The following is a 72,089-nucleotide window of genomic DNA, read 5'->3' as shown; positions in this document are numbered from 1 at the left end:
TATTTGTTAATTTTAAAGTTGACCAACCTTGTAATGATTTTTGTTGTGTTTATTTTTTGTTGGGAAGCATTTGAATATTTGGTTGTAGCATGGAGGTCCACAGTTTCAGGTGATCCTCAGGATAGACATTAGGCATTTGTGACCTTAAGGGTATCTTGATTTGAATTAGGCAGGAGAGTGTAGATTCGCAGCAATAAGTGGTTGAAAAGTAAGAAAGCATTTTTTGGGCACGTTACCAAAGGTGTGAGTATTCTACTGGATTTTTCCATATTTCAATTGGATTTTTCTTAGCATCAGACAATAATTTTTAAAATGCCATCTACTGAGAGCTCAATCAATTCTGTCTTTAGGTGCATTGGTGATATAAACTAGGTAAGGCTGAAATGCTAATTTGAGTGCCATGTCATGGTTCTGAAAGTCGGTGAAACTTTCATTGTATTCTTTCTCCAATTAATAGGTCTATAACTTCTACATGTTCTTCAAATGATTTGCATATATCATCCTGCTTATCAATGACCTTTGCTAACTGGGGAAAATGTTCATCTGAAATTTCCTTTTGAAGAAGAAGTGCTTTGAAAACAGAAATATTTTTTTGAAATGCTTGGACTTCTGCCACATATCATATATAGACTTAGTTTTACCTTGGAAAGAAATATTCAAGTCGTTTTGAATTGACATGAGATCACATAGAAATGCTGCATTCCTATAGAAATGATCTTTTAATAAATCACATTGCTGATTCTGTTCTTCATAAAATTTAACTATCTATTCTTGCAGAGATAAACTTTGGCTAACACCTGTCCCTGCAATAGCCAACACACTTGGGGATGATATGGCAAATCCACACTGAATATCTCATCATTCAACTTTAACATGCTATACAATTGATGATCCCATGTTGCATTTGCATGGATATAGTTAAAAATACTTTTGACTTGTTGCGCTGTCACTTAAAATAGCAGCTTTAGCACAGACATTGTGCTGATGCAAGATATAATGAAAAGAAATGAGGCCGGGCGCGGTGGCTCACGCCTGTAATCCTAGCACTCTGGGAGGCTGAGGCGGGCGGATTGCTTGAGGTCAGGAGTTCGAAACCAGCCTGAGCAAGAGCGAGACCCCGTCTCTACTATAAATAGAAAGAAATTAATTGGCCAACTAACATATATATATATAAAAATTAGCCGGGCATGGTAGCACATGCCTGTAGTCCCAGCTACTCGGGAGGCTGAGGCAGAAGGATTACTTGAGCCCAGGAGTTTGAGGTTGCTGTGAGCTAGGGTGACGCCACGGCACTCACTATAGCCTGGGCAACAAACGAGACTCTGTCTCAAAAAAAAAGAGAAATGAGAGCATCTGGATCTGTTAATACTTTTTTTTTATTTGTACACTAAGCCCTTCATGTTTTCCTGACATGGAAGGTGCACCATCTGTACATACACTCACTAAATTTACCAAATTCAGTCCAACTTCACATCATTTATCTTGAAAGTTATTGGAGATATCTATTCCTTGTGTTCTGTTCATAAGGAGTGCCCCAAACAAGTAACTCTTCATAGCAGAAAAAATCTCTTATGATCTGGATGAAGACTGAAACCTGCACTGAATCAGTAGTGTCAGTTGATTCATCCAAAGTGATTTAATAATATATATTTTCATTTTGAAGTATTGCATGAAGTTGTTCTGTTAAGTTGAAGGGTAATTCATGCTGCCAATGAGTTATGATTCTCCTTAAAAGAGGCAGTTGTTGTACTTTGAAATGTTATCAGGGTCTAAGCATCGTACAAGTCTGACAACGTGTTCTTTCATAATTTCTACATCTCTACCTCACTGAATGGCTTCTCTTTTTTCCCAAGTATATAAACTACTTTATAAATTGCTTCAGTGGCATTATTTCCAGGTCTTATTGCTGCTTGAAAGAATTGTCTTTGCTTTTGCTTTCCATCTTTTAATTTCAATCAATCTTTCATGTCTCTTCTCTAATCTAAAATGTTTGTGGTCCTTATGAGGGTTATAATGTTGATGAGCATTGAATTTCTTTAATGTTGACATTGAAGTATCACAAAGGAAGCAAATCATCTTATCTTTAACAGAAAAAAGATAATATTGCAGTTCCAAATAATTATTGGAAAATCTGTTTTCTTCCTTCAGTGTTTTCTTGGTCTTCTTTTACATGATGGGGCGTTAAGCAGAGAGAATTAAAAAATACTGTCGAGTTGTGCAACTATTCACAAATTCCACTTCAAACAGAAACACAGTGCACTGTTGTCAAAAGCTGATAACAGACTGGTGTTCTCAACCCCTATAAATTCTTGCCAACCAGCCTCGTGTGGTAGTGATGCCAGTTGGGTGGAAGAAGTTAGAACTAAATCATCAATGCAGCAGCCATGAATTTAGCTGTTATGGCTTACTAATATTCTAATTGTGCTGGTCAATATGGGAGGATTATTTTATTAAAATTTATTTTATTCTTTGAAAGTTTAAATATGTTCATTTTAAAAATAAAATGAAAACATCAAAGTTGAACAAAAATATACTAATAAAAATAAAAGAATTTGTTCTGTAAAATTTAGATTCATTCAAAAGGTCATACTTAAGGACTGAGAAGGCCACATGTGACCTCAAGGCTCAGGTTCCCCACACCCGGCATAGCCTATGGCTCCTAGGCTGCATCCCATAGAGCATGTTACTGTACTAAGTACTGTAGGTAATTGTCACACAATAGTATGAATTTGTATATCGAAACCTGTCTAAACATAGAACAGGTACAGTAAAAACAGGATATAAAAGATTAAAATGGCATACCTTTATAAGGCACTGACTATGAATGAAACTTGCAGGACTGGAAGTTGTTCTGGGTGAGTCAGTGAGTGGTGAATGAATGTGAAGGCCTACGACAACACTATGGATTTTATGAACATTGTACACTTAGGCTACAGTAAATTTATTAAAAATATTTCTCCTTCTTCAATAATTTAACCTTACCTTAATGTAACATTTTAACTTCATAATATATATATATATTTTTTTAACTTTTTGGCTCTTGTAATAATACTTAATTTAAAACACATTGTAAGGCTATACAAAAATGTTTTTTTCTTTATATCCTTATTCTGCAAGCTTTTTTCTATTAAATTTTTTTTTAACTTTTAAAATGTTTTTGTTAAACATTAAGATACAAACACATGCACATTTGGCTAGATCTACACAGAACCAGGATAAGCAATATCATTGTCTTCTACCTCCATATCTTGTCCCACTGGAAGGTCTTTAGGGGCAATAACACACACCCAGCTGTCATCTCCTATGATAGCAGTGCCTTCTATGGAGGGTACCTCCTCAAGGACCTGAGGCTATTTTACATTTTACTTTTATTTTAATATGTAGAAGGAGTACACTATAAAATAACAATGAAAAGTATAGTATAGTAAATATATAAACTAGTAACAATTTATTATCAAGTATTATATACTATACATAATTGTATGTGCTAGACTTTTATATGAATGGCAGTGTATGAGGTTTGTCTACTCCAGCATCACCACAAACACGTGAGTTATGTATTGCTCCATGGTGTTAGGTGATAGGAAATTTTCAACTCCATGATAATCTTATGGAGCTACTTTCATAGATGTGGTCTGTCAGTGACCAAAATGTCATTATGTGGCACATGATTGTGCTGTATTGTTTTTTAATTTGTATTATTTTTTATTGTTGTATTATTATTTTTAATTTTCCCCCAAAATACTTTCTGTCTGAGGTTGGTTGAATCTGCAGATGTAAAACTTGTGGATACAGAGGGCTGGCTACAGTTGCTACAGACTATATGGCCTACACAGCCCCAAATATTTACTATCCAGCCCTTTGCAGTAAAAATTTGCTGATTTAAAGAGCACATCAGTCAAGGTAATAGATGGCTTGAGCTAGTACAGGGGGACTAGAAAGGAGCTGGGGGTGCAAGAACTATTAATACTTAGGAGGAAGTGAGCATAGAATTTGGTTACTGGGTTGAAAGGAAGGGCAGAGATGTGAGAAACCCAGGAATCTCGGAGGTTTTCCTACTTTCTGGATCTCCGTTTAATACAGTTTTAGCAATGTGTCTTGCATAGATGTAAAAGAAGCTGTTTTTGTCCTCGAGTTTCACATCCGGTAGAATAGAAAAACGTGTACACAAACATATTTAATACAAGGTTGAATATGATTAGGTCATGGAATTTCAGAGGAGAGAGATGATGTTTAGTTGACAGTTTAGTGAAGGCTTATAGGAAGAGGAATTGTTTGAGTTTTGAAGACCAGGGAGGACTAGGACACAAGGATGGATGGCAGGAAGCACGTCCTGGAGAAAGAAGCTACAGGAGCACAGATACCGATCTGGACACCAGATGGGGAAAAGGCAGGAGTGCCGACTTTAGGAGCTTAGGCTTTATCAGGTAGAAAATGGAAATCTGAGGAATTTGAGCAGGAGCTGTACTTGGGCAATGAGAGTAGTCATTTGAATAGAGAAGAGACCAAGACAGAAAAGGAAACTGACATTTGTCTTTCAAAGCTTAGTTTTGCTGACCCTCTCAGCAAGTATCTGTTTTTCCTTCATGCTCCCATCACATTCCAGGATTCCTGGAATTAGAGCACTTATTATGCTGCATTGTAACTGTTTACTTGTCAGTAGAACAGAAAGGTCAGGAACTGTGGCATATTATAGTAAATATGGAGCAGTGGTTAAGAATTATCTGGGCTTGATTCCTATTTGTTTTTAAAAAGTTTTTTTAGTTTATTTATTTTTAATTGACAAAATTTTATATATTTATCATGTACACCATGATGTTTTGAAAGATGTATACACTGTAGAATGGCCAAATTATGCTAATTAACGTCTTCATGACCCCATATACTTATCATTTTTTTTGTGATGTGAACACTTGAAATCAATTAACTGTAGTCAACATTGACTCTTATTTGACCTACCCTCTTGATGCCTTTATTTCAAGATGCCTGGGCATCATGATTGTAACTACTTCTACAATTAGTAATAATTATAACCATTTGTTGTGATTATTAAATAAATGATTTAATGTGTGAAAAGCACTTAGTGCCTGGCAAGTGGTGGGGGCCAATCAATGTTATTGATTTTTATTCCTAGTGCCTATCTCAGTGTTTGGAAACAAATGAGGATTTTGTTGAATGAGTGAATCTAAGTGCCTATAATGACCTAGACATTATGCATTGGTTATTTTGGATTGTCCTCATACCACCCCTGTGAGGAAGGTATTATTTCTAATGTTAGAGAATATGAAGGGCCTCTGATGGTAGATGACAGAGCAGGACACAGAGAGGGACTTATCAAGCCCTGTTTAATAAGGAGCTGGTGGGAGGGAGAGAATTTAAAAAGATTAGAGTGATGGATAGAGAGAAGCCCTGGGAGAGAAGGAATGGAACCAAAAGCACAGGTGAGAGGCTTTGACTGCTTTCCTGAGCCAACACAGAGAGAAAACAGAGGTTAAACATGTAGGGAAGGGGAGGGAAAGATCTATTAGCTGAGCAGAAGCTGGGCAGGATTAGGAAGCCTGTGAAAGAAGGACTCAGAGAAGACTTCAAGTCCTTGAGTGACTAAAGGAAAAATGGTGTCATTTCTACAGGTAGGAACAGGCAGGTTTGTTTTGGGGGGTGTGGATTTACAGATTTATCTTTCAATATAAAGAGTCTAATACTCTCCAAACACTGAGCAATGCAGTAGAAATGTGGCCCTGGAGCTTGGGTGAGAGGTGAGGACTGGAGGTAGACAGGTGTAAGTCATCTCCCTAGAGGTGAGGGTTGAAATTCAGGGCAGGCATTTAGAAGTAAAGCACAGGGTTGGTCAATCCCACAGGCTGGTTCTTGACTCAACCAGGACCCTGAGGCCCATTCCTGATACATCTTGCTTAGCTGATTTGTGACACTGGACTTTGTCATTGGGCAACAAAGACGTGGCAAGTAGAGGGGTGCCTATAGTCATCTCTTAGGATCATTTTGCATGAATGACAGTCAGTGGTTGGAGTCAGGTAAAGCTCTGTAACACAGGGAATGAGGAGATAGGAGGAGTGAAGATGGGTCTTGAAGTGTCAGCTCCTTCTCAGCTTTTGGTGCTCACTACAGAGCCAAACCTCTCCTGCCTATCCTATGCACAGAACTTTGGAAGTGAATTAAGTCTGCTTACAACTGTTTCCCTTCTTCCCCCCACCCCCACCCCAAGAATTCAATGTAAGTGAACATATTTGGCCAGAGTGGGTCATAAACACATCATAAAATCTGACCTTTCCAAGAGGGGATTATCTATAAATAACTGCGGTTATCCCCGGGTGCCAGCATAAGCCTGGTGGAGGGGCAGAGGGGAGACCTATTTCCTCGGTTCCCTGGGCATCCCTGCAAGAGGTGAGCGGCAGAAAGGCTTTGCAGAGGCTCAAGCATAAGCCTCGCAGTCATATACCCAATTTCCTCCGGCAGGGCCACTGCTGCTTTGATGGGGCTCCCTTGGCTTTGCTGAGCAATGGAATGTGGCTACTGGGAAACGAGTAAGATTTCTGTTTCTAAATATGTCACTGGTGAAGCTCCTTTTAAAATATTAATTGTGGCAACGTTGGAAACGCATAAAAGAACTGACAATCATGCTTGTTCAGACCACGGAAGGTTTAATTTCAAAATGCGGTTTTGAATTGCTATTTTTTTTTCTTCTGCCTGTAAGCAATGGATTCATCAAAATCCTTTCTTCTGAATAAAAGAAGAGCCCCTAATGGTGTCCATTCAGTGTCACTAGGGTGGAGGAGGTGAGTGATACGAGAGAGGTCTGTATTATTTATGGTGAGCTGGGTCATGAGCCAAGTGCATTTCAATAAGGTCTCCCAGCTGATAGCGAGGCCAGGACGGATGCAAAGAGGAGGCAATGGAGACCCGTTGGAGCCGTTGCTAGCCGATCCATCCCCTTGGCTTTCTGTGATAAGTAAGCATCTTCCCTGTTTTTAAAGGCTCCACATGTAGGGATCACCCCACAGTTACTCAGTAACTGCCAACACAACGTTTTCTTGTTATCTAAATCGGTAGCTCATTTCCTCTTCGTAATTTCTGTTTAGCAATCCTAAATATATCTAGAAGTAGAATTATGGGATCCAGTGGCTGGAAGTTTCGTAAGCCTGATGGTGTGAACTAGATTGTAATTTCTTTGAGGGTAGGAACCATCTCTCACACATTTTTTTTAAAACTCCAATATCCATAAGGGCCCATAAATGGTGTTTATAAAGGTGTAAAGAAAATGGTGTAGATCTTGTATCTCACTAGGAGAATATCACACTCAACCAGGTGAAAACTGGGTTTTGGGAGAAGGGTGAAAATATCTTAGGTATTACAATGGTTTGAGACCCTTCCAAACTCAAACCTAAGTGACAAAATATAGTATTTATTTTATAGGGGTGATTAGGAAAATAATGTCTAGAAAGGTTTGGGGAGTAAAAGGAGCTTTAATTCTGAAAAAGAGATTGAGCAGCACTGCTGGCTAGAGAGGAGAGAGCCCTGGTTTTTGGAGTCAGAAGGACTTTATTCAGAGTCTGTGCCTGTGCCCACTAACCACAGGTGTTGCTTATCTCCCCAAGCTTAGGCGTTTTCATCTGTGAAACAGTGATCGTAATACATGGAGGTGAGTGACTTTATTCACTCCACTGTTGTGTACTCTGTACCTAGTTGTGTGATTAGCACCAAGTCAGCCCTTAATAAGGATTCATTGAATGAATGCATAAGGGAATGAATGATTCTCCCTCAAAGGGTTGTTTTGATGATGGAGATGACGACTGCAAGTCTCCTTAGTACTTGGCACATTGAAAATGGCTAGTGAATGACAATTGCCTTTCTCTGCCCTCTCTTCTCCCACTGTCCTCTACACACAGACTTCCCAGGGGAGGACATGAACTAGACAGGGCACATGACTTCTCTAATGTCATAGAGCGAGTCTGGAACTCTGCTGAAAATGGAAGCAGGTTCTCTCAGCTCCCATGGAGCTTCAGTTGATGAATTATTATGACAAATATTTTCTTGGAATATTCACTGAGTTCTCTATATTCTTGGAAAGAAAGTTCTTGCATCACTGAAGTATAATCAAGCCATATCTAAATTGATTTTGATTGGGCACCATCTGGATGCACTAAGCACAAAATCACATGCCTGGAGCCATAAGGCAAGTGCTCTATGCTGCCAATAAAAGCGTCTTGAAAGGGCTTTTGGGAAGCATTCTGAGGGGCAAACTGACACACAGCACCCTCTCCAGTGTAATACTCAGGAAATTCAGTTAGGAGGGCTGGCAGGCACAGCAAAATGGTTTGGAAAAGCTAGACATCCATATGGCAAGGGGCTGGGTACTCCACTGAGGGTCTTCCCAAAGTTGCATTTATCAACCCTACAGTGTACACAAATACATTCATCCAAGTATCATAAAATCGTATTTGCGAAGGTAGAATCAGCTGGAAGAATTTTCGAACCACCTTCAGCGACAATTCAAGTAGTAAGAAGCAAGTGTTCTTTTCTCCTGCTGAAGATCCTGCTTCCTTCTCATTCCGATTTTGTAGTTAGCAGTGCTTTGTGCTTTTACATTTTTTAGGAAATCAGTGTTGAGGGCAGAGACTATTTATCAGGCTCTTTGTATAATCACCCTGTTCTCTTGCCTTGCATATAGTAGTTCCTCAAAAATGAATGTTGAACAAATGAATGTATTGTACAGCTAAAGGGAAAAGAGGGCAGGTCTAACATTGATCACCTTTTATGTTCTAGGCACTGTGTGGTGTATGTTATAGCTATTATTTCACTTAACCTTTATAGTCAACACATAAGTAATCTGCTTAATCACAAAATTATTAACTGGCTGAGACTGGAGTCAACCAAGGTTGCTTCTCATTCCAGACTATGCTTATTAAGAAGAACGTCTTTCAGGAGTTATGAGAATGCACCCCAAGGACCTCCTACTATAGTGTAATTGACCAAAGACCCAGCTGCTGTTGTCTGACAACTGTCTCCACTTGTACACAGAGGCCATGCCTCCCACAGGTGACTGCTAGCCAGTAGCTGTGGGCAGCAGGGATAATGAGGTAGACGGACTTTGGCTTAATGGCAAACTTTCCTTGGGCTTTATGGCAGACCAGGATGGTTCCACCCAACCTTCCATTCAGTCTGGCTCTTTCATTGGGGTCAGACTTGCATTATGATCTGATGGCTCTTCCAGCCTCCTCTGACTTCCTCTCTATTTTTTCTCATAGACATTTCCCCTAATACAGTGCTTGCACATTTAATCCCCTCTTGGAAGCTGCTTTTAAGAGAACCCAATTAACACAGTTCTAAATACTTTTCTCATTCCAAGCTGAGATTCTTAGCTGAAGTTTGTTTTTATCAAACATTTCCTCAAAGCACTCCTTGTGTTAGAAGAGAGTGAATGTGTACTCTCCACACAGGTGGTCAGGGCTGCTCCACAACTAAGAGATTTGTTGGAAGTTCATGCTTCATCTCATAATTACTTGTCCAATGTTGGTTTTCATTATAAGATAAGCTCCATGAAGTCAGAATCTATGACTGTCTTGTTCACTAATATGTGCCCATTGCTTGAAATAGAGGCTGGTGCATAGTAGCTAAATAAGTAAAATGCTGTATAAATAAAACAAAATCTAAGAATTATTTTTCTATTTCATAATATAGTCATGTTTTTTTTAATAAAAATCTTTTATTCTCAGCAAAATTGAGGTTTAAATGTCACTTTAAACACAATATTTAACCTTTAGTGTTTAGCATATCAGTATATTCCCTGCAAGTAAAAATATCCTTGTTTGAAAGTTGTGAGTTAACTGATTTGCCCCAAGGTTGATGTTAGGAAAAGAACCAGTCCTTTCACCTCCTAGTTCAGGGTGGTTTCTTTTCTATGCATAATGTTTTTGTATTATCTCTTATTATCACAATGTAATTTGAGAACTTTTTCTTCCTACTTTAACATTTTAGGCCTTTCTGTTGTAATGAACTGTTCTCATGTTGTTATTTTTCTTTGTATCCATTCTGTATCCATTTCTGTTCCTTCCTAGCTTTATTCAACTTATGACTATTTCTCCAGTTGGCTCTTATAAAATCATAGTCTAATATCCAAGATTCAATTCTTACCTTCTAGTTTGCATCATCTGGAAATTTAGGGAGGGAAGACTGGGTTTAATCCTTGACATCACTGGACATGTTCTCTCACTTGTGTCTGAATTATAAAGCACAGATCTTTCACTCCATCTTTTCTATGCTGAGGATGAAGTTTTGTTCTTATTAAGTTTTGGAGAAAAGCCTATTTGTGGTACAAGAGGTCATGCTAAATAATGTTGTTTAATTACCCTCTGTCCTCCATGCAACCCTAACACTTGGAGATGCTCAAAGTTTTCTCTCCTGCTCATAAATGAGGTGAAACCAAATGAGGCAACTCTTCTTTAGTTCTGGCTAAAATCCTTGAAGGCATATTTGATCACTTCCTCCCAAAACCATCATCTGATCTATCAACAATTACTGTTGGTTCTGCCTTCAAATCTAGCACATTCTCACCACCTTCTCTGCTACCTTTCTGGAACAAGACCCGTTTCCAGCCTGCATTATTTCAGTAGCCTTGTAACTGGAGCCCCCACTTCCACCCTTGCCCCCTTATAGTCTATTGTCAATACCTTCAGCACGTAAGAAAGATGGTGTCAGTCTGCTCCAACCCTCCACCGAATCGAGAGTAAAAGCCTGTATCTTTAGCGTGACCTCCGAGGTCCTACTCTGCTCTCTACATAAGCCTCATGATCAACTTTTTCTCTGCTCCAGCTTCCTTGCTGTTTCTTAAAAATGACAGCTATGTCCCCAGTCTCAGGGATTTTGCATATACTGTCCTCTGCCTTAAAGGCTCTTTCTCGAGGTATCTACATGGCTTATTCCTTTACTTTCTTCAGGGTTCTGCTCAGAGGTCATTATCTCAGAGCAGGCTTCTTCTGCCAGACTATTTAAAATTACAAACCCTCTTAGCCCTGACATTCTTGATCTCCTCTCTGTATTTTTTTTTCTTCATAAGCATAAACCTTACAATCATCTGAAAACCACATATTTGACCTATTTAATTAGTTTATTTTTTTTAAATAGGTCTCTTCCCACTATGTAATAGAAGCCTCAGGGGGACTGGAATTTTTCATTTGTTCACTGCAGAATCCCAAGTGCTTAGAATAGCCTCTGAAATGTGATAGGCATTGAATAAATACTTGTTGAATGCGCAAGTCCATGTTCTGCCTCCTCACTCATCCTTCATGTCCCACCTGGAATATGAAACTGTTACCCGCTCTCTGACGGCTTCCCAACAATTATAACCATGTGGCCCTTCCTTTTAAATGGAACATTTTGGATATACATCTTTTATAGCATTGATCTATGGTATATATTTCCATAAATTTCCTTGACATTTTTCTTTCTGAATCATGACCAACTTGAAGGGAAGCAATGATGGTTTATTAATCTCTGTACCCCTAGCATTTAGAACAATGCCTGGTACACAACAGTGGTTGAATAAACTAATGAATGAGTAGCTCAAGAGACAGAAAGCTATCAACAAATATGTTTCTATTTTAGGGTGGTAACTCGTACATGGCTATCATTGTTGTTAGTGATAATAGCAATGATGACAGTCACCCCTGAACCTGAAATGGAGCGTCTCCAAGATTTCTTTGAAGCATATGATTAGAGTTTAGGTTCTATGCTACTATCTTATTATGGCAAAAGATTCGAGGTCTGAAAAGCTGATTTTTGGTACCAATGGCTAAGACAATTTTCTAGTAAATTGTCTTATGAGGCAAAACTGGGAACTTGATAAAATAATCAAGACAATCAGTAATTATCAAAATCAGTCAAACACAAAGAAATTATTAGCCATGTTCTTAAGGTCATGTGGGTCTGACAAGGAAGGCACTGGGATCAATATGTGCTATTGTCTGGATGGTTGTGTCCTTCCCAAATTTATATGTTGAAATCCTAACCCCTAAAATGATGGTTTTAGGAGGTGGAGATTTTGGAAGGTAATTAGGTCATGAAAGCAGAGCTTTTATGATTAGGATTAATGCTCTTATAAAATGGACCCCAGAGAGGTCTCTGAAGACACAATGCTATCTGTGAGGATATGGACTTCACCAGACACTGAATTTGTAGTGCCTTGATCTTGAACTTCCCAGTCTCCAAAATGTGAGAAATAAATTACTGTTGTTTATAAGACACCCAGTCGATGGTATTTTGTCATAGCAGCACAAATGGACTAAGACAGTATAATTAGATTATTCTAGCAATATTTTTCTTCCTTGGTCATTTTATTTTTAAAGAGAGACATTTCTCTCAAGAAACAAAGCATTAGAGAATTTTTTTTTCTGGTATTTTTCTATTTAGAAGAAAAATCTATAGGCATAGAGAACATATGCAGTGACACATATATTTAATGAGTATTCAAGGTTGCTATCACATAATGAAGGCCAGGGAAATGGAGTGTTGCAAGCTTTGATACTACCAGTAATCTTAGAAGATTTGAGAGAGTGCTACTGTCTATGTGGCAAAGGAAATGACACATGTCTGTCTGCCAAAAGTTGGCATAAGGCTGATACAGTATTTCACCATAAGTGAGTAGGAGAAGGTAAAAAAATAAATGCCATTTTGATTTTTGTAGTTCAACAGGAGCACATATTTATTTGTATTTTTTAAAACCTGGTTGTTGCTAAGTTTTCCCGGAGAGAAAGTAAAATCTTTTCCTTTGCAACAGACAATTCCTAAGGTTATGGTGAGGAAACACCAGAAAACAATGAGGAAAGAAATTTTGTATTTTAATGGTGCCCTACTTTTCCATTTTACCTCTATTAAAAATTCAGCCTCTGTTGAGCGCAGAAAGTGAAAACATGCCACCTCACTGATGTATTTAATGAAGTGGTCCTTAAAACAGAAGAATACATTGTGATCTGAAAATATTCCACCCAGTTATGAAAGCAAATGGTTCCTTGCCAAGGGAATCAGCTATAAATTCAAGAAAACTCTTTGCATAGTTCAGTGAAGGCATTAAATCTGTGTTTTTCAACAGCAAAATTTGTGGTGTGTGTGTGTGTGTATGTGTGTGTTTATATATCTATATCTATACCACATATGGATCTTTGCTTCTTACATTACAAAAAAGCAAAAAGAACAAAACACCACCAGTAAAAGACACTGCCCCAGATGGTGTGCCCATCCATGTGGATAAGTGTTGCTGAGAAGACTGAAGCATACTCTGTGTTCTGTGTCCTCCCTGCTGGGCACCCAGCCCTCGGGTGACCCTCTGCTGTCCCTGGTCATGCCTCCTGTGTGTGCTGCTGTCTGTTCACCCCACAGTCTACAGGCTTCATGTGCTCCAAAGATGCTGTTCCTTTTCTGCTTGCTGCAAACCAGGTTGGTTGGCTGCCGCTTCTCCACGGTGACTGTGTTGCACCTCCAGGTAGCTCTCCCTCTCATCATAGTCACTCTGTCCCTTCTGTTGGCTGTTTGGCCACTATTTGACACTGAGGCTGCAGCCAGTTCCCTGATTAATGAGAAGTATGGCATGTAGGGACACTAATGAAGTGGCTCAGTAAGTTGCATGTGAATTTGGCACAATATTCGGGAGTCGCAGTGACAAGCTACATAAGGGGCTGGCTTCTCTGGGATTCATTTAAAGGCCTCTTTCCTGATCTCTCAGACTTTATACCACTCTCTATTCTCACTGTTTCTAAATTTTTGCCTAATACTGGTAATCTTCCTAAAAACTCAGCCAAAAGGATATAATACTCTGCTAAAAACAAAACAATTGCTGATTGAACGCGATCTAATCTCTTAAGTCTGGCATTCAAGGCTCTGTGTTTACGTACGTGATACAAATAGCTCCAGTAACTTTTTAATTTCTGTCAATAAATGACAATAACAATACTATTGTGTGGTGTTATTGGGCCTTATTAATTATAAAGAGCATTCGCTTTCATTGTCATAACAAGCTCACTGTTCCCAGCCCTCATATAAAGAAATCAAGCTTTAAGATATGCTAGCACACATTTGGGAGCCCCGAGTTGGCCTCAGAAGACTCTGCAGGAACATTCAGGAATTCTGAAGAGCTCCATTTGGCATTCATTTGTAAAACTTAAGGATCTGAATAATAACCCGGAGACTGGAGTTATATTACACTAGGCCAAGGTTCTCTATTTTTTTTCTCCCACTGTTGCTAAGTAGATCGAATACCCTAAACTGATTACTTGAGCTTATCTCACTCCCTGCGCAATGAGGACAGACTCCAGGGTGTTCTCTAAGCTTTTCCTCATTTAGACATGTCAAGAACATCCTATCTATGGAGTGTTGAGGCCCCTGGAGGCTGAGGCATGGCTGTAATGATTGGGCATTTGTAGCTAAAAATAATTATTGCAAAATAATCCCAACTGAATGCGCCATTTTGATTGTATCGCTATCTTGCCACAGCCATGATTGCTCGTTAATGTCCTAAGGGGTGAGGACAGTGCTTTTGTACTAGATGCAGATGCCATTGTCACCTTTTCTGGAGAAGAAAGCAAGCAGTGATGCAACTCTGAACACTATAGCATGATGCTGAGCACATAGTAAACACTCAATAACTATTTGTGGGATGCTGAAACAAATAGAAACATTGAAACATTTTCTCTATGCCTTCAATGGTGATGAGCATGTATTACTGCTGTCTGGAAAGCCTTTACCATCTGTGCTTAGTCACCCCAGGACCAATGCTCTCAGATCCAGAGGTTTTACAGTGGGGACAGCTGAAGTGCTGCTCTATGACTTCAGCATTTCTTTCCCTAGCACGTGGCAAATGGAATCATCTTACTGGCAGCAAAGAGAGGCTACTGTCATTAAACATCTTCTACGTGGCAGTCCGAGGGTAAGCTCCTTACTTGTTTGAATTTGGATTTTTCCTTAAACCTAATTAGGTAGGAATGATTATTCCCTGATCTATAGACAGCTCAAATTTGCAAAGCTAGTAAGTGGCAGAACTAGGATTCTCTTTAGCCATACCTGACAACAGTGCCTGTGAGTTCTCTAGCTTGTCACTCTGGTTTGCAGTATGGGTGTGGAGAGATACAGGAGGTAAATGGAGTGCTATGTAGTATACAGAGTTGATCTTGACTTCTGCCAATAGCTCTAAGAGGTTGATGTTACTGTTCCCATTTATGGACAAACAAACTGAGACTTGGAAACTGTGAGTAAATCCTATCCAACTTTCTGTATTAAGATTTCACTTGGTGATAGTTTTTAAATAGCTACAGATTACTTCAGCCATGGTATACTATATGAGTTTTCATGACTTGGTTTGTGTACAGATGGATATTCAATGCTTTGACAAGGAGAATCTTTGCAGGGTGGATAAGAGAGTTTATGGAATAGGAGAAAATACAGAGTTGGACAGTAGTTGACAGGCCACCTTTTAAAATAATAGTTTAAAATACTATTTGGGGGCTTAACATTCAAATGTGCATTACTGAATATAAGTCAAGTAGTCCATTATGTTTTATTTATTTATTTTTAATATACTTTGGCTCTTCTGTAAGAGAAAAAAGCAGAACAAGACAGTGAATGCATGCTTCATGGGAAATGGATTTTCAGCATCTAGTTTTGAGTACAGGACAACCTGGTACCAGAAAGATTGCCTTCATAGAATAAACTCTACTCTGCTTGAATCAGTACTTGAAAATGAGACCTTCTCATCTGAGAGGCTGGTGGTACTGCTGTTGCCCAGCTGTTTACAGATGTTTTCGCCCAGTGGGAACTTCACCCAGACTTATTAAGTTAATGGCTTGGCTGTCACCTTGTGATTTATCAGTGAAATTGCTCCTCTGAGTGCAGAGTATATAAAAGGTTGGTCAGCTTATAACTCATGCTGTTGCGTAGCAGCAATGATCTTGGATAAGACAAACCCTTCAGAAATCAAAGCCGTTAGTAAAATAATAATGTTTTGTCTGCTGTTGCACATGCCATGATTCGGTATCACAGATAGTGTGGCAGAAACTATTCGGATGTAATTTAGCCTTCATCAACACAGGATGTGTTTGTGGAAATGATGAGAAATGATCTGGCATGTTGAATTTTGCTTTCTGACATCTCATGATCCTTATGCTCTGCATAAACTACCAGGTTAGGGGTTTAGTTTGGGCTTTAAAAAGCAGATCATGCCTTTTCTATTTGCAGTGACATTGGATTATAGAGTGACATCTGAATGTGTCAGAATAAAAGCAACTCAGAATTTGGGAGGATGGTTGGATTATGATAAAGCTTTCAGAATACTCCAAGCATTTCTACAGCAGCCAAAGGATTTTCAGGGCCATAGGGATACAGAATAATCAGCTCTAATTCTTTTCTCTCTCGCTTATGGCCTCTGAAGAAGCTTAATAATTAAAGAGGTACACCATCAGAAAGTTTTTAGAACTTCCTTATGACTGCTTGTTTTGGGACAGAATTCAGAGAGAATCAAAAGGAGCAATAATTTTAAAAGGTTTTAAAACTAGCGTGTCTATGATAACATGCTGGTTGCTTATTTGGAATGCAGGAATTAGCCTACCGAGCTATAGCTGGATCCATTAGTGTGTACTTGCCTGTAAAGACTGTGGCACACCCACCACTGCACGGAAAGAGACTCACCCATTTTAAGCCACCCGCAAATACTTCTCTTGGTTTATTCAGGACTTCTGCCTACATTTACATGTTTTTCTCTTACAGACCACACAGCACATCCTGTGCAGCAGGAGAAATATGGAGAATGTAGCACACTTGCTTTCTACTGGAATGGGTTTCTTCTGTCCAGATTTCCTTCAGTTACAAAGTCTAATCATTTCCATTTCTTTGATGTATTAGCAAAGGCTCACCTAAGAATTTAAGTCAGATTTGTTAAAACAACTTCCAAAGATACGTATAAGTCAGGTGGCATTTGAATATACAATAACTTCTTTAAAATACATTTGCCAAATGGATTTATTATTACATAATTGACAGTAATTCTCCCTACTGTGGAGAGGAGAGAGATACAATGGTGTAGCTTAGCCCATTTCTATTGTACAGGTAACTCTCTTAACTGACTCCCCTTATTGTGATTGCATGCTTAAAGTGTGCTCAATTGCTTTCCTGTATGCCCTCCCCAATTGTTCCCATGTCGTGGTATTCACGCCCTTGTGTAATCCCCTCCCCTTGAGTGTGGGCTGGACCTAATGACTGGCATTTAACAAATAGAATATGGCAAAGTGATGGGATTATCACTTCTGAGATTAGTTTATAAAAGGCTGTGACTTCTGCCTAGCTGGTACTCTCTGGCTGTGCCACTCACTCTGAGGAAGCCAGCTGCCATGTTTTGAGTTGCACAGTGGAAAGGTCCATGTATCAGGGAGGTAAGTCCAAACAGCTTCTGGCCAACAGACAACACGTTGCTGAGGCCCTTAGTTAAACAAGCTGCGAGGAATTATTGAATCCTGCCAACAACTACCGAAATAGCTGAGAAGCGCATCCTGCCCCAGCTGAACCTTGAGATGACCATGGCCCTGACTGATGCTTTGCAGTCTTGTGAGAGAACCTCCGGCGCTGGAAAACCCAGTTAAGCCGTACCTAACTTTGTAACCTCATAGATACTTAGATAATATTAATAAATGCATGCTGTCTTAAGTGGCTAAGTTTTGGGGTAATTTGGTATACAACAACAAACAACTGTTACACCAAGCAATAAACTAATCCCCCCCTCCTCCTTCCCCCGCTTCCTCCCACCTCCCCCTATTTCAAATATAGATTAAACGTCTTCCATGTTCCAGATGTTATGGCAGGCATTGTGAATGTAGCACTGGACACGGCAGGTTGGATGTGAGGGCTGTACTCACTGGGCTTACATGCTCAATAGGAAGGCAAACATTGAACAAATAAGTCGAATAAAAATAAAAGTAATGAGTATTTTAGAAACATGATAGGGAGTCTTGAGTTATTCTAGGAGAGGTTGGTTATCAGGAAAAGCCTTCTCAAGCCATGAAGTGTGATTGGGATGATTTTAATTGGGTTTCCCATCAAGTATGCCAACTGGGAGAGGAGTTTCTCCCTACACTCCCTAGAGGGTATCCAGCCACCCAGACAACTAAACTTCTTACTGTAATGTGATATATGACATTTGAGGATATTGCTAAAAAAGACAAATACATGGGTCATCTGCTGATGCTCAAAAGCTTTTCTTTGTTAAGTAAATAATTCTTGTGTATATGTCATCTTACCTATTTTTTACTGAATTTATTGTTTTGAGTGCTGGTTTCCCTCCACTGTTCCTCACCTCCTCCCTGCCCCCAATGCTGTATCTCTGTAATTCAGCAGCAAATTCCTATGATTGTATGTTAAATTATAAATGGCTAGGAACTTGAGTGTTGCAAGAGCAAATATGATTGTTGATTGTTTCTGCCCCCATGTTTTTAAGAGAAAAAAGAAACTCCCAAAGGTCATCTAATTGCTGTGAAGGCCACTTCTATCAAAACATACAGTTGAGTTATATGAGGATGGCAGCCTGTGTGTATTTATTTTCATAACATCAAACTCAACCTATAATATCCTTATTGTCTTTCCCAACAACCCAAGGCCCTGGAGTTCCAAAAAAAGGTCAGTGTGAAAGGGCACCAGGATTCAACTTAAATTTGAAATCTCTGAGAAAAGTCAAGGTAAATGGGCTTAGAGCCATGAATATGTCCAATTCTCCAAATAGTAAAAGGTTATTCCCAATACCCAAGCTTGTGAGATTTCCTAGAGTTTGATCTAATGAAAAGGTTGTGGTGCTGCTTCAAAGCAATCTGGCAGGCAAGTATGGAGCAGACACTGTGGCTGGTCCTTACTAGTCATCTCTGGGATCTGGCTTTCAAAATAAGAAAAACACAAAAACAAGAGAGGATCTCATGATTCCTGATTAGAATGGTCTTCTTGGCAGAATTGTATATAAAACGAATGTTTCTAAGAGTAGACCTAAAGGGCTGTTGAATAAGGGAGGAAGAGCAAAAATCAGAAATCTGTAGGTGCCAGCACAGGCAACCTTTCTCCTGACTAGGAGATGAAAAGTTTCTTCCCTCCTATTTAAACCACTTTACCAGTTTTTGGCTGATAAGTTCTCTGCTGAATGCTGGAAAATTGTTGTTTATAGGGAGGATTCAACTATGAATATAATTACACTATTACCACATGAGGACAACAAAAAGAAAGATGGTTCTTGAATGTAAAGAAAATTCTAAACTTCCTTAATGAGTTTCTTGGTATAATTCTTTGTATTTGTTTTTGGAACTCAGGGAAGAGTAAGCAAAAGTTTATAGGAGGATGCAGTAGATTAGGAAAGTGCATAGAGAGGTTCTGATGCAGCATGGTTGCGTGGTTACTGTGCAATTGTGGTCAAGGTGATGGAAGTATTGTTGGAAATCTTTTGGTTGAAAATAACAGAGAACATGACTCAAACTGTAGAGATAACAGATATTTTTTGGCTCATGTAACTGAAAGGCAAATATATTAAATAGACAAGCCTGGATTGAGCAGCTTGATCATAGCTGGGTTCTCTTAATGGAAGATGACTGCCAGTGCTTCTGGAGGCCTTGTGTCCTTGTGTCCTTATTCACATCCACTGAGAAGAGTTTGTCAATAGAAGAGCCAGGGATCTTCTTTTTAGAGGCCTCCAATGTCTCCTTACTTGTTATTGTGCTGCTTTGGGTACCAGTGTCATGTCTAACTTAATCACTGTGGACAAGGAAATAGATATTTTGTTTGGCTGAAACCACTCAAGGCCCATCCCTGAAGCAGGAAGGGATCAGTGTCCCCTTGAAGCACATTGACTAAATGAGGAAGGATCTTGAACAAAACTCAGGATACTATTATCAGACAGAAAAGAAATGGGCACAGGGCATCAAAAACCAACAAAGTCCTCTGTAATGAGCAAGAAGCTCTTTCACGTTGGGATAGAAGGTGTCTACAGTTCCCTCAGCTGCTTATATTAGGTCCAAGTAGAATGAAGGTGTGACCCTTTACTATAGCCTAATAAAGGAATAGCTGTTTCTCCTATGGAACAGGCAACAAGTTTAGCCTATGAAGGTGAGGAGGTGGTTTGGGGAAAATTGGATCGGTATTTAGGAAGGCTCTGGTTTCCAGAGAAGAGTAACCACAAATTTGACATGTGACTCAGACTTTTAACTCTCCTGGGCCTCTGGTGTCAGTTGGCTTCTGGTTTTAAACACCTGGCCTTCCTCTGAGATGGGTGGGTGGGTACACATGGTGTAGGTATGGATTATCTGCTACAAGCTTCTGAATATGTAGGAAGTTAGAACTTCTTGGCATTTTTTTTTTTTTTTTTAGCTATGAATAATCCAATGGCTGGTAAAAGGAACCATAGGCTATTATTTCTTCCACAAATGATTGAGACAGGGCCATAATTAATCAACAGTCATACAAATGCCAAAAACTGGTAAAGTGGTTTAAATAGGAGGAAGAAATCCTCCACATCAACCCACAGGTGACCTTCTACAGAGAAAATGGGTTTTATGCCATAAATAAACATAAGTATAATGAACAGGAAGTGGCTCATTGTTAAAAAAAAGAGAGATCATCTGATTATCTCTTGCTGATTATATAAATGCTGGAGAGCAATTTTAAGTATTCTAAAGATAACTAGAATAATTTACAAATGCCTTTATACAGAGCAGCAAAGGAGTAGTGTGCACATTAAAAAAGCATGCTGACCTTGCCAAAAGACCTTTATAAATTAACTTGTGAGAAAGAGCACAGATTGTTATACCATCCTGTCATTGACCAACACTGTGAGCAAGAATTGGTAGCTAATTCTTGATTTCTGAGTAAAAATACAAAGACTCTTTTTATAGGAAACAGATACAATTAAAACAGATCTCATCAGAGTGTTATAACCAGTTGTAGGTTTTCCACCATGAGTTCAGACTCTGAAGTCAGATATTTCTGAGATCAGCCTCAGTTCCAGGACTTAAGATCTCAAGGTTTTGGCATGTCGCTGAAAATCTCTAAACCTTGGTTTATGCATCTGTAAAATGGGAAGTAACAGCCCCTACCTGATAGACCTGTGGGAATTAAATCAGGTAATGTACATAAAGCACTGAGTATAACACCTGGCACATGATAAGTGCTCAAAATCTGTAGTCTGTTAAAGAAAGTATCTTCTGCTTTCTAGCTCCTGGGCCAGAAATTGCAGGAAATGTCATACTTCAGGGACTGATATTATAGGTTACACAGTTTCTCATGACTCACCTTCGCCCACTCAGCGAGCAGAAATGTACTTCACTACAGGTATATTTGACCTGGTTTTGTTCACCAGGATTTCTCTGTACCCTGCAAAGAGCCTGGCCCATAATATGCACCTAATGAATAAATATTCATTAGCTGATCGACTGATCCACTGACTGATGGGTTGTCTGGGTAACTAGGCAGCTACTCTGGCCTGCTGGGTGAAGTATAGATGATGCAGCTGGTCCCAACTCTGGTTGAAAGGAGGAATGCGGTGGTTTTGTTGTATGTTTTCCTTTTAACTGCTTAGAGTTTTGACCAGCCTTGAGTCTTCTCCTCAGTCTTCCCACCCGAGCCAGTCTTATTCCTCTCCTTTATCCATTGCACTCTTTTTTTATTTTTTTATTTTTGGAGACAGATTCTTGCTCTGTCACCCTGGGTAGAGTGCAGTGCCATCATTGTAGCTCACTGCGACCTCAAACTTCTGGGCTAAAGCAATCCCTTATACCTGGGACTACAGGCACAGGCTGCCATGCCCGGCTAATTTTTCTAGTTTTTGTAGAAACAGGGTCTTGCTATTTTTCTCAGGCTGCTCTTAAACTCTTGGCCTCAAGTGATCTTCCTGCCTCAGTCTCCCTGAGTGCTAGGATCACAGGTGTGAGCTACTGTGCCAGGCCCCGTTACACTATTGGTGCTTTCAACATCATGTTCCAAATAAGGTCTCAGCAAAACTGAGAGCAAATGTCCTTCAACCATTGCTGGAGAATATTTTGCTGAGTAGGGAAAAGAGTTCATAATCCTTCATTGCTTTCCTACCTTTTCAAACCAGAAATCTTTGCTTGTCGATGATGACGTTTTATAATTTTATGCTTTTCTTTTCTCAGTTTCTGCAGCAAAGGAAAGAACCTGCCATTTCGAAAATGAAGCTGTGCTAGATGCTTTTCCATAAATTACACAATTTAGCACTCTTCATATCCTGGGGGAGGTAGCAAATATTAATATTTTTATTTTATAATCCAGGAAACTGTGTCTCAGACAACCTGAATAAATTGCTCAAGGTGACAAAATAGCAAGAGACCAGACAGGGATTCAAACAGAATTCTACAAGGTCACGAAGTCATGCTATTTCTACCTGATTCCCTGCCTCGTCTGTATTATATGCTTTTGATTATTTTCATCACATACTCTAGTTATCTTAAAGCGCAGGTTAAATGTTGCACATTCTTTTATGTCAATGTTTCTGACTTTGTTAAAAATATTTCCCCTTTTTTGAGAACAGAGATTTAACTAGTATTCTAAAAGTAAAATGAATCTCACAAAACCTTAAGGAGAAACTGTTGCATGAGTGTAAAAGCATGGAATTCGGGATTAGAGAGACATAATTATCAGCATCGCTGGGAAATATATATAGTCATCTTTCTTAACGTTAGTTTCCTCATCTGTAAAATGGGATGTTAATACTTAACTCAGAAGGGTTTTTGAGGATGATGTGATGTGATGCATGTAAATCATTCAGCAAGGAACCTCAAACAGTGAGCTCCCTTGAAGAGCCATGGCTCTGATCCGAGTAGCATATGGCAGGTTGAGGCATTTTCCAACTGCACATCATCCTCGTGTCTCAACTCCAAGAAAAAGGAAATAGGTATGGTATGGCATGCCGAGAGGAGAAGCAACACTCATCAACACCCAAGTTTGGGTTTTGGTGCCTAAATTTTTTAGTAGCTTCTTCTGGATGGCAGATGTCTTCAAAAACTTGAACTTTGCAGTTGCAAATCCACTAAGCATGAATACAAAGTGGAAACAAAGGTTTATAAACATTCCAGCAACCTGTGGGGCCGACTAGTTTTACTTCATCTGTCAGTTCTAGTTTTCTTCATCTGTCAGCTCACCTAGTCCTGAACATGAGCTCTAAACTAGTTTATCTACTTTAATAAAAGTTGTTTCATATGTTGGACCTTTAAAATCACAAATGTAAGTAGAAAAAGTTCTCCTTTTTTCCTTTTATAATAAAAAGGAAAATACTTCTATATCTATAATTAAGAAACTTGAGAACTGTTTTTGAGCACAGATAAAGGGAAAAAACCCTCTTTAACATTTGTCTATTGCAAGATAAAAGAAAGAGATTATGCATATTTTTGATTTTAACAGTTTGTCTATTTGTCACATGAATTTCTTTCTCTCTGCCACTTTATAGGCCACAAAGTTGGAGGCAGAGTGAACGTTTTGGAGAACAGACACATTTTTAGTATGAAGAAGAATACACTTTCTCTTATCTGTCTCGCTTTGGAAAAAGATAATACTCTTAGTAGGTGATACTCACAGACCCAGTACATGTAATTCAGGGTTTTAAGAAGGGTTTTGCGCTTTCTGCATAAATGAATCTGATTTGTTGGAATGTCCTATTAGCCACAGGTCCTGGCTGGGGAAACTCCTACTCAGCTTTCAAAACACAGCTGAGATGTCACCTCTTTGGCTCTTCCCTGGACCGTGCCCCAGATCGACTTCCAGGAAGGTCATTTCTAGGTATTCCATACCCTCCCATATCACCATGTGTATGCCTCTAAGGAAGCTCCTGTCATACTCCCTGCCAGTGGTTTGGTTATGTGAGTGTCACCATCATTGGATAGTGAGCTCTTTGAAGGCAGGCATTCTATTCAGGCCTCTGTTCCCAGCCCAAGGATTGGGATATAGCTGTTCAATACACTTCACTGAATGATCACTTGAAATACGCACAGATTTAGTTACCTGCTGACTTAATTTTTTATTTTTTGTTTTGCAAATAGGTTATCTCAGTCTTTTGCTCATGATTCTGCCATTTGAGCAGGGCTGCTTGGTGGGGCAGCTCTTCCACTCGGAGTTATCTGTCTGGGGCAGCTCCAATGGGACTGTTAAATTCCAGGTGGCCTCAGCTGGTAGTGGTGAAAAAGTCTGGGGTCTAGGTGGTCCTCTTATTCTCACTCCTACAGGGCCTCTCTTCATGGGGCCTCTCTTGCTAGCAGGGTAATTGACTTATTATGCGGTGACTCAAGATTCGAGAGGGTGAAAGTGGATACTTCCAGGTTTCTTAAGGCCAGAACTACTACTTTTCTCCCACACTGCTATTCAGACAAGTTACAAGGCCAACCTAGATTCAACTCGGGGGGGTGGGGGGGAAGGGGGGAATTGCCTGAAAAGGAACGGAAGGAATTGTTAGTGGCTATCTTTGTAAATGATCTACCACATTCTGGACCTGCCACCTCAGATCTAAAAAGCTCTATTGAGGAGTGGAACCTACTTTCTTGTTTCTAAATTATTTTCCTGTTGTATATTTCATGTGCAATATTTTAGACATACTATTTTTCATTAACTATTTTTGAGAGAGAAAGGGAGAGCAAGAGAGTGTGTCTGTGTATCTGTATAAATGGAGGGGTGTCATTGTGGTTATTTGGCTTTTCTCTGAAAATCTTCTGTGACAAGGTTTCTGGGTTAAGATTGTTTTTGAAAAGAAGAAATAATAGCTTCCTTTATTGACTGTTTCCTTACATGCATATCCTTTGGCTTTTGGGAACAAATTGTGAGAAGTCATATGAAATCAAGTATCCTTTAAATTGTGATCCTAAGAGAAGGTTCTCTTCAATAGTCAATCAAGGGGAGCATCTGTGATACTAATTATAGTTATGGCATTACACTCATCTATATTTCATCTTTGTCATTATATACAATGATCTCTCACTGCCCAAGTATATGATACCCTTTTCTTTTAAAGAAACATTGTTTTGTAGTTTCTTATTTTTTAAATGAAATAGCTACGTAACATTAAGATGAAAGATGCAAGAAAACAATGGCAAAATTACTCAAGTGCCTATTTAAGCTGTTTGTTCCTCAAAGCCTTGTAATAAGATGATTTCTTTAAAAGTTGAAGAAGCTACAGGGTATATCCAAACTTAGAGTTGGAGAGAGAGGCCCCTATCATCATCTTGTCCAACACCTTCGTTCTGTAGATGAGAGATGACTCTAGAAGTTACATAATGTAATATATGAAAAGTCAGAAAAAACTATTACTTAGAGAATGTGTTAAGATGAAAAGTCACAGAAATCCATCTTTAAAATGTTAACTCCATATATTACAACTACTCCTGGAAAAAAATGGAAGGAGACATATATGAAGCAATTAAAACACACCGTGGCTAAGTAAATACCTTTAGTATGGGAGCCTACACTCTGGTTGCCTTTACCTTTAAATAATAGCTAGATAATGATTCATTGCTTTAAGTGCTTACAAGAATTAGACAAAGAACTTGAATTTTCATCCTATGACTCTGAGTACAGGGGTCTTTCTCTGAAACCACATTACTTCCCTGCATATATCTATAATTTTTTTTTGGGGGGGGCATGGGTGTGTCTTCATCAGCACCCTCCATATTCTGGTTTTTCTTTGCTCATATCTCTTCCACTTGCTTAGTCCTGAATTGACCTTTTAAACTTCACCCTGATTGAATAGGCATAGCAGAATGGAGGCCAGAACAAATATTAGAATAAATTGTTCTATTATTCTTTTTTAAGAGATTAGTAACCAGTTTTTCTTTGGCTTGTGTACATTTGATAAGTTTTAATAAGTAGATACCTAAAAAAGTTCCAGGGCTAAGACTAGTTACAGGGAGATTAACTAGTAGACAATTGTTAAGATAGTAATAAACACACACACATACACAAGTTGTGACATGCTAGATTGAGTTACATTGAAAAGTATAGAAAAAGTAGAAAGGAAGGAGATGGAGAAAAAACAGTGCAGGGTGAGTTACAGAGATTTTCATTTCCATGGACTGAGATCAAAGTGTGGTCTTGATACCATCTGAGTTCTGGGTATCACAAGAGGGTGGTATTCAAACTTCTGATTTACTAACTTGTGAACCCTTGGGTGAGGCTCAGGAATCTTCATTTTAATAGTATCTTCAGGGGATTCTTACGTACAGTACACTAAAGCATGAGAATCAATGGACAAAAGCAGTGTTTTTTGAATTAAATAGAAATGAATCACATAAAAATCAACTGGGGATCTTGTTAGAACATGGGTAGGTCTGATTCAGTAGGTCTGAAGTGAGGCCTGACAATGTGTCCACCAAGTTCCCATATGGTGCCAATGCTGATGGTCTGTGACCCACACGTTGAGTAGGAAGTCACTAGACTTTTGGTAGCTTCTGGGATATGTGTGCTATGAAAGGTGAGATTGAAAAAGTGGATTTTAAGAAGCTTCACTGAGATTTATGACATAATTCTTCTTTGTCAGCTCATCAGGAAACTTTGCAAGAGATTTCAAATTGCTTTTCAATGTTTTTGTGGGTGGGGCTCTCATTTGGACTAAGAAGCAGCTTTGCTTTGTGAGGTTTCAGTTGTAAAATTCTGGGTAGGAGACCAAAAAATATGCCATCAACATATTTCTGTTGAAGCCTCCTGCCCTGTCTTTTCTAGTTTCAAATAGTTCAGGAAAACAAAATGGAAATTTATTTTCTAGTTTCAAATAGTTTGGGGTAAAAATGTAAATTCTTTGTGTAGCACATCATCTAGGCTGGTTTCTTAATGCTCATCTGTTTTACTCCTGCCAATTAAGAGCAACAGCTGTCTTGCAGGGATGGTGGTCGTTAGGAAGTGACACAGCTGTGGGATTTAGATGAGATAACAGTTGTACAGCCAAGATAAGGCATCATTGGAATGCAAACTGCCATAAGTCTGATTTATAGCACACATCCAAGGGGAAGAAACTTAAACCAAAATCAACTAAAATAACAACTCACCCAATAGGGAAAACAAAACAAAATATCAACCCAGAGATGTTTAGCCCCAAAGTCAAATTTTCTCAGACTATTTTAAAAACAAGATTTGGACTAAAAATTGACTTCGAGAGATTCCAATTACCTCAGTTGTCTACAATGCCCAGACTTATGAATTTGTATCTAAAATTTAAATATTTATGCAAACTCAGTCCCCTGGTGGCTCAATACAATTTGAGCTACCCAAATCTCTAGGCCTTATTCTGTGACAAAGAGGGTGGACTTGCTGAAAACAAAAACAATGGTAGTGACAAATATTTGGAAAGTGGTATTACCCTAGTATTAATAAAAATATCATTTTATCAATATAATAATTCAACTCAATGAACTCTATATAAATATTTTCTTCTTTTTAAATCTGGGAATAGAACATCACACTTCTGTATTTCAAAAAGAATGTTAACAGTCATAATACAATTAATCATTACAATTAAATTCTGCCACCTAATGTTCTTTGTATATATATCCCGTGTTTTTTAAGACTTCCACACTTTTGTTAATTCTATTTCTCTTGGAATAAATTGTTTTTCTCATCCCCAAGTCCTACTCATTTTTCATAAACCATATCAAATACAAATTATCTATGAAGTCTTTTGGGATCCTCTCAACTAAAATTAATATGTTCCTACCTTGAACTCCCATCACAGTTTAGCTGTACATTTCTTATACCACCTATATCTTTCTCCTTGAAGTAATAGTCACTTGAGTATATGATTTATATTCTTTACTAATCTGTAAGTCCATTGGAACCAAGATCCATGTCTGCCTCACTTTTGTATTCTTGGAATCTGTTTTGTTCTATTGAATAAGTGTTGTACTAAAAAAACACTTTGTTGAACAAATTCCCTTGGAGGTTCTGGGAGGGGAGCATGCATTTATTAATTCAGTTTTGATTAAAAAAGAGGACAAGGATTTAAGAGAGATGCCCAAGAGAGATGATAGAGTGTGGGAAATATTGCTTAGTCAGAAAGATGAGATAAATTATTAATCCTGAAATATTCCAGTATAGGTCCTTAGTAGGGATAGAAGTCTTCTTGTTAAAATTCATTTGCATTTGTCATTCCTCAAATATAATAAGTAATAATATACAATATGCTAGAAGACATAAAGGATTACTAGGTGATTTGGGAGTGGGGAAAAAGAGTACCTTCAGTGGTGACAATAAAAAAACAGTTCATTTATTCTATCAGTAGGTAGTTACTAAGTGCCTGTATTTCACGTCCTTGACCTCATGGAATTTATGGTCTGATTGGAAAGATATGTTTTGGTTTTTTTTTTTTTTTGAGACAGAGTCTCACTTGACTGTCCTGACTAGAGTGCTGTGATGTCAGCCTAGCTCACAGCAACCTCAAACTCCTGGACCCAAGTGATTCTCCTGCCTCAGCCTCTCAAGTAGCTAGGACTACAGGCATTTACCACCATGCCTGGCTAATTTTTTCTATATATTTTTAGTTGGCCAATTAATTTCTTTCTATTTTTAGAAGAGACAGGGTCTCGCTCTTGCTCAGGCTGGTTTCGAACTCATGACCTTGAGCGATCCTCCAGCCTCGGCCTCCCAGAGTGTTAGGATTACGGCATGAACCACTGCGCCCAGCCAGAAAGATATGTATTAATCAATATAATCATACAAATAACTGTAAAATCACATCTACATAAGAGTTAGTGAGATAATTGATATCTACTGTAGTGTTTGACACATTACCTAGCACCTACTAAACAAATGTTTAATAAATATCAGTTATTCTAATGATCAGCTTTTAATCTATAAGAAATGGGGTACTACTAAAAGCATTTGAGCAAGGGAATGAAAATGATTAGAGGTATGTTTTCTTATGCTTCTTCTAGGATTGTCAGAAGAGCAAGAGTGAACTATAATTGGAGAATCTGTCACCTCTCAAGTCTATATTAGACATGTCAGAAAACGTCTTCAGTTCAGAGAGAGAGATGGAAACATATCAGAACTGCTAGGGAAGCAGCATTGGCACAGAGTAACTAATTTGACAGAGGTTAAAGGATCACAGAGGCTTGGACCATGGGAGTCCATGGATAAGGTGGTGACATTGAAAGAATCCAGGGACATAGCACTAGGAACAGTTTGTGAGGGAGAATAAGGAATTACATTTGGACTTACTGAGGGTGAGATGTTGAGATTCTCAGGTGGAGGCTCTCAAAGAGAGAGAAAGAAATAGAGAGAGAGAGAGAGAGAGATTATACCTGGAGATTTATATTGGGGAGTTGCCTGCACAGAGTTATAGTTAAAACTGTTGGGATATGTTAATATAAAATTACCTTTGAAGGACCACAGAAGGAGGACAAGGACAGAATCTTGGGAATCCCCTAAATTTGGGGTTGGGGGGAAAAAGATCTGAGAAGGAGAAGGAGGGGGCGAAGAAAGGCAGAAGAACCATAAATGAGCAGGGTTAATGAAGCCACAGAAGACAGGGGTTCTAGAAGATGGTGGTTTTAGATTCTTGAGAAAGTGTGAAGTGAACAGAAGGTCTGTTGGATTTGGCCATAGGAGATCATTGATGATTATTACATGGACAATTTTAGAAAAGTTGTATGGGATAACAAAAATACAATACTTTGAGAAACATGGAGGAACTGAAAGCAGTGAGCATGCACTGCTCTGAAGAGAATTTGGTTCAATTAAATAAAGAGCAAGGCAATTGAATCATTTAGGCTGAGGGAATAGCAGACGTGAAGGGAAGTTTTCTTAGAAGTAGACCTAAGATAGGATTTACATTTGAGATATGTAGGTATGTTGCATGCTTTGATTATAAAATTTGACTAATTTGAAATGGTGAGTTCATGAGATGAAATAGGAGCAGATGCATTTGAAATTGTACCAAACCTGGTGCTGCTCTGACTTGTTCTAGAAAAATGATATAATTGCATTTCTAAGTTATTCAAACTAGTTGTGGAATGGCAGACTAGATCTCTAGTGGTGGTCCGTTCTAGCTGCTAGATATAATATACCTTGACCAGACAGAAAATGTCCTGGGCTCCTGCTAGTGATAGTGAAATAGTGGTAGTGAAAAGGATAGCATGTTACATTGGTGTTCTAGATTGTCAATCTGATCATACCACTATAAATGGGCCCATAGCTTTGAGCATTTCCAATTTTGATTTGATGATGTGTGAATAACTGCCTTCTATTTCTGATTGGAACTGGAAGTAATAGTCTCCAAAGCTAAAAGAATGTGTATTATATATGAATGAATGCATATGTGTAATTGCATATATACACACAAATAATAACTATTGGTTATTGAGTGCTTACTAGATTTCAGGCATTGTGGAAGGTAGGTTTAAAATATCATCCATATTCATCTCCCCACCCTTACAAGGAAGAGAATATTATCCTGCTTTTATAAAGGAAGAAACTGGAATTTTAGAAGTTAAGTGTAATGTTCAAGGTCACATAGCTAGTGAGGGCTTGCAGATGGGATCCAAAGCCAGCTCTGCCTTGCACTCTCTCTCTCTCTTTTTTTAAAGTAAACAGAGGACAAACATAGTGGTGGGGTGTATAGAGTATATTTTATAAGGGATAAGAGAAAGCTGTTACTGGAAATTTTGTCCTGCATTGCATTGAATTCATGAAGCAACCTAGTTTTCCTTCACCTTTTATGGGACTTCTTGTTGCAGGAAGTTGGATTTGGAAGAGAACTCAAGGAACTTCATTTCTGGAAACTGAGGCTAGAGATTTGCTCAACATCACCTAGATTCTTCATGGCTAAGTCATGACCACAACCAGGTATTCTGTGTCTAAGTCCTCAGTCTGCTATCCTAGATCTGTATTAAAAAGTATAAAGAAAGGAGAATCTATGGATTTCTCAGAGATTTGCTTCCATCATTTATTAATAAAAGGCTGCTTAGCATTCTGGGCAGAATCTTCTTGTAAACCTTGGGTGCCTTGAACTCCTGTGGATTTTATTACACTTAAAGTTTCCTTAATAGAGTCCTACACATTATGTTTTTCACTGATATTTCACTTTTCTTTTACAAGCTGAAAGATACAAGGGCTCTAAGGTGTATGTTATAAAAGCAGTTGTTAAAATAAAGAATGATGGCAAGTCAAAATGATTTATATTGGCCATTTAATTGGAAATGTTGCCATTAGCATAAAATGCTACACTTGATATGAGTTTTATGGTCCCTATTAAATAAGAGGGAATAAACCTCTACAGATTATCATCAGCATTATACAAAAGATATGCAATACTGCATTGTTGAATGCAGTGATACTTTATTAAGGTAGCATTAGTGGTGATGATCCTAAGGGTAGTTTATGTTTATCTAGAATAAAGTCACAAGCCTTTCAAAGAAGTTTCAGCTTCTTCTCAAAGCTAGCATTGGTATATATAAAGCACTCTTGCTCCTTCCATTGTGGCTAACCTTTGGATATAGATGCTGCAGAGATAAAATACCACCTGGGATATTTCTCCGTTAAAGCAGGACAGTAATTGTAATAGGCTTGGTGCCTTTGTAAGTTTATTTTAAACATTCCTAAAAAAGTAGAGTTTGTAATTTTCCTTCAGATTACAAGCTGACATTTTGGGGGAAAAAAAGTTGCAGGGAATGCAGCACTTCTGTGTGGTGGCAGCTGATAATTACCATAGTGTGAGTGGGGCTCGATATAACCCAGGCATTTTAAGAAACATGGCTGATTACAGTGCTTTAAGAGTAACTCAATTCGGGAATTTTGCTTTGTTAGGGAAATTGAACCGTTTTGCTTCACCAATTTCATCTCACTTTCTTCTTTTGCTTTCCAACCAAGAGCCACCTTTATGTGTATGATTGCAAGGCTATTCTCAGGAAACAATATGTATAAAACTTGGAAATGAAATGTAGAAAATCTTCTAAAGGAAACTGATTCTCACCATGGGTATGCCTTTGGAAAGGCTCACTGTGCAATAGCATTTTGCATCATTTAAGATGTTTACATGTTTTTGTTTTTTTCAGAGAAAGTAAAAGAATTGTTTTGGGCTAATGTCAAAATGAGAAAATATGACACTGGCTGGGCGTGGATATGTGTACCCCCAGGGAACTTAAGGGGAGAGTTAATCTCAATTGTATGAGAAGTGAGAGAAAGAGTTTCCTATGAAAAGAAGCAAGGAATATTCCAAGCAATATATTTTCTATTTAATACTGTATAATAAACATACACAATCCACCTTCTAAATTAATGGTAGAGTTTAGTAGCCCAGTTCTGAATGCAGACATAAAATAAACGTGTGTCTGTGTGTGACAGAGAAAGAAAGTGAGAAACAAGTATATGAGTGACCAGGACATTTTTGAATACCTGTGCTTTGAAAATCAGTTGAAGATTCACATTCGCAGGAATGAATATTATAGTAACTGCTCTTTCAATAAAGAACTGTTTGGAAGCATTATATTTCATATGATATATGACTTATTATTTGTTCGAAGTAAATACCTATTTTTTTTTTTTTTTTGAGACAGAGTCTCGCTTTCTTGCCTAGGCTAGAGTGAGTGCCGTGGCGTCAGCCTAGCTCACAGCAACCTCAAACTCCTGGGCTCAAGCAATCCTGCTGCCTCAGCCTCCCGAGTAGCTGGGACTACAGGCACGAGCCACCATGCCCGGCTGATTTTTATATTATATATATTAGTTGGCCAATTAATTTCTTTCTATTTTTATGGTAGAGACGGGGTCTCCCTCAGGCTGGTTTTGAACTCCTGACCTTGAGCAATCCGCCCGCCTCGGCCTCCCAGAGTGCTGGGATACCTATTTTTATGCATTCAGCCTAAGAAATGCCCCTAAGCTCTCCTTCTGAAAATGCCTGAAAATACTTGCAATCAGGGCAGATTTAGATTTTATGGAGTCCAAAGCTCTCCTAAAGGAAAAGAATACATAGCTATACATACAAAATTAGATCAACTTCCCTGGAATGACCCTTGAAGCCTGTGGAAGCTGAACTTCATTTATTTTGTGATAAATCAACTTCTACTTGGGAAATGGTCTAGCTTTTACAAGACCAAGATGGAAACATGCCCACATTTGGTGATCCAGTGTTCCTTAAGGGATCACCATGATACTTAAGGCAGAGATAGCTTTGCCTTTATCAGTAAGTTTCCTCCAACACCAATCATCCTACCATCTGTATTCATTGATCTCTGTCCTCTCTCCTACCTAACTCATGCAGATAAGACCCTACTTTTACCTCTGTCATTACTTCCCCAAATCTACATCTTAATAAATACTTTATGTTGTCTTACATTAATATAATACTATTCTAGCATTGTGGGCTGAATGGTATCCCCCACAAATTCATATGTTGAAGCCCTAACCTCCAGTACCTCAGAATGTGACTGCATTTAGAAACAGGACCTTTGAAGGGATGAGTAAATTAACATGAGACTACTGGCATGGCCCCTAATCCAATATGACTGGTGTCCTTGTATTATTATGAAAGGAGGAAATTTGGATTCACAGGAGAGACACATGTACACCAAAGTACCACTTGAGGAGGCAACAAGTGGGTGTCTATCTGCAAGCCAAGAGCAAAGCCAACCCTGCCAGAGCTTTGATCTTGGACTTCCAATCTCCAGAACTGTGAGACAATAAATTTCTGTTGTTTAAGCCACCCGGTCTGTGGTATTTTGTTATGGCAGCCTTAGCAAACTAATACATTTAGCTAGAGTTTATCAAATAAGCTGTCACTAACCAACATCTTTCTCACTTTAATATGATTATTAACAGCACAGAAGCCAACCAAGTGCCTCACAGGTACATCACATATATTGTCAAATGAAATGACAAATGCCTGCATGCACGTATGTATGCAATTAGGGTAGAGTTTAACAATGATTTATCAATAAAAGGCATTCTTCCTTATTTCTTCCCTTGGATGGTGTTGACTGCAAGGAGAGATTATAATGATGAAATAAAATTCATGTAACAGTTTCAATATATACATTCATTCAATGATCAAATATATATATTCACTGAGTCCTTATACTGTGGAAATTTAAAGAAATAAGAAGTGATCAAAGTTCTCTAAATGTATCAGGGCACTGAAATCATGAGAGACATACTTTTCCTGCTGAAAGTATCTACAGGGTACAAAATACATTTTTTACATGGTATTGCTCAGTGGGTTGGCTAATTACCATAGGCCTCATATGTTTCTGTCTGAAGTTGTTGTGTATCCTTGAGTGAAAGGACCTATGTAGTCAGATCTTTCTTAAGAAACCCTAGGAAAGCTGTTTCATTAGACCCACATCTCCTAGGACGTGGGACTAATCTGTGCCACAAACCCAATTTATTAATTTATAATCAGTTATAAATCATCCTGTGAGTATAACAATTCAGGAGAACTAATTATAGTCTATGTGGTTGCTTGGTGAAAGCATATTAAGAGCAAAGGGAAATTGTTGTTAAAGGAAAGTTTCATCTAGTTAGAAACATCTTTTGATGAGTTGGTCTTCTATTTTCTGGGGCTATTTAATTCGTATTGGGAAGACTGTTCATTCACCCATTGCACTAGTCACTTTTTAAGCATTCTTTGTTAAGCCTCTATAATGTGTCAAACATTGTGCTAGGCATTAGAAATGCAATGATGAACAATATAGACATCATCTCTGCCTGCATGGAATTTATATTGTAATTGTCATAGCTTAGCTAGTAGATAGCATTTACTTTTCCTATTGATTAACAACTTTTCTCTTTACTTTGGCTTGGGAGTATTGCTTTTTTTACTTTCAGTAGTGCTTATTTACGTAAATGTTTATCAAAACATCATATGTATCTAATGAAATCTTTTTTTGAAGAATGATTCAAAATTCCCATAAAAGCTCAACGTATTCTGTATTGAAGGTTTTCATGGCCCATATTTTAAAACCATAGGCATCAAATCACAAATCAAAGTGATAGAAAAATGAATCTGAAAAGTATCTGCAAAATAAACAAATTTATTTAATAGTTGGTCAACACACAATCAAATATTGAGATATATGTGTTTCCCCACCCCATGCTGAAATGAATCTACTGAGCTAATTCTCTAAAAGCAGAAATAAATTCTAATTTCTAGGGGCTTCTGTGGCCCAACATTTGATCTTAGACTTCCTCTATTTATACCAAATCTAATGAAATTTTTGACTTGCCTGGATTCTGTGAGTCCAAGTCAAAGACACTTATTTTTCTCCTCATGACTTCCCTGTCTACCTAGCAATTTTCTAAGATTAAATTGTCTAACTTTGATGAGCCCCAGTTATAGTTCTTGATGTTCAGACACATATAAAATAATCGGCTGGTTTATGATATTAGAAGAAAGAGAAGAAGAAACATCCAATTTAAAGCCACCTTATATTTTCTGGGTTGAGTCTATAGATTTTTATCCAAGGAGTGATCTTGTAAAAGAACTGCCTGAGGTGGAAATGTATGAAGGTAAAGATCTACAGAAGCAGCCCTTTATCTAACTACATCACCTCTCAGAAGCCATGACCCCTGGGAACAGGATAAAATGGGCTGAATGGCACAATAGCCTGAAGGGTACAAAAACTAGACATCTGAAGAGACTTTCTTGTTTCAAGCATACACCTAACCTACTTTAAAAATATTGCTTTAATGGAGAGTTTAAAGGAAGTTCCTTCCTATTATGAGGTCCATGGCTCCTTAGGTAGATCTTCCCTTTGTCATTTTAGGTGACTTCAAATAGCATATTGTGATATTGCCTCTCAAGAAAAGCTTTTTCCTTTGGCTTGCAAATAAATTAGATATTTTAAGAAAACCAATTCTCTGCTTTTAAACACTACCTACTTATAATTTCTTGTTGGAAGCTGAACTAACATTTAAAAATGCTACCATGATGCACACAAATACTGTTGGCAAAGATTTTATGGCTACTGATGACACTATAAAAATATGCCTTCATTTTAAGAACTCTAGAGGATTTGTACATCTGCATAAGCTCCAGAGTTCCCCGCTTTGTGGGGGAAGAACTGATGGGGAAGATGAGATCATTATATACTTCTATCCTTGTTTAAATTCGTGGGAAGCCTGATTAGAAAGTACTTTTCCTCACTGTAGGGCTCCAATACTCACTTTTATTAACCTCATAAGTTTATTAGAGATATATTTGTCCTTAGAAAGGAATTTTTAAAATGATCATTGTTTAATCATATAGATTTGGTGCAAAATATCTTTCTTCATATACTTATGGGGATAAACATTTTAGTTCCAAGTCTTTCCATGCTAGTTAAATATAGATGGAAGACATGCACAAATAGAATCATTTCAAAGGCCTTTGATTTCCCAGTTTTTGAAGGTTTTTTTTCCCATATAGTTGAAAGAGCCCTGGCCCGGGCTGGACCAGGTGGGGACTTGTTTTATGTGGGCCACTTGTGACTATGGCAAGCCACTGGATTTCTTGAGACCTTGGTCTCCTTGTCTGAAAAGTGAGAGCTCCTCAAGTCTATGACTTTCTTGAAGAGATTACCTAGACATACAATTACACACTGTGTGTGGTTTTATTTCTCTTTCAGCACAATTAAGCACCTCCTGATAGTGGCTTTGTTGTATTCTTTTCTGAGAATTCTTAGAGGTTTCAAAGAGCAAAACCAGAGTTTCAGATGTTCCATACATCTATGCTGAAAGAATTCAGACTCAGTGGAAAATAGTCTTTGGCTCACTGTCATTTACAGAGGTAGATTAACGAAATGTTAAAAGAATGAGCTTCCACACAGGTACATTATTATTTGAAACTACCTGTGGAGGGACAGGAAGTCATTCAATATTTGGTCAGACTTAACCTTTTGAGAATGAGGTAGGAAACAGGACTGTTTGGTTTTAATATATCTATTTACTTCTACCTGTGTTTATAAACAAAGTTCAACATGAAAACATTTGAAGACTGCACTTATGATGATTATTTCCTTCTGTTAATAATTTTGCATGATTTCTAGGTTCTTAGACTACATCAATTTAAAAAACAAAGAAAGATCACTTTCTTGGAGTTTATATTTTATTGAGGGAGTAGGGGATGCTGACAATTGACAATAAATGTAATAAAACTTGATATAGTTTGTAATAAGATATTATATATGACATTGTGTGTAATAAATGCAAGGACAAAAAGGGAAAAATGTAGAAGAGGGTTAAGCTGATTAGGATGTTGGAGGAGGAGGTTTATGATTTTAAATAGGCTTTTCAGAGAGGTTGCATTGAGAAGGTGACATTTGAGCTTAAGGCAAGTCAGGGAGTGAACAATGTGTATGTTTAGAGAAAAAGTGTTCTAAGCAGAAGTAACAGCAAATGCAAAGACTCCATAATTGTATAGTGCCTGGAGTGTCAAGATACATCAAGGAGGCTAGGGTGACTGCAGCAGAAGGAACAAAGAGGTGAACAAAGAGGTGTCCAGATTATATAGGACATTATGCTGGAAGTTTTCTATTTGCTTCTCTGGATCCTTTCATTTCTCCTCACCACTCATAACTACTTTCTCCTCTTGCCTCATTAGGGCAAGAAGGGCAAGAGATCTACACTGTTGCTAGCCTCAGAGAAGCATACCATCTATAACTGATGTTTTAAAAATTTCTCTCTCATCTTTGTAAATATTTCCTGCTATGGCTTGAATGTTTATATTCCCCTCAAGTACACGTGTTGAAATTTGATCCCCAATGCAATAATATTAAAGCTGGCACCTTTGGGACATGATTAGGTCATAAGGGCAGAGCTCTCACGAATGGGATTAATACCCTTATAAAAGAGGCCCTAGGGAGCTTTTCTGCTCCTTCCACCATGTGAGGATGCAGGGAGAAGGAACCATCTACGAAGCAGAGAGTTGGCTCTGAATCACCAAATACTGAATCTTTTAGTGTTTTGATCTTGAACTTTCTAGTCTCCAGAACAATAAGAAACGAATTTCTGCTGTTTATAAGCTACCCAGTCTGTGGTAATTTGTTATAGCAGCCAAAATGAACTGAGACAGTCCCTTTATTAAATCTCCTCAATTACAAGTTTAATTGTGCCCTCTATTTTCCTTCCAGGCTCCTGACTGATAAAGACATTGTAGACCATTATGAGGATGTTGGCATTTATTCTGAATGAGATGAGGAGACATGCAGTTGTGTGGCTTCTATGGGAAAAGAATCAGTCAGGCTGCTGTGTTGGAAATAGTCTGTAAGAAGTCAAGGTTGAAGCAAGGAGAACAGTTAGGAAGCTACTGCTATCATCCAGGTGAGACACATCTCATCTGGCTATATTGGCCATATTGGCTAGTTACTCTGAATCAATACCCAATCAAACCCAAATGCATCTCACAGCCCTGATAAGAACACAAACTTTTACTATGGTCTAAAGTCCATGGTGGCTCATAAGAAGCAATTTCTCCACGCTAATTTTAGTTCTCTTTTGTATTAGTAAATCTTTTGTAAATTAGTAAATCTCTAGTAAATCTTTTGTGTTCCTAGGAATTTAACTAGTGATTATAAATAGAATTTTTAAAATTGAATTAAGCATCTGTCAATTATTAGGTGTCATTCCATTTTTTCTTCATAGGTCATTTGATCTCTGCTGCAAGAATAAAATGTGTTTTTAATCATATTTTTCATTTTTCCCACAAATATTTTTGAATGCCTACTACATAGTTTTTTTTTCTTGGCAAACTGTTTCAAACTTAAGAAAGATGGGATGGCAGGTGAGGGAGGAACAAATATTGATCAAATATTATATAAATATATGTTAAATTTCAAACTGAAAAGAGCCATGACGGGAAAATACAAGAGTGCTGAGAGGCTATAATAAGGAGGTCTGTCTTACTCTTGGGGAATTCTGTAGAGGACTTCTCTTAGAAAGCAATATTTGAATTTTACAAGAGATAGAACTATGTTCTAATTAAAATAGCAACAGACAATTTCACCAAGAATAAGATTTCCTTCACACTTAGTATAATCACAATTCTTTTAGTAATTCTTCCACTTAGCTCATTTGAAAGCAAAGAGAGAACCCTTACTAGTTTGATCAAAGCAATTGAGGTAGAATATCCTCTACTCTCTCATGGCTGGGTTGTGGCTCTGAAGCTAGACTTGCATTAGGGCCCTTCTTATAGACCCTCTATGAGGTTACATATGTGACTTATTTCCTCCAAGTAAAGTGTGTTGAGTTCTAAAAGAAGGGGATGGAGTTTCCACATTTTGAGTACAAACTCTGTTCTAGGCACTGTTCCAGGAACTTAAATGCATTTGCTCTTCTGTCTTTTCCTCACAGCCCACATCTAATCTAGTCTGTCAGCACCACCATGAAAAATATATCCCCAATCTGACAACCTCCGTGTTTCCTCTTCAGTTTAACCCACCATCACCTTAAACTTAGGCTTGTATAATAGGGTTCTAATTGGTCTTCCTGTTTCTACTTACATGCTCCAGCAACCAATTCTCCCCATGGCAGCCACAGTGAGGTGAAAAAGTTAATCAGAGCATGTCGCCTACCTATTTAAAGTTCTCCAGTGGTTCACCTTTGCCCTGACAAGAAAATGGGACCCCTTACAGAGCTCAGAAGGTCTTGGATGATCTGTCCTTTGATTTTCCATCCATCTCACATTGCTTTCAACTGCTCTCACTGTGATCTGGCCTGTTGCCATCCTCGGTACACTCTAAAAGACTCTCTGCCTTGGAGCCATGGCACTTGCAGTTGCTTCTGCCATAAATATTCTTTACACAGATTATCACATAATATTTCTTCTCCTTATTCAGTTTTCTCCACATATTCTCAGAGAAACTTTACTGACCAACCAATTCAGAATGTCAGGTTTTACCCTGAGTCCCTCATCCTTGCTCTCTAATCCCTTCCTTTATTTTTCTTTATAGCCCTTATCACCTTCAATGCAATGTTTGTTTATTAATTTTTTAGACTATATGTCCCTGAGGACAGAGACATTTTTGGATTACCCTATATTCTCAGAATCAAGCACACTTTCAGGAACATAACAGTACTGTAAAAATATTTCCCCAATAACTGACTGATCTCTTTTAAACTCCTTGCCTCTGGTGATCTTCAAAGGCAAATGGCAGAATCCAGAACCACCCTAGTACAGTTCCTGTCCCTTTCCTTATGTGCTGTGGACATAGTAGATATTAGCACATCTTTCTTGAATAATATATGGATATAGACATGAACATTAAATTTTGCATATTGCTGTTGAGGGGCAATACAATATTGTAAGTAAGTGCATGGTCTTTGTAGTTAGACTGGGCTGTTTGATTTTATATCTTCCACTTGCTGTGTTAGATTAAGGAAGTTAAGCTCTCTGAACCCAGGTTCCTTACCTGAAAAATTAGGCTAATAATGGGACTAGCCTTGTGGGGAGGATTTTTGTAAGGATTAAGTAAAATGAGCAATGTATACTGAGTCTGCATGTACACTGAGTCTGCATCTCTTATCAGTAAAATAATTCCCCAGCCTGGGTTAAGTGCCGTCCTCTCTTCTCAGAAGCCTCTTGGGCTTTCCTGAGACAGAGCAATTATCCTAGTCAATATTTCTAAGTTGTAAGAGTTTAGAGGGCAAAGAATTAACTTTATTAATCTTTAAATTCCCAGAACCAGTACATTGAAGATATTCAATGTATCTGTTTTGAATTGAATAGGACTGAATTAGAAATAACAGCCCTTACTCCAGAACAAGGGCACTGTAATTTTGATCAATGTAAATTTCAATGAGTCCTTAATAAGTACTGAGGAGAAACAGGCACCTTTCTACAGACATATTTGCAAAAAGTTATTAACAAAACCCAGGGTCTTAGTTGTTGTGGTGGCAGTGGAAGAAAAGAGTGAATGAGGAGGAAGAAAGTAGCACCTGCCAGAGGAGAATGTCCCTTGGTGCAGACCTCGTCCCCTTCCCTGCCACTGTTGGCTTTTGCCAAAGCTGCCTTCCTAAAGGTTCCTGTCGGATCTCTTTTATCTGTTGCTAGGTAGAGCCAGTTGTGTCAGCTGAAGTAGTGGAAATTTCTATTCAACTTATAAATAGTTGAAGAGCCTGTCTTGGTGAAATGTGAAACGAGCAAATATTCCATTTTCTGTTGGGAGGGTGGACCAGGATTGGGTGTATGATGTCGTCATGTCAGCCGTGTCTGAGCTGGTGTTGATGGGGCTGCACAGCTATAAGTTATTTATGTGAACACAACACACGACGACTTAGCCTTATCAAATAATGAGCACTCTTCTCGTCAAGCTTGCTCCCAGCTGGAGGCCTAGGCTTGCAAGTTCTCCTTGTCAGGAGCAGAAATGGACCTCATGTCCTTTGAGGTTGGGGCACTTTGCAAATGTGCACAAAAATGACAAGCTGAGTAACTCAAGGAAGCTCCGGGAAACTTTATACTCTCCTGTTTCTATCCTGGCTGGATATCAGGTCCGTGTGTGTGTGTGTGTGTGCGCGCGCGCGTGCGCACATGCACACAAGTGGTGCAGGTTCCTTTTTAAAAGCTTTGGCTCATGTATTCCTGTCATTATTCTCTGGTTCCTTTAGTAGTTGAGAGAAGAGAAATTTTTCAGAGTGATAGTTTTTTTTCATGTACAATTATTATTATTGTTTAAAGGGACTATCATTTCATAGAATGAATTAGAATTCATAGGTGGAAGTTCTTTCTCCTTTTTGGTCTTTGACTTGGAGGAGTTCTGGAGTCTTTATAGTAGATAATGGGAAAAAAATATTGTTCTGGAATCAGATAAAGTTCAAATTTCAGGTTTGCCCTGATTCCACAGGTAGGATACTTAACTTCTCTGAGCTGTATAATGAGGAAAGTTAAGCCTTGGAAATTTCTTACTAAATGACAGAGCATGCCCAAACCATTGAGCACATGTACTCTGTACAGTAGGTGTTTAATAAATGTTAGTTCCTTTTCTCATCTGACTTTTCTCAGAGACAATATTCTTTTTTTTAATGACTCATTTGAATATTGGTTACCTACATTTTCTGACTACATTTCCGTTACACCCACTGTTCTTAGGGTAATGTTCAAACTTTTTAGCAGGGACCTTCTTAGGTTTCTTGTGCCCTGATGTACTCCTGACCCACTGGTCATAGAAGCAATTGTTGTATTTTTTTGTAAGAATTTAGACTCTGAACCTTTATTACTTGGGTTCAAATCCCAGCTCTGTAACATGGCTCAGTTTTTCTCACCTGCAAAGTGGAGATAATGATATTTTTTATTTCAGAGGTTGTTATGAAAATCAAATGAATGTATGTAATGAGCTTATAACAGCACATGGCATATTGTAAACACTAAAAATTTATAAAAGAAAAAAGTAATCTCACAATTAAGTGCAAAGAACCAGGTGTTGCCTCAGAATAGGGCAGGGTGCCCACAGACAAGAGGCATAATAAGATTGAAAGTACTTTATTACCCTTCAAAAGCTGACAAAACCGAAGCATTCACGTCTCTATAAAAAGTAATATCACTGCAACTTTTCCTCCTTCTTCCCCTCCTATGTAGAGTGGGTGAATTTAGTGACAGACTGTTTTGGAAGGAGCTAGAAATATCAGTTTGAAAAATGCTTGGCAACCACTTTAGGATGATTATCTGACTTTAGGAGAAAGGGAGAATACTTAGGTATTCCTCTTACCCAAATTTAGAAATGTCATGGAGGCACAATGAGTCATTCCTCAGAGGTTTTAAAAACATGTTTCCCATACTAGGTGTTGCCTATTGCCTGCCATTGTTGGCAATTCTGAACCTCAGGCTAACCTATCAACCCCCTAGCAGGCTACCTAGTTTTGGCAACAACAGGATTTGCTTCAGGTTTAATTCCTTTACCACCCTTGAGTGGACATCATGTTTGCTCTCCAAGCTCTAGTCTACCCTGTGGATTCCTCTAAATCAATCAAAGTAACCTCATTCCCCTTGTCAGATATGTGCTCAGTGTGGGCCAGTGCAACACAAGGAAAAGGATTTTGCAAAAAGAATCCAGTCTCTCTCCTGCTGGATATGAACAAAGAAAGACACATGTTCCTCTGGTTGCTGCTGGCAGCCATTTTAGAACAAAGCGAGCAGCTGTAGGATGAACCAATGCTCTGACTGGCAGCTTGGGGAGGTAGAAGGAGGTGGGTCCCTAAGGACATAATTGAGCCCCTTCAGTCTGCCCTAACTCTGTTGCTCCTCCTTTGCATTATACTCTTCTGCATCAGTGCCTTATCATTAAGCTGGTTTAATTTGGGCTTCTGTTATCTGTAGCCCAAAACGTTCCAACCAAACTCATGCATGACACTTCTCCACACTGCTTTGTAGGCAGTTATTCATGTCAATGTGGGTGTCCCTATTAGGTTGTGCATAACTTAAGGGCAGTATTCATGTCCCATTCATTTTTTATTTCTTTCAAAACACTTAACATAGTGTCTTACAGATAGCCACAGTTTCACTATTTGTTGATAAATAATGATTGAATGCAATATAAGCTTTCAGCCCCATTTAACAGCAGTGAAGCCCCTATTAAAAAACAAAGTTTGCTATTTTGATCCATAATCATAAAAGCCAATACTTGGTAGAAATGATTAAATTATTGTCTTTCCGGATCTTTTGAATGTTGTTCACACAATAGTTGGATACAAAAATCCCATTACAAATTAAACCATTGAATTATGTTTTCATAACCTGCAACCCAGTACATGCCTCCTAGCTTACATTCCATCAGGACTAATTTCAGGCAGTCTGTTTATAGAGCGAAGATGAATTTTATTGATGACAAATGCACTCCTGCATTAACAAATTAAGTGCGCTCTCAAAGCAGAAAAAACAAACTCAGAGAAAATTGGGTTGTCTGTTCTTGAAGACTAAAAAGAACTTCTTTCCTCAGGGGACATTCAGTATTTTTGTAATCACATAGAAAGGAAAACATGTGCCTCTTGGGTATAACATTAAAATAAATTAATTTTGCTGCCTTATTCTTAATAGCTAATGGCAAACCAGGAGTGTTTATTTCTAGACTCCTCTTGCTCATAAAACCAGGTTTTCCTATGACCTCCTTCTCACTGAAGATGAATAGCTGTGTCAACTTATAAGTGATGAAGGATGTTGTCCCTATTCCTCTATTTTTGGCTTATTAATAATAGGTGAGCAGTTACGGGTGGTAATAGGACCCTAAAGCCTCGGGATCCTGACTTCATATCAGTAGAATATCATCTTCTACTTCTCCTCTGCTGATCTTGGGATGGAAAATGTCTTCTACACTTTGAAAATATGTTGCCTTGTGATCAGATTCTGATGCTGAGGACTAGCTGAGAACAACATTTCCCTCTTTTCATTCCAGCTTATGCTCATTATCTTCTGGCTTCCTTTCTCCTAGCATACACCAGGTTTTCCTTCATTTGTCCTTTCATGATTAGCCTCTGTCTGCACATTTATTCTCTTGAAATCCTAGAACATTTATTCAGTTAGGTATATATCTTTTATTTATGTATTTATTTATTTGAGATAGAGTCTCATTTTGTTGCCCAGGCTAGAGTGAGTGCTGTGGTGTCAGCCTAGCTCACAGCAACCTCAAACTCCTGGGCTCAAGCAATCCTCCTGCCTCAGCCTCCTGAGTAGCTGGGACTACAAGCATGTGCCACCATGCCCAGCTAATTTTTTTCTATATATATTAGTTGGACAATTAATTTCTTTCTATTTATAGTAGAGATGGGATCTCGCTCTTACTCAGACTGGTTTCAAACTCCTGACCTCGAGCAATCCGCCTGCCTGGGCCTCCCAGAGTGCTAGGATTACAGGCGTGGGCCACTGTGCCTGGCCCTAGTTAGGTATATTTCTTTGGTGGTCTTTTAGTTGGATGTGAAAAGGCACCAATCCATTGCAACTACAAGTTAATATAATACATATAGTAGCTTTCAGTTAGATGGGGTGGCTTTGGATTCCCATTATTTTTCATTGCAGGGTCTTGTAACATTAAATACTTGACTTTCATGGTGTTGAATGCATTGGAAAGGTACAAATGACCTCTGCAGTTGACACAGGAGTCACTGAGAAATAGCAGTTCTTCCTGAAATTTCACCAGTTGAAAATCTGATTTCATAGAGAAATGTTGCAGTCATCAATGGAAATCCTAATATTTCTTTGAAAAAGAAATAAGCTTTTGTAAATAAATAACTGCCATGTGACCATAAGTATATTTGCACAAGTCTGGGACTATTTTGAGGGCTCAAAAGTATGGCTGTTACTTTTATGCTCTCTTTTGAGTTTTTTTTTTTTTTTTTTTTCTAAATTTATTAACAGTGATGGGCTTTTAGCTAAGAAGCAATACTATCTAAGCCTATTTTGTAAATAGCCACATGTCCACTCACCCAGGGTAAATAATTTTTTCTATTAGGTTGATTGCAAAATCCAGGTTTTGTTGGTTTTAATCTATTTAATTGCATTGGACTTGTCTGATGAAATAGTTTTTATTTTCAAGACAGAGTTAAGCCTGGGCAAAACCCAAATAATCACACTTACAGAAGAGATTGGGGTCAAAATACTAAATTGGGATTCCTTTTTGAATTGAATCTCCTGAGCGTCTTATCAGCTAGAATGGATTTGCCCTTGCCTTGTCCTACCCTGGGATGGAAGTAAGTGGCCAGATATGGGAGAGGAGACTCACAAGGAAGAGATTCTTATGTGTGGAGATATTTAAGCAAGTGCAAGGGTGTGTGTCACTTGACACAAAAGAATCCTTCATGTCACAATGAGAAACTATTCTTTAGTAAAAATGCTAACATATTACTTGAAACCATTTTTTTCTGACCTTCAGATTAAATTTTAAATCAAGATTAAGAAAAGAGAAGGTTGTCTTTTCCTAACATATTTCTGCCCCCTAACCTGTTCCTGTTAGTTTTAAATGTGATTAACCATTTGACATGACTACCTAAATGACAGACTGTTTGTATTAAACACATATTATGATTTATTTTCCCATATATAATTAGGAATAATCATTGCTGCCAGAATGTAAAATGACACATCAACGATAAGTAGAGATAATAGCAGCTGCACACAAGAAAATGCATATAAAACACCTGAAGCTTATAATTATATCTCTCTCAACACACCTTATATTCGTGTCATGATGCAGCCTAGGTAGCATAGACCTTAGATAGGCATTAAAGTCACATGACTTTTCTCCTAGGATTTACTGCAAATACTTAGGTATCCATTGGGCTCATGCTTTTTCATTATTAAAAAAAATCAATAATTGAGATAATTTGGAGTGCATTTTATCAAGATGAGAGTTCTTTTCAGGAATACTGAATTATATATCATTTTTGTAATTTGATGCATTCAACAGAATATCCACTCAGTACTAAATACAGTGCTAGTCACTTTTAAGGATATGCAAAGGAAAGAGCCACTGCTTTCCTTCAAGAGATTTATAATCTCCTTTAGTGGTAGGGACAAGACAAAACAGAGGGAGCAAGAACAAATAATAGCACACCATATAATTTTAGAAATTATAATTTGTGTAATTTAGTTGTGTAATTTAGAAACCATGTGTGTTATAGGAATTTGGAGAGAGGAGATCAGGAGGGTCATGTCGACGATATAAGGTTGAGCTGAATTTGGAAAGTTAATAAGATTTATATAGGTGTAGATAAAGTTAGGTGTCAGAGACATTTCCCAATATTCATAGGTATTTTGTGACTCAGACTTAATTAGATTTTCTTTCTATTTTTTGAGCTATATTACACTCTGTTATTTAACCAGCATTATCTAACATTTATAGATAATTGCATTTTGCCTTTGAGATCCAAAAGAAATAAGAAGCATGGTCCTCAATCTGATCTAGTTGAACAATGGAATATAGATTCATCAAGCTATTGGGCAACAAATTCAAGGTAAAGGACTTTTGTTTTATCTATATTTTAACTCCTTTGGTACATGGACCATATGTTTCTAAACTTCTTAACATTATCTCTACTCGTAACTCAGAAAGTATTGGATAGTAGGCCAAATAGATTTTGAACAATCAAGAAACTTTTACTAGATTCAATTTTGGGCACGGTTTGGCAGAGCTTTTATTTGATCTGTTGAAAGTGAAACAAACATAAGACAAAATATGATAGAAGTGGCTTAAAAGAGACTTTATCAAACTATAGAATGACTCATTTAAAATGTTCTGCAGGTTAGTTTTGACTTATGTAAAGTCAGAGATTTTTTTTCAAAGATTTCTGAACATTACAATTTCTATTTGTACTAATCATTACTTTGTTCTTGTTGGCTAATTATATATCTGCAAAACAAAAATTGGGCATTCTGAGTCAATGACTTTATTGGAGATAGTTATGTAAAATATATTTTTTTGCATTTTTAAATTTTTTTCTCAATGTTTATTTTTTTATATTTCAGAATATTATGGGGTATGCAAAATATCTTAATCCAGTCTTGCCTAACACTATAGCTAAAGGCAAAGTTTAATTTTAATGATTTATAGCGCTTTATGACTTTGACTTTTGCTGACTTATGCAAGAATAATAAATTCCTAGAAGACGTGCTGTGATTAGAAACCAATGACCTCAATTTTATCTTTAAGCTATCTGTAGTCTTTGAGGCCTTTTGGAAGCTGTTCTCTGTGAGAAGAGGGGCCTCCAAAGTCCCTCCTTATCCAGATATCAGAGAGTGGTGAGGCCTAAAAAGGGCAGACTCTACAGTTTAGGGTGGATAAAACTGCTTTTGTGAAAGCGGTAGATTAGGGTGTATGTGCTTTTCTTACCTGGTAAAGCCATAGTAAAGGTGTTCTTGTGCTTTGTCAAGGGGACAATATGAGAGGAGCACTCTGGGGACATAAACTCTTTGAGAGGCCGATCGCAAGATCATTTTTGCTGTTGATGCTCTGTCTATACATAGAATGATAGTATTATAAGGCTGGAAAAGCTCTTACAAGTTATTTTGCACAATCCTTTCTCTTATGTTGTAGATGTCCAATCTAAAGTGCAGAGAGAGGCAAAACCATGAAAACAAGTGTGTTTTCATGGTTCCCATGACTTCATAACCACAGCTCATGCTGTCCAGATGTACCATGAGAATCAAATAAAAAACAAGGTTTTCATTGTAGGCTTCTGTATAATCAATCACACCACTTATATCTATTGGGGTGGCTTGATTTCACTACTCAATCATATACATACTATTATAAGAAATGAAATAATATTGAACTAGTTAATAGATTATTATTGATTCAAGTCAATAGGTAACAATACTTACTTACCAGTTATGATGTATTATGAGCAATATGTAGATGATAAAAGACAACTTTAACCTCAAAAAGAATTTAAAATCTAGTAGGAGATAGTAGGACAAGTACTTGCCCAATTCTAACAAAAAAGAGAAAGAGAGTGTGTGTGCTATGAGCTTTGAAGTTGTGATAAGTTCTTTGAAGAAGGTAGAATTATAGAAGAGAGATATGGGGGTGGAGGGGGAGAGATATCACTCTGACTTGGGAACATCACAAATGGCTTCACAAAAGAAGCAGAACCAGAAATGTAACAGAAGGGGTGAAAAAAGCAAATGATGTGATCTTATGATTTTTCTAATTAACTTTTAATTTTTTTTTTTCCTGTAGAGTTCAATTCCTGGAAATTGTTTCATTTTTAAAAAATTCCTAGTGGTCCATAAATTAATGATTGTGCCATGTAGTAATACCATTCAATATTTTGCAGGTCACTAAGTATAACAACATGATACGATTTTAACACTGAGAATATTTGGCTACACCTGACACTGACCATACTTTGAGAGGTGAAGGGATGTCTGTGTATAGTATTCATTTGGCTAACTGTGAAGAAGCTCACATTATAATTACAACTTGTTATACCTGCTCTTGTTATTGAATCCTTTCATGTTGAAATTGTCCTGCTGTTGATGCTCTGTCTATACATAGAATGATAGTATTATAAGGCTGGAAAAGCTCTTACAAGTTATTTTGCACAATCCTTTCTCTTATGTTGTAGATGTCCAATCTGAAGTGCAGAGAGAGGCAAGGTCTCATCCCTGGTAGTAGAACTCATATGCTAACTCAGTTTCCTAGAACTCATTCCATTAGGCATAAAATAAAATACATCCTTGGCTGGGCATGGTGGCTCATGCCTATAATCCTAACACTCCGGGAGGTCGAGGGTGGCAGATCGCTCAAGGTCAGGAGTTTGAGACCAGCCTGAGCAAGAGCGAGACCCTGTCTTTATTTAAAATAGAAAGAAATTAATTAGCCAACTAAAAACATATAGAAAAAAATTAGTTGGGCATGGTGGCACATGCCTGTAGTCCCAGCTACTCGGGAGGCTTAGGCAGGAGGATTGCTTGAGCCCAGGAGTTTGAGGTTACTGTAAGCTAGGCTGATGCCACAGCACTCTAGCCTCTAGCCCGGGCAACAGAGGGAGACTCTGACTCAAAAAAAAAAAAAAAAAAGGATTCCTCCTTCACATTGTTTATCTTAACTGTCTTTCAGCTACTGAAATGTATAGTATCTGTAGTAATTGTAGCAATTTAATAACCTGCTATTTTGACCTCTTTTGTTCTTCATGAAACCACTGTAAGCTAACAAATACATTTCTGAAATAGCAGTGTCAATGACATTGTGACATTGGTCCTTACTTCCTGGTAATGGATTTAGATATATATGAAAATAATTTTCCATAATGAAGTTAAGCTTAAATACATTTTGAAAAGCTCTGGAAAGCCTTCTGTTGATATAAAGGGCCAGGTTTCAAAGACTTTCTATTTGAAGACACACACACACACACACACACACACACACATACACACACACACCCCTTATCAGTACATTCGTTGGTTATTCAGGTCTAATATTGACCACAGTGACACAAGCTCAATAGACTTAATTATAGAAGCAATTTCATTTTATAATTTTACTACATATTTTAAAGTGTACTTATTCTCATTCAGTGTCTTATCTACATATGAGGCCACATGTGAAACTTGTCTCCCATCGCACTTTGACTCTTACTATGTGTAAATAAGTTCACCTGAACCCTGAAAGTTAGAAAAAATGATAGCAGATAACATTATAGCTTACTGAGTTTAGATTTATTGAACTTCTGAGGTTCTTTTATGATATATTGTGTAAAGATAAAAAAGTAGAAGGTCACTTTATTATAAAAAAAAGCATTGCCTTTTTAAAATAAGAACTTTTTAAAATTGCAGTAATCTTAACTTCATAAAAAGCTTCATAAAAAGCTCGCAGGTAGCATTATAGGGTACTGATTTAGCAAGGGAAGGCACTGGGGTAAACTTTGTGCTTTGTGGAGAGGCATTGGTACCAACTCTACCCTTTGATTCAGTAATTGAAATTTGTCATTTGATCCCAAGTAATCTAATAAAATACATGCATACAAAGTTATTTATTATATCATCATCCATGACCATGAATAATTAATAAAATAAATATCCAGTAAGATAGAATTAGTTAGTAACTAATAGTACATCCCTGTAGCCTCATAGGATGGTGGAGCTAAGAGTAACACTAAAATTTTGTTCTCAAGTATTGCTATTATTATATTTCATCAATAAAATGTGACAAAATGTAAAAATAATAGAGCAATCGACAAAATATGCATGCCTTTTGTGAACAGTATTATTAGTTCTGATAGTCCGTATTATACCAGACTTTAAGTGCATAAACTACTTTGTTTGACTTTGAAATAAAAATGAGCAAATAAATGTATTGTTTTGACTTGAAAACTAAACAAAATAAAGAAATTTAAGCACTATTTTTCAAAGACCTTGCTAAATAGCACCATTAAAATAATGGTTTATAAATTTGTAAACCATATCATAAATCTAAATTGTGGTACTTACATAATGTCACAAAATAGTGTCTTAACTAACTGATGCATCTTTGATTTACAGTTATTCCTAATTATATGCTGAGTCCCCACACCCACTGCCACAATGACATTTACTGCTTTTGAAGTAAGGCAGGTACAACAACCTGGATAAAGTAGTCCTCACTTGGCTTTAAGTTTTATCTTTTTCTTTGAAACCCACTGCAGACACACTACACTCTAAAAGCCAAAGTGCTTTTATGAGGCACATGGGAGAAAAAAAATATTTTATTGAAATTTAAAAAAAACCTTGGTAAACTGAGAGCAAACCTAGCACATGGAGGTACTGAGTTAACACCCTAACCCGAGAATATGGAGGAATCACCATACCTTTGGGGCAGCTTTTCTTCCCATGTGGAGAGGACTTTTGAACTCTTCCTAGGCTTAATTGAAGGAGGAGCTCAGGGAGGATTTTCAAAGAGCCTTAGTGTGACTGCTGGGAAGGGTCCTCCTTCTTGTCTCCCTGCAATTAAAGCCTGGAGTGGGGGCCCAGGGTCCCCAGATGGGTTAAGGGTTCTGAAAAGAGGAGGAATTCCAGAAGGAGACACTTCCCAGACTCTATACCCATGTGGGGCTGCCTCAGAAGATGGAGGTGGAGATGGGACGCTTCACACAGAAAGGGCCTATGTCACCCTTCCTCTGCCTCACCCTCAAGTCTCTTCCTCTTTGGATATATCTAGGAAACTTGAAGCCTTTCTGTTCCCGAGGGGATATGAACGGTCCTTGAGAGCTGTGAGAAGTCTGTCTGCAAGGGGTTAGCGGAGTGTTGGCAGAGGGGGACCACCTGATAGGAGAGACCAGGCTGGAGGGTCTCAGAGGACCAGCCATTTTAGCATGGGCTGAAGGAGAGGCAGCAAGCAGCAGAGCTTCCCCAGAAGAGCTTGACAGAGGCTTGAGTCTGGAGACAGAGCCCTAATAGCATCTAGGAACACCAATCCCGATGCAGCAGCAACTGGCTAAAACCTGAGACGGGAGGATGAGCTACAGAGCTACACATGTCAGGTCAGAGGAGGCCTCTCAGGCTGGAAGCCCCCCCCCCCAAGCCAGGAGGACACCTCAGCCCTGAGAATTTATTTATTTTTCCTTTTGTTAAATTTCAGAATATGATAGGGGTACAAACATTTTGGTTACATATATTGCCCTTGCCTCACTGAGCCAGAGCTACAAGTGTGCCCACCCCCCAGACAGTGTGCGCCACACCCATTAGTTATGAATTACTCATCCCTTCCACCCCCATCCCACCTGCCCAGCACCAGATTATAGTAACTCCATGTGTGCACCTAAGTGTTGAGCAGTTAGTACCAATTTGATGGTAGTACATGTGGTGCTTTTTTCCCCCATTCTTGCGATACTTCACTTAGAAGAATGGGCTCTAGCTCTGTCCAGAATAATACAAGAGGTGCTAGTTCACCATTATTTTTTATGGTTGAATAGTACTCCATGGTATACATATACCACATTTTATTAATCTGCTCATGTATTGATGGACATTTGGGTTGTTTCCACATCTTTTCAATTGTGAATTGCACTGCCATAAACATTTGAGTGCAGATATCTTTATTATAAAATGACTTTTTTTGCCTTTGAGTAGATGGCTAGTAGTGGGATTGCTGGATCAAATAGTAGTTCTATTTTTAGTTCTTTGAGGTATCAAGAAAAAAATCAAGCAACCCCATTAAAAAGTGGGCAAAGGACATGAACAGAAACTTTGCAAAAGAAGACAGAATAATGGGCAGGAAACATATAAAAAAATTCCTCAATATCTCTAATCATCAAGGAAATGTAAATGAAAACCACAATGCGATATCACTTAACTCTAGTGAGAATGGCTTTTATCAAATAGAGCCCTGAGAATTTAGATCTCTCCTAGGAGAAAGGAGAAGAACTGGGGTGGAAAGGAGCAATTGCTGGGACTGATCCTGAGCATAGAAAATTCCTTTCCACCATTAGCAGAAATGGGGGCTTAAAGGCCTAGGTTACTTTTAACTATGGAGAAATTAAGAAATTTCTATTTCTGCACTCCTGTCTTTTTGTGCCTCAAGAAATACCTGCTAAAGCTGTGGTGTGTGTGCACATACATGCATATATAAATGTCAAAGAGAATTATATTTTGTACACGATTCCCTGCCCTCAGGGAACTCCTTGAGACCTAAATTATAGTGAATCAAGGCTGGATAGACCAGTGGAATGGGTGCAGGGGAGCGGATAGAGAGGCAGGCAGAAAGAGAGAGCTTAGCAGGATGGGCAAGACCTGGCCAATAATCTCACACTTAGTTTTTTCCCAGACAAGGCTGTAGCTCTGGAAACCAACCAGTTGCTGGAAATGTGTCTGATCTGGGGTAAATCAGGGTTAGTTCTGGGTGGAGGAGCAACCAGCCTGCCTAGATAGCTTAGGGCCCAGGGTCTAGGAATTCAGGAGATTAAAAAAGAGATTACAGGCCATGGTATTTGAGGCACATTGCCTTATGGTTCATTTTTATGTTTTGTATTTTTTACAAAAGCCAGGAATGCAACTGGTTGGCCCCTGGGCATATGGAGGGAAACGTTTGCAGCTGGTTAAGAGTGAAAGAAACACAACCGCAAGTGTGCTCTGGGACTGGATGGAGAGAGGGCTGACAGGGACAGTGGGGACACTGTAAGGAGAAGTACCCCATGCAGCACTGTTGCAGGAACAGTGGGCACTTTGTTGTTGAATGCATCTGGGTTTGATCCTGGGACTTCCGTTCACTTACTGTATGTGACTGTGAAACAGTCAGTTTTCTCATCTGTAAAATGAGGATAATCACACTAACAGTGCTGGGTTTTGGTAAGCATTAGGATGGTGTGTGTCAAGCATGTGACTGCTTCTCTGGTGCCTAGCCAGTGGGTGCTTTGTAAATGCTAGGTACCGATAGAGATCCATTCATTTTGGGGGAAACTGTTTTTCTAATCCCTCTCTTTATGTTTCTTGTGTTTTCGCCCATTGTGTTAGTTTTCTGTGGCTGCTGTAACAAATTAGCGCACATTTAATGGCTTAAAAAAATAAAATTAGTCTTTCACAGTTCTGGAGGCTGGAAGTCTGAAATCGAGGTGTAGGCTTCCTCCAGAGGGTATAGGGGAGAATCCTGAACTCTCCCTTCTCGTGGCTGCTGGCATTCCTTAGCTCGTGGCTGCATCTCTCTCTGCTTTGCCTTCTCACCATCTTCTCCTCTGAGTGTCTGTGTCTAATTTCCCTCTGCCTCTGTCTTGTAAGGTCTATGCGATAGCATTTAGGGCCAACCCAGATAATCTGGGATAAATGCTTCCTTTCAAGATCCTTACTTTAATCACATCTTTTGCTATACAAGGTGAGATTCATAGGTTCCAGGGGTTAGGTGGCAAATATATATTTGGGGGGCTATTTTTTCTTCCTATTACACCTGTCTAAATCTTGCGAGACATTTTCATAAGGAATAAAAACTAACACGTAAGATTTAAGGAACAAGTTTGACTTGGCTTTAAAGTGGGCTAAGCAATGGATACGTATGGGAACAGGGGACTTAATTGCCAGAATTATGGAAAGAAAAACCCAAAAGATGAGCACCTGAAATAAAACAGCGCCATTTGGAAAAATAAGAAGGCGACTTGCAAGAAAGATGATATTTTTGAAAAATGCAGTTACTCCTTACTGTCCACGCTACTCTAACACATTTAGCTCTTCAGTGAATCCCTAGAAATCAAATCCTATTTTGCTACTGATTTCAACTGTATGTTTTTAATTATGCATCTGAAGAAAATCTCGTGTGATCTTAACTGGAACTGTTTTCAAATAGCCACACTCATTCTCATTGCACCGTATTTTTTAGATGCTGGCATTCTAAATGTTGCAGTGCTTTTCTCCTTATACCCTTCTAAAATTTTCTTTGAATTATGGGAGTGGCTCCTTGGCTGGAAATCTTTGAACTGTGCATTTGTAGCTCTCCTAAGTGGACCTTGTAATTTCTAATAAAGCTGGACTTCTTTGATGATCACCGCCATCTAGTATTTAAATACAGCCTTTGGATTTAAGTTACTTATAAAACATATTTTTCCCCTGATTATTATTCTGGCTTGCAATTCTGTATTTAAAATTAATTTAAAATGAAGGTTGTATACACAACAAGAAAACTGTTGCTTTATTTTGTGTGTAATCAAATTTTTATAATCTTATACATATTCTTAAATTTGAGATTTATTACTTTCTGGGCTTGGTATCAATAACACTTATGCTTTTCCATAGCACTTGGTTTGTTTTTAAACTCATGGGCACCTTGGATTGTGACTGTAAATGATCTGATTTCCCTTTTTATGTTGGTTGTTACATTTATAAGCTACTTATAAAAGTGAGGAAATTTTGTCATATATTTTCACAATAATTGTTCTTTGGTTGTATTTTCTATTGCTTCTCTTATTTTTTTTCTTTTGTGTGTGTTTGTTGTAGGTTGAATTTTGTTCCACCTAAAAATGATAAAGTCTTAACCCCTGATAGCTCTGAATATGACCTTGTTTGGAAATAGGGTCCTTGCAGACCTATTAAGTTCAGATGAGGTCATACTGGATTAGAGTGGGCCCTCATCTCATGACTGGTGTCTTTATAAGAAGAGGAGCAGACAGACACACAGAGAGACACACACAGGCAAGAATGCTATGTGGAGATGTAGGCAGAGACTGTAGTGATGCATCTACAAGCCAAGGAATGCTAAAGGTGGCTGGTCAACCACCAGAAGATAGGAAGGAGCAAGGAAAGATTATTTCTTAGGACTTTAGAGGGATTGTGACCCTGAAATCATGACGTCTTGATTTCAGACTTCTAGCCCCTGTAACTGTGAGAGAATAAGAATACATTTCTATTGTTTTAAGTCACCAGTTTCTATTGTTTTAAGTTACTTTATTACTACAGCCTTAAGAAACTAATAGTGTCCATGAGTGTGAGCGTGTGCATGTGTGTAGATGTATGTCCATGTGCATGCATGTGTGGTTATACATATGAAATAAGTTATCACCTACTTCAAATTTCTGCCATCTAACTTCATATCTTTTAAAAAGTGAAATGATTAAATCAGTAAATATTCCTCTTCTATACGATTTAGATTATAATTTATCTTCTTGTTCAAGGTCGTTATTGGAACATATCCTCTTTGCATAGAAATTCAATTAGTTATATATTGCTTCTAGGACTATGACCAGGATAGATGTCCTTAACCTATGCATTTTCCGGACTCTGCCAATAGTAAACTTGATGGCATTTTGCAGGAAGCTGCTTCAAAATTCCAGACAAGATTTAACCTGATTAGAGAGCAAGTGACTTCTGAGCTTGAGATCAGAGATTCCCTTTGTGTGGATCCAAATGGGCGTTCATTAAGATGAAATGCATCTGGGCTTTGCTAAGGGATGGGTCAAGCCAGCACATATGCAGGTTTGTCCCTGCATGGCATATGCACTACGTAATGTGGTCACATAAAACCTCTTGGTGAGACAGCAAGCAGATGCACTGGGGACATTTCTTAAGAAAGAAGCAGATGAGTGGTGAAGCCATTTTCCCTCCTCATTTCCATTTTGTGCATTTCAGGGGTTGGCAGGGGTGAACTCTGCTTTCATGTAGATGACAATGCGATGCTGTAAAGGAATCAAACCAAGCAAGGTTCTCTCTAAGCTGTGGAATGGCTTCCTGTTTTATTTTCTTGAATGTTTTCTTTTACTCTTGAGAACTGACAGTGAACCTTAAAAGCAGGGAGGCAGCTTTTAAGCTTGCTATCGTCATTCAGATCAATTTCGAACCACATCTCACCTCCCATCTCTTCTATTTTGATGTACATTCTCTGTTGGCCACTGGCCAGAGCAGAAGTCAGGAAATGATAAATACTCACTAATTCCCAGACACAGCAGTTTGTGCTGAGATGGGAGACAGCATTTATAGTCATTAAGCCTATGGCATTTTTGTGTTTATTAATATTAACTGGGGTTAATGTTGGTGTCAGCGGTACTAGGGATGGTCACCTTCCAAGTTTGTCATTCTTGGTGGCTTTCCTGGCCAATGATCCATGATTGTTTTCTTTAACCTTCTGCAACGATTTATAATATGCATGTCAAGTTAGGTTTGACTAATCTAGTTTAACACCAAGTGGCCATAACCAGATATCACACAGCTGACAAACTTCTTTTAGCTGATGTGCCAAATATCAGAGAAATCCATCAAATCTCAAAGAAAATACCTTCAGAAGAGAACAACTGGTATGTTCTAATGCCCAAGGAGAAAAATGTCTCTGATGTTTATAATTCTGAACATCTCTTGGCAGATAGGCCAGTTAAGCAGCAGGGTGCTTTATTATTTATTTATTTATAAATATGTAATGAGCACTCAAATTTTTTTCTTAACCTGTCACTGGACAACTGGGTTGATTATCAGCCTGAAGTTAGTGGAAGACATGCAAACCTCAGAGTTGTCAATATCTTGCGCTTTTTTTTGGTGCATCTGATACTCTAAACTGGCTTCAACCAGATATCACATAGCTGAGAAACATCTTATGTTCTGGTATTTGACAAGCACCGAAAGCATCGTGGCAATGAGCTGGTGTAAATTCAGCCCGCCTTGGCAAAGGCATGGCCAGGACTGATACGGCGTCCCACACAGACAGCACCTGCCTCTGAAATCAGGTCCACCACTCATCAAAGGACAGCCCCTCTCCCACAAATATGCCCTTTTATTTATTCATTTTGGAAATGAAGATTGACTAAAGAAAAATGAAAGCACAATTACTTTAGTTTGGAAAAATATGCAGCCATGCAATTATCTCAAAATTACATAGGTAGAAAGCACACTGACTGAATTGTCATTTAATGGTTTGTAATAAAGAGAGACGCTTGCTTGCTTTTAAAACAGAATCTAGAAAAGGGAATGCGAGGTATGTGAGCGTGACCTGAAAGCATAGAGTGATACTTTGCTGGATTAAGCAAGACAAAGCACATGAAAACTTAGAGAGGTGATTCTAAGCAATGTATAAATATACAATTTATATATTAAAACCAGTCACTGGACCTGGAAACATAAAAAGTCTTTAATGTAGCAAACTCATGTTTACTAAAAGGAACATTGGATCCTTTTTCTCCTACACATTTTTTTCTTGTTTGAAAATTACACAGTTTATTTATTCTTTCTTGTACTTTAAGCTCAGTGACACTATTAACAAGGGAGGGCATTCATCTAACTAGAAGAATGGAATGGATGAAATCTTTAGGGGTCATGATGGAAACTGAGGAAAAGGAGACATTTCATGGTCAAATTATTATGAACTAAAAATTACACCTTTTTTTCCTTTTGGACAGATGTGTATTTATATGATTTCTAATAGCACCAGATTATTGCTCAGATGCAGTGCAACCCTAAACATAATTCAGTATCTTGATTCTGTGACATATTCAATGCTATTAGGCATCTGAAACCAAACATTTCTGAGAAGCAGAAATTAGTCATAAAAATGTATGTTTTTAAGGTAGTATATTCTAAAGAATTTAATGTAGCAATTTTGTAGTCAGACAACTTGAGTTTGACACATTCTGCTGCTCAATAGTTATGTGATCTGGGGCATTTGCTTAACCTTAAAAATTTTCAGTTTTCTAATCTAAAATTAGCATAATAGCAAACCCATCACATGCAATTGCTGTGATGACCAAATGAAGTAAGGCATGTAAAGCCTAAAACAATGCCCAGCACATTATAATGCTCAATAAATGTTAACTTGAATTAGTGTTGTTGTGCCTGCTTAAACACTAATTTTTAAATGAGCCATACACAGCTTGAATATCATTTGGGAATTGAGCCATGATGCAGATGAAACCACCAGGGATTTGTTTGGTTTTAATTTTATTTGCAGGAAAAGGAAAAACGGTATTGAACACAAGTCTGTGTGTTATGTGATTTAAAAACTATCTGTGTTGGCTCTTCCTTCTTTGCTCTATCCTGCATTGCAGGGGCTGGAAGTCTGAGAACTATACATTTCCCAGTCTCTTTTGCTAACGGACTTCTGAATTTGTATTAAGTTCCATCAATGATATACATTTATATAATATTTGGAAGGCAGAAGAAAGGCAGAAACGGTCTTGTGTCAAGCTGGCTTATATAAGTTTAAGGGAGCTGATTGTACTATGCATTCAGTAGCTTTAAATCAGCCATAGTGGGAGCATTTACACAGAAATTGGCAAATGCTACAAATAAGCATTTTTTTCCCATGGCCAGTGAATCAGTTCTTAGATATTTCTAGCATGCCACTGGGTAGAATTGACATTTTTTCTTTACCAGTATTGGCATACAGATAATTGAGCAATGATAGAAGTGAGGTTTTGCAGCGGCCTCTGGATATTTTCCCAATTATCATCACTTGTGTCAATGCTGCAGATATCTGTGACCACTGGGGGAATTTAAATGGAATTCCTGAGCTGGGTTATAGCAGCAGTTTTCTGTTTGCCTGAATCCATTGGCAAACCTGTGCTAGTTGTAGCTTTCTCTGGCTTTTGCCCTTCAAACAGTTTTGTAAGCACCAAATTCTCTTTGTTAAATTTCCTTCTGCCTAAAATGCCTAGAATACTTCTGTTTTCCTAATAAAACTCTCATAATATACTCTAACATACATATGTGAATATAGGTATGATTATCTAGGCAGGACTCATGTCAGTCTGAAAAAAAATTAATACGAATTTTGAAAATCAGTGAAAGCAAATTGTGAATATACTTTTGAGGAAGCAATCAGTGGAGCTAAGGAAATAAATGGATCTACAAACAGTACTTGTAGGACATTTAGACTTTAAGACTTTGGCATTTATAGATTTTAGAGTATTTTAAGCCAAATAATAGAAAAATACTGTTAAACACTTTGAGCGAGGGAGTTTTCTTTCTGCTTTGCCTAGTCGGAAAGCCGATAATCTATTACCATCAAATGCACCTCTTTCTAGTAGAGCTGAAATACATCAGCAAATGATCCAGATTTATATGATAAATGAATACTCAATGAAAATTTTCTATGTTTAGCTATTATTGTTGTCTTCTATGGGGATATAAATAAAAAGGTTATAATCTTTGCTCTTAAAGAAATCATAAAAGTAATATTCAAGTATAATACAAACTAGAAAATTACAAATGTCTTTAAAAAATCAGGTAAAGAGTTATGCAAAAAACTAAACTGAGAAGGGATTGCTTCTAGATGAGCAATTAATATTCTTAATTTGGTTTTTTAAATAGATTGTTTTTTAGAGCAGTTTTAGGGTCATAGTAAAAGTGAACAGAAAGTAAGAGGTTTCCCATATACTCCTTGACCTTGCACACGCATAGCCTCTCCCCATTACCAATACTAGAGTGATACATTTGTTACAATCAATGAACCTATATTGACATGTCATTATCATCCAAATTCCATCGTTTATATAGGGTTCACTTGATGTTTTACATTCTATGAGTTTTGTCAAATGTATAATGACATGTATCTGCCATTAGAATACCAACCATACAGAGTAGTTTCACTGCCCTAAAAACTCTTTGTCCTCTACCTATTTATCCCTTTTCCCCACTGAGCCCTGATAACTACTGATCTTTTTATTGTCTCCATGGTTTTGCCTGTTCCAGAATGTCATGTAGTTAAAATCATACAGTATGTCACTTTTTCATATTGGCTTCTTTCATTTAGTAATATTCATTTAAGTTTCTTCCATATTTTTTCATGGCTTAATTTTCTTAGTGCTGAATAATATCTCATTGTCTGGATGTACTACAGTTTATTTATTTATTCATCTTCTGAAGGACATCTTCGTTGTTCCAAGTTTTGGCAATTATAAATAAAGCATCTATAAACATCCATGTGCAGGGATTTTGTGTGGAAATAAGTTTTCAACTTCTTTGGGTAAATATCAAAATGTATGATTGCTGAATTGTATGATAAAAGTATGTTTAATTTTGTAAGAAATTTTCAAAATGTCTTTCAAAGTGGTCATACTATTTTTGCATTTCCACCTGCAACATATGAGCATTCCTGTTGCACCAACTTTTTCACCAGCATTTGGTGTTGTCAGTGTTCTGATTTTGGCCATTCTAATATGTATAGTTATATAGTAGCATATTATTATTATTTTAATTTGCATTTCCTTGATGACACATAATGTGGAGCATCTTTACATATGCTAATTTGCTATCTGTATATCTTCTTTGATGAGATGACTGTCAAGGTATTTAGCCTGTTTTTTTAATAGGGTGTTTATTTTCTTATTGTTGAGTTTTAAGAGTTCTTTATATTTTTTTTATAATAGTCTTTTATTAACTATGTTGTTTGCAAATATTTTCTCCTAGTTGATGGCCTTTCTTTTTATTCTCTTGATAATGTCTTTTGTGCAGTAGAAATTTTTAATTTTAATAAAGTTCAGCTAATCAATTCTTTCTTTTATGGCTCATGCATTACATATTGTATCTAAAAAGTCATTGCCAGACTCTAGGTCATCTAGATTTTCTCCCATGTTATTTTCTAGGAGTTTTATAGTTTTGTATTTTACATTTTGGACTATGATCTGCTGTGAAATTAATTTGGGAGAAAGGTTGTAAGGTCTGTGCCTAGATCCATCTTTTTGCATGTGAATACTCAGTTGTTTCAACATCATTTGTTGAAAAGACTATCTTTTCTCCATGGTATTGCCTTTGCTTCTTTGCCAAAGATCAGCTGCCTATATTCATGTGGTTCTATTTCTGGGCTCTCTATTCCATTCCATTGATCTATTTGTCTATTATTTTGCCAATACCACAGTCTTAATTACTATAGCTTTATAGTAAATCTTGAAGTGGGGTAGTGTCAGTCCTCTAACTTTGTTCTTCTCCCCTTCAATATTGTATTGGCTATTCTGGGTCTTTTGCTTCTCCACATAAATGTTATAATCAATTTGTCAATATAAATAAAGTAGGTTGTTGAGATTTTGATTGGGATTGTATTGAATCTATAAATCAAGTTGGGAAGAACTGAAATCTTGACAATATTTTGAGTCTTCATATCCATAAACATGGAATATCTCTCCATTTATTTAGTTCTCCTTTGATATTTTTCATCAGAGTTTTGTAGTTTTCATCATATACATCTTGTACATATTTGTTAGAGTTACTACTAAGTATTTCATTCTAGGGGCTCTAATGTAAATGATATTGTTTTAATATCAGTTTTACTTGTTCACTGCTGGTATATAGAGAAAATAATTGACTTTTGTATATTCACATTATATCCTTCAAACTTACTATAGTTGTTTATTTGTTCCAGTAGGTCTTTTTTTTTACTGATTCCTTTTGATTTTGTACATAGATAATCATGTCACCTGCAAACAAAGACAGTTTTATTTCTTCCTTCCTAATCTGTCTGCTTTTCATTTCCTTTTCTTTTCTTATTGCATTAGCTAAGACTCCCCATATGATGTTGAAAACAGTGATAAGAGAGGACATCTTTGCCTTGTTTCTGATCTTAGTTGGAAAGCTTTGAGTTACTTACTATGGTAGTCTGAGAGCACACATTGTATGATTTCCATTGTGTTAAATTTTTTAAGACATGTTTTATAGCCCAGAATGTGGTCTATCTTGTTGAATGTTCTGTATGAGCTTGAGAAGGATGTGTATTCTGCTGCTATTGATGAAATAGTTTATAGATGTATATTATTTTCAGTTGATGGATAGTGTTGTTGATTTTGACTAAGCCCTTACTTACTTTCTGCCTGCTGGATCTGTCCATTTCTGTCAAAGAGACTTATTTAGTTTTTAGGCTGAGGCATGAATCAATTTTAACAGACAAAGTGGAAGTGATCATTGCAGTTGTTGGAAGAGAAGATAATGGCAGAAAGGCTGGGTAAATATCAAGAAGAAAGAACATATTCATTCCACAATTACTTCTTTTTTGTTCTTATTTATTTGTATAAATTTATGGGGTACAAATGTAATTTTATTACATGCATAGATTGGGTAGTGGTAGAGTCAGGGTTTTAAGTGTAGATTGTGTGCCGTGGTGAGTTTGCAGTTATGGCCAACATGGGCATAATCCCTGCCCTCTTGTAGAATATAGGCTAGTGAATAAGATTGACACATGTAATGTGATAAATCATATTCCCCCTGAATTTTTGTCTACCGGGAACCTTAGAACGTGACCTTATTGAGAAATAGAGTGTTTACAAAGGTTATTAGTTAACGATCTTGAGATGAAATCATCCTGTATTTAGGGTGATCTATAAAAAGAGAAGACACAGAGAGATACAGAAAAGAAGGCCATGTGAAAACTGGGACAAAGATTAGAGTTATGCTGCCACAAGCCCACAAGTTCCCACAAGAACATCAGGGACCACCAGAAGCTAGAAGAGGCAAGGCAGGATTTTCTCTAGAGCCTTTGGAGGGAGCGTGGCTCTGCTGAAACCTTGATTTTGGTTTTCTGACCTCCCGAGTTATGACAGAATACATTCTCTTGTTTTGTTTTTTTAATCTCTTAAAGCCATCAAGTTTGTGGGACATTGTTAGAGCAGCCCCTAGGAAACTAACAACATCAAATAAATAAATAAATAAATAGAATGGTGTTTGATAGGTGCTATAATAAAAGATTAGGCTGCTCTCTAGGTGGATAAGAAAGTTGCTAACCTCAAGTAGGTGGAGTAAAGGTTACCTAAAGCTTCCATGAAAAAGATGGCATTTAAACTGATATCTAAACTATTATTAAGTGGTAACAAGGCCAAATGAGTACAGAGTATTCCAGGTAGAAAAAAAACTCATGTATGAAGGCTTGATGTGAGAGAAACCTAAAGGATTTAGGGAATTTTTTTAAAAGAAAGATAATTTTTTAAAAAGTTATGAAAAGTGAGTGGGGAAAACCAAAAGATGAAGCTGGAGAGGTAAAGAGGAGCTAGATGATAAAGAAGCTTTTAAACCTTTGCACGAAATTTGGACTTTAACCTAGTAGTAAGGAGAAACCATTGAATGCCTTTGGAAAAAGAAAGAACTTGAAATGTTCGGCATATCACTTACGATGCCACGTGGAGAATAGATTGGAGGGGGCATGGCAGAGACATTGGTTGGAAGACTTCTGAGTGATACGGAGGACAGATGAAAGTTAGACTCAGCTGGACTTGTGGCCACAGGCACATAGAGAAATGGACTTTGATTTGAGGTATGTGCTGATAATATTAATAATACTAATGAGCGTAGTATTTATAGTAATAGATAAAAAGTGCTGAATGCTTACTTTGTGCTGGATGTCACGTTTGCATTATTTAATTCTCAGTAGTCACTATTAGTATCTCTATTTTATAGAATGGCAATATTGAAGCTTCTAAGCAATTTGCTCAAGATTATGCAGTGACTAAGGTGTAGAGCCGGGACCAATGCTATTCTATGAACCATTGTGCTAAATATTACACAGTATGCTTTTTGACTGGGACTTAAGGATAATTACTAGCTGACATGGCAGTGCCACTTGATGGGACAAGAAACAAAGGAGAAGGCACAAATTTGTGAGAGAAGAGCATGCATTTGGCTTTAGACATGTTGATTCTGAGGTGTCTCTGGGGCTTGTGACTGGAGATGTCTGAAGATCCAGAGAGAGGAAAGTGAGGAGAGTTGCAGAGGAATGGAGAGCTAGTTTGGGGATACAGATTTGGGAGTCATCAGCATAAAAATGTGAATTTAAAAACCAAGAAATTAGATGAGATGGTTCAAGGAATGGGTAAAATGAATTATCTAGGACAGATTCCTAGGAATGTAGAGATTTAAGGGTATGGTAAAGAAAGAGGAACCAAAGAGGCTAATTAGGAGCTATCAGACAAATGAAGATGCTTTCATATGTTTAGATTATTATGGAAAGAAGACAGTAGAGGTAGTAGAGAAAAAAATTTGAAAAAGAATGAATATATAGAATGAATGCTGTGGATATGCTGAAGGAGGTATGATCCAAAGCATGAGCACAGGGATTAGGCCTAACTAGGAAATACTTTATTCATTTTAATAGAAGTACACATCCTATTAAGAAAGAAAAGAGGGCAATGAGTAAGTTTGTAGGTTAGATGGCAATAAATTGTATTACTTGTATTTTCCCTGGGAAATAAGTTGCTAGGTTTTCTGGAAGGCCAGAGTTTGAGAGGAGTGGGAAAGTTTGGAATCACTGCTGTGCTGAATACAAGTGCTGATTATGGAAAATTAGCACCTATGGAGCTGTGGAACCACAGAATGACATCTAGGCAGTGTAAATATGTCAGATGAGGGAGAGTCTCTGAAATTAAAGTAGCAGCAACTTGTCCTGTTGGGTGGTTTTCTCCACCAATACTCAGCAGATTAAGCATTGGACTAACCATAACTGGGTGCTTTGGTAGGTGGATACTATGAAAGGACAAGGTGACAGGCAAGAGAGTTGAGAAAGTTGGCAGGAGAGTGAGCAAAGTCAAAGCCAGAACAATGGGGTAATGAAGCATCTGAAAAAAATAGTGGATTAGAAGTCTAGAATCATGGGTATCTATCTGAGGTCTACCATTAGCTAGTTGGGTCCTATTGGGGACATCTCTTAAATTCTGTGAGCTTCAGCTTTCCTTTTCTATAAAGTGAAGAACTCCACTAAATAAGCAATTTCTAAGGTCTATTTCAGCCTGAAAATCATGGCAGTCTGTGACTACTACAGGAGCTAGTAAAGGAAGGAAAGAATCGAAGTGAAGGTCAAAGTGGACTGTGAATTCACACGGAGAATTTGAGACTCACAATTGAATGCATTTATTTCAACTGAGATGTCTACATAAAACAAAATACATTGCTAAGTTTCAGCAAAGACTCAGTATTTTAATCAAAATTCTACTAGAAAATTAAAAAAAACATAGGCAACTTTTTGATTGTTCTTTGTACTAAGATTGATCTTTATGTACAATAGTCTTCAGTGAGGTTTACAAGGACAATAGGATATAGACATGTCCATGATGAGGAAAGGATATTTAATAGAGGATGAAACTGAAACTGTGAAACTCCTCTCTAACCAATCTACAGCCACACAAGAAATGACACCACCTTGCTTTATGAGAGGATAGTAAATAATTTGGTAGAATGCTAGTAACCCCTTATTAGCTATGTACTTTATAATTTATAATTCATTTTTTCAGCTCTCTATATCCTAACTTAAACTGATTAAAATGAGTGATAAGGCATTTAGGATTACAAGCTGAAGGCTATTAAAAGCAAATTCTGGAGTCCTAGACATTATGGAAAGAAGTTCAGTCTATTTCTTTTCCATGTCCACCATCTGCCATTATAAAATTAAGTAAATACCTATAAAGAGTGCAGATAGGTTGTAAGGAACTCTCTATCTTTTGTATGATTTCTTCCAAAGTGGGAACAGCAGTTTGAAAAAGATTCTGAGCCCAGTGACCTATAAGTTGGCATCTTTAGCACAAATGGCTCCATCTCAAGGCTTATACACATGTCAATGGGTCTGGTGGTACAATTTAAGAATGAAACATTCCTTTGTGTAGTAGAATGCAACAGACATGACCTCAATGTGTTATGAATCACCCCAAGAAGACCCTATAAGGAAATAAAATGAAAAAGAAATTCTCAAGCACGAAGTAAAAGAGAGATTTTTCTGGGTGAAAGAAAGATGATGGTATTATTAATAGTGAAGGGTAAAGGCTGAAACATTTGAATGTTCAACTAAACATCCCCACATTTCTCATTTCAGTGTGGATAGAAATAACCACTTTTGAAGTATTTCCATAATCTCAGTTTTAACCCCAGCCAGGCACCAGGAAAAAAAAAAGCCCTTCTCAAGCAGTTTATAAACTAAAAATAAGGTTGACAAAAAGTCAGATTCAGATTAAATTGGAAAAGCTCGTTATTCAGAGCCGTAATTTTATCTCCCTTAGACAGAAATACATAGGCTATAGTAAGGGAAACATAAGTATCTACTGATAAATACAGAGAGAAATAACTAGGGCTCAGCTTTAGCCAATACACCTTGACACACGATTGATTAAACTCTGGTGATCAACACTGATTATTGATGAGACCAAAACAGTCACGTTTTCTGATGACTGAGTGCTGGAACCTAAAGGAAATGATGTATGCCACTTGTTATACAATCCCTTCTTGAATATCTTCCAGGGCTTTGGTGAGCTAAGACAGCAAAATATAGCTCCAGTTCTGCTGAGTTGTTCCCGAGGACTATAATTACATTTTATAGTATTTAGCTCAACCAAATCATTTTTCATTTTAAGTATAATGGAGCAACAATAGCCTGAGATCTTTGAATTTTGCCTCAAATATTACTGTTTCATCATATATGTCCTAAAGCCCCACATATACCACAAAGGGACCCCAATAATATGTTCTTTCTGTAATTTAACTCTAAAAAGGGGCTTTCCTGGTAGAATTTCAACCTTAGAAATTGTATTTTGTCTGTACTAGGAAGGCAACATTTTGGACTAGGATAAAAAACAAGACTCCTTAGGCTATCTGGCTTTCAGTTTTGGCTTTATCTATATCTGCTGTGTGACCTTGGGAAACGCATAGAACTTACGTGGGCTTCATTGGTGTCTTCATTGAAAATGAAGAATGCATTTGGATTCTCTGTGTGATTCAAACACTAGCTCTTTATAATTCTATGAATATGTAGGCATTTTACATATGTATTTGACACCCATAAGAATATACCATACTGTCTGTTTAAATAGCTCTGTGAGAAGTGGTAGAAGTCTGATCTGTTAGTTTGTGCTTTTGATTTTACTTCAAAAATATATTTCTGATGGATTTGAGTGACTTATTTCAGGAAAGAGCAGAGAGAGCAAATAAATTAATTTCAAATGGATGAAAAGAGGAATGAAAGAGTCATTAAAATTTAGACTCGGAGAAGAGCATTTTTTGTGATCTAAATGAAGTATGAAATGTTACAAAATTATAAAGGAGAAAAGACACAAGGCTTACAAACCTGGTGAAAGGAGCAAGAAGATTAAAAATGCCATCCAGTAAAATTTTATTTTTTACTTGAGGTGTGTATATATACAGGCATTATATATATTTATGTGTGTATGCATGTGTGTGTAAAAATACATACAGATATATGCTATATATATACATAAATATATAAATACAGTCTTTTTAGTACATACATATACTATAACCATAAAACATAAACAGAAAGGGAATAAAAACCTCATCTGTCCTTTGTCACCTCAAGTTGAGTTACCTATGGTAAAAGATAACTGGCTTTCTCAGTCTAATCTCCAGATGACACTAGAGATAGGGCTTGGGGTAGCTGTTAAATTGGTCCTGCTAATTTGCTAATTACACTAATTTGCTTTTTACTGTCCTGAACCTATTGAGAAGGTGTGCTATCTTAGATGGGTAGGAGCAAATCTTATTGGGGGAGGTCTTAGTGACTCAGGTGGATAAGGTCCATCTAACAGAAGAGAGTCATGGATTGGAGAATCATATTGGTAGAAGTAGAGGAGAGCTTGTGATGGATTACTATTTGTTCTGGATCAAAAAAGGAGAGTGATCAGACCAAGTAGTCACTGCATCTGGTGACTACCAGTCCCAGCAGCAATAATATGATGAATGTCCCAAAAGTGTGGAGTACTTTATATTTTATAAACCCTGTGCAAGAATTTAAGCTTCACAACAGCAGCACTAGAAGAACCTGAGATGGATTAGTGACATTGGCAGGATGGTGGTACCAGATGGCAATATTGTAGGCCAAGGGGGCATGCTTGACTAGGCATCCAAGCTAAGACTGACTCAAAACTGTGAATGACTTTGATCAGTCAGATTATTGATGAGACCCAGGACATCTGTGGTTTCTGCACAACTGTGTCTTGTACTGTCCAGATGAGAATTATAGCTTCCATTGGGAACTTTGAGATGATATTTGTAACCAGACATTTTAGTACAAAAACATTTTAGTCTGTTAAGCTATCATTTAGCCACTCATTCATTCATTTAGTAATTCGCTCATTTATCCAACTTTTCACCTCACATGGTACTAAGGCATTTGATGGCCTAAAAATATGGGTTCTCTCCTTTAGGAGTTTATCATTTAACAAAGAATTATATGTAATTTAATAATACATGTAAAATTGTATGTTAAATATCTAATTTAATACTAAATTAGATTAATGAGATAAATGATAGCATATACATGTATATATTATTGTATTATATAATATGTATATGCATATGTTTTATACATATATATTACATACACATACACAAAGGGTCATGGTTGTACTAACTAACTGAGGGCTATGGCCTTCTTACTTGGGATAAAGGCTTTTAGGTAGGTAAGAGCAAGGTGTGTTTGGGATTAGCAGGGAGGTCAGTGCGGCTGGAGCTGGTCTGCAAGCGGGGAGGAGAGCAAGAAGAGATAGTCAGAGAAGTGTTAGCATGAGGGGACTCTGGAGGCCTTTGCAAGGACTTTGGCTTTTACCCTAAGTGGAATAGGCGGCCACTGCAAGATTGCAGGTCACATCAAAATTAACCACTTCATGGGAGAGTTCTCCAACAGAATTTAAAATCACAAATCCTGTTCTCTACACCATTGTCCAAACTGATGACATAGTATGAGGATAAACCAAGATATTTTTTTCCATCTATTCTATCTATTATTATAGTAAGTGTACATATGGAGAACAGATCAGAAAAATTCTGTGATTCTTGAGAGCTGGACACATACGAGTACAAAATGAGGATATATACATATAATGTAAGTATTTAAAAATAAGTGGTTTTAATTGTTTTGGATTGTTGTGCATTATGATATATTTTTAGCTATTTGTTTGTCCAGGCTGAGCCTGGATAACATTTGTTACATGGCTCTCACACAGAGGATTCATCAGTCATTTGGCTCTCAGGTACACTGAATTTCTTGGGTTCTGGGTTCTGGGGGTTATGGTTTTGCCTGTGCTAATGCTCTATAGGCTGGGAATTAACATGTTTATAATTTTGCAGGTGTGGGAAGGTGCTGTAGAAATATTGTTTCTGGCTGCTTCTGGCAAGAAGGCCTGTACCTGAGGTGTTGGTCCATTTGGTTAGATCTGGGCCACACCCATCAACATACCTTACTAGGAATAAAGGTGGTTTTTGATCTTCACTTGACTGGTTCCTGTATCTATCTGTCAATTGGTTCCACAATGGAGGAAATTTTTTTTTAACATCTCTACATCCAATAAATGCTCCATTCGTTTATGCCCCAGTGTCTTGGTGCTGAAATTGGAGACTAATAGGCAGAAAGAGGGAGAGAGGAATGAGAATGAGGGTCTGGGAGAGGAATAATAGCATTTTTTAAGATTACAATTATAATAATTCATTATATTGAGGATTGTACTTTAAAAATATTCAAGAATTCATTGTCACTGCCTCTGTGTCCCCTGTCCCCGACTTCCAAAAGCTAGGACAGTGATCAATTAAATATTCTCTAAAGTTCTCTCTTATGAGGAAAAAATGAAATCTAGTCGAGTAAAATGAAATTGTTTAAGGAAACAAGTAAAGGAGACAAATTGGTGTTGGGTGAATTGATTTTCAAGGAAATGGCCATTTGGGTGGATTGGTCATTTGGCAACTGGCTTATAACACGTTGGTCTTAGGCAGTTTGATCTGGAGCCAAACGACTGATGGATCATCTGTGCATGAACCATGACAAATGTCATCCAGACTCAGATTGAACAACCAATAATGAGAAATACATCACAATGCAAGATAATCCAAAACAAGTAAAAACATTTGTTTTTAAATACTTGTATTATATAATATATATCTCCTCATTTTGCATTCTTATGTGTCCACTGGTTCTTATCCAGCCCTCAAGAATCACAGAATTTTTATGATCTGTTTTTCATGTGTACAATTATTAACATAAGTTAAATAAGCTATTGTTTCTTGCCTAAATTTTCTCCAGCCTGAACAATTTGAGAGTTATCTCTGCTATGAATCAATTTTTGTGCCCATTCACGGTCATGGTTGCTCTGTCAATATCCTTCTTGAGGAACATATAGAATAAAACATTATCCTGGTCTGAACACTGCTATGAACATGAGCATGACCTTCTTTATTCTGAAAATCATTGTCCTTTGTATTTTGAACAAGCAGACCTTGTGGTATATAATGAACATGCAAGTTATTTAACTGTTTATTTGTGTAATCTTCCAATTTCCCTTTAAAATGTTTTAGGAGTGGAAATTCTTCTCTCCCCTCTGAATGAAAATTATATCAGGTTCCTGAATTTTCTACTTATTTTTAGGTAATATAGAATGCTCTGTCCACTTTAGCAAATAATAATTTGGTAAAATATCAACCTTTAGATCTTGATTCAAAGATAAAACTTCTTTATTATCTTTTCCTAAGCTAGGGCTTGACTATAAACAAACCAACTTACCTCTGGGAAGTGGTACATTTGGCTTTTCGTTTCCTGCTCACTTTCTTCTTATTCCACCCACTACCTGCTTTTTCTGGCTTTTCAGAATGTACTGATGGGGGCAGAGAGGTGTGAGGAGGTGCAGAGGCAACAGGGTAGGCTATGTCCCACTTGACTGCTTTTCCTGTAACATGGCTTGATCTCTCTAGGTCTGGAAGACAGTGAAGCTTTCTTTTCCCTTACTTGGCATGTTGGGAGATTCTTCAACTATGTCTCTTCTGACCCATCAGAACACTCACGATTCAAGTGAAGTAGCACTTTTCTTTGGCTGCTGTGTCAGAGCCCAACCTCGGGCTCTGGTTTTCCCATGGTTCATTCCATTCAGACACTTGACAGAGGTCTGTTGTTCTCTGAGTGATACCCCCTTGGGCAGAATTATATTTAAAGTGGCCAGGTGGTCTCTCTCTGTCTGGTGCAGCCCACAAGGGGTCCCCAGGATACAATCACTTATTCTTTATCTTGACAAAACTCAAGAAGTACAAGTGAATCCCAGTGTGACAGGATTTTCCCCTGGCTGTGACCTCTCTCTTGCAGGCCCTCAGGCTTCTCTGGCACCCGCACAATGAGCTTTCCAACTCCAGGGATCACAAATGAAGCTCTCTGCAAGTCCCACTGAAGGAGGCCCTGCTCTCTAGGCTTGAGGCTGAGGGGGAAGTACCCCACCTCCTGCCAGAAGGGTGGGAGTGGGACAGTCGTAGTACTGAAGCAGCTCTCTCCAAAACCTCTCTTTACAAATCTAGACATAGTTACTGCTCCTAT

Source organism: Microcebus murinus, chromosome 10 (genome assembly GCF_040939455.1).
Source record: "Microcebus murinus isolate Inina chromosome 10, M.murinus_Inina_mat1.0, whole genome shotgun sequence".
Lineage (NCBI taxonomy): Eukaryota > Metazoa > Chordata > Mammalia > Primates > Cheirogaleidae > Microcebus > Microcebus murinus.
This window is presented reverse-complemented; position numbering follows the sequence as displayed.